General features: G+C 35.2%; 1 long non-coding RNA gene and 1 other non-coding gene across 2 annotated transcripts; both read right to left on the minus strand.

The window, feature by feature from the left end:
• Positions 1 to 17875: 17875 nt before the first annotated feature.
• Positions 17876 to 17948, minus strand: TRNAV-UAC. Its single transcript has one exon. It is a non-coding gene; the product is annotated as a tRNA-Val (tRNA).
• A 24067-nt stretch (positions 17949 to 42015) lies between these two features.
• On the minus strand, positions 42016 to 49972 carry LOC113343770. The gene is made up of 4 exons (XR_003357392.1): positions 49606 to 49972; positions 43887 to 44005; positions 43277 to 43550; positions 42016 to 42834 (listed from the first exon to the last, which is right to left on the minus strand). It is a non-coding gene; the product is annotated as an uncharacterized LOC113343770 (long non-coding RNA).
• Positions 49973 to 72089: the final 22117 nt, after the last annotated feature.

The raw sequence follows: 72089 nt of genomic DNA on the forward strand, positions 1-72089 counted from the left end.
CACAGCATCATGTTTAACAATATTTTTCAGATTTCAGCTTAATCTTTTGACGATTGATGATGCTACAATCTATAAGGTTCATACCAGAACAGATGATTACGATGAGGTTCATAGGACATTCCACTGATCTAAATAGATAAGGCCTTGGAATCTGGAGCGTTGATCTTCTTCCACAATCCCTTAGTTGATATAATTCCCGGTGATAACATAAATTCAGAAATAATTAGCCATCCTTGAACACTTCTATCGGGTAAAGTTACCACGTTATAGATCTTTTTTTATTTATTCCTGATCTTATTTTTATTAATTTTGGATTTTGGATTCAATAGGGTTCGTAATTATATATAGTTTCACTGTTAAACTAATTTTGGGTTATTGACTTTTGACTTATATCATTGTGCTTTCATTTTGCAACTGAGGTTTTGATTTAGATCTCCATTCTGTTTCAGCTTTGTTGTTTTTTCTGATTTTATTTAGTTATTTTATGCGGCAGGCTCTTATATAGAAATGGTAATAACCACATCGTTTTTTTTTTTTAATTTTACTTTCTCAGGAGGAATTTGCAATATTGCACTTACAGGAGCATTCCTTCTTTTCTGACACGGAGCGACTTGGACATGTAGATCCGTAGATTGTTATTTTCAGAAAAAGAGAGATTCAAGGATTCTGCACTCCTGATATAGCAAGTTTTGTCTGAATTATTCAAAGCTAGCGATGATGAAAGGGATATTTGACCTAGGAAAAAAAAATGATGAAAGGGATAAATACTTTATTACATTTATATCCAATACTGGCAAATGCATTTGATGCATCATAGTTTTGAATATTTTTTCGAAATATGTTGAACGAACATCATCGTTGTGATTCAAATCTATCAAGGCATGATTTACTTTCCCGTCGTAAAAATATTTTCCAAATTTGTTCTTGTTTTATTAGGCATGCCTAACACTCTTTCAACTTTTGAAATCTTTATTGTTTCCAACTATCTACTGGAAAATGTCATGATGTGTAAACAAATTCTTTCTAGTAGGAAATACCATTAGGTCCTAGGAATAATATATTAGAGAGAGTCTAGTCCATTTGACCCAGTCAAATGTCTGTTTGGTCCTATTTGGTAATATAAATTATAGTTTGGTCCTAGGCTGATGTCATGGATGATGTAAATGTCACCTTGTAGTGGCAGAAATACCCTTTTGGATAAGCACCATATATATAGTCAAAAAGTAAGAGAGAATAAATCATTCTCAGATTTACTTTCTCTCCCATCTTTCCAGATCTAATCTCTCTCTCTTTTTCTTTCTTCTTCTTTTTCCTCCTGTTAATGGCGTCTCCATTTTTTTCTTCTCTTTTCTTCCTGCTGCTGTAAACGATGGTGATGAAGGTGAAAATCGATTTAGATATTTAGATCGGTAGTTGTAGACGATGAATACGATGATGTTGGTACTGTTGGATACGATTTTTTAGGGTTTTTTTCTTTTTTCTGCTGCTGTTGACGATGAAGATGATGAAGAAGATGAAGATATGTTGTTGCTGCTTCTGTTGACGATGAACACGATGGTGTTAATCTTGATTTTGATGATGATGATGAAGAAGATAAATATCTGCTACTGCTATTGCCGTTGATGTTGAAGACGGTGGTGTTTTTGAAGACGAAGATGTTGTTGCTGTTGTTGAAGACGACAAGATGATGAAGATGATGATGCTGCAGTTCATTCCAGAAATGAACTTTGCTTTTATATGGAGTTCATTCCGGAAATGAAGTCTGTTTTTATATGGAGTTCATTTCTGGAATGAAGTCTGTTTGTTTAGGTTGTTATATGGACTTCATTTCTGGAATGAACTCTGTTTTTTAGGTTTTTATATGGACTTCATTTCTGGAATGAAGTCTGTTTTTTTTAGGTTTTTGTATGGACTTCATTTCTGGAATGAAGTCTGATGTTATTTAGGTTTTTATATGGAGTTCATTTCTGGAATGAAGTCTGTTTATTTAGGTTGTTATATGGCCTTCATTTCTGGAATGAACTCTCTTTTTTTAGGTTTTTATATGGACTTCATTTCTGGAATGAACTCTGTTTTCTTAGGTTTTTATATGGACTTCATTTCTGGAATGAACTTTGTTTTTTTAGGTTTTTGTATGGAGTTTATTTCTGGAATGAAGTCTGTTTTTTTAGGTTTTTGTATGGACTTCATTTCTAGAATGAACTGCTACAAGAAAATAAATAAAAATTAACATGAAAGGGTACTTTTGTTAGTTTAATATTTTTAAATAATTATGGACCAAACAGTAAAGGCGTTTGACCAAAGGACCAAACAGACATGGGCCCACCTAAAAAAGGACCAAACGATATTTTTCCCTTCTTTCTATGCATATCATTATTATTATTTTTTCATGTTAATTAATAATATCTCATCTTTGATTTTTATCTTCTCATTACTTGTCCCAACTTTTAGTAGGAATTGTAATTCTAAATGGTTTAAAATATTTTGAATTTATTAAACTTTTTTTCTGATACATTTTAATACAGGTTCGTTAATATTTGAACTCACACTTAAGTATATGTGTTTGTCTATTGGTATGAGTAATATCAGGTGTGGCTTAATCTAGTTTTTAGCTTTTTATGCTATGATAATCTTATCTTTCAGATCTTTTGGATCTTTTTTTTTTTGATCGTAAAAGCAAGTACATTACTGAAATAAAAAACTTACATAGAGTTGTCCTTCTGCAGAGCATAGGAGATACACCTTGGTGGTATGACATACCACACTTGATTACATAAATAATTCTTGGCATATTTGGCTAGTCCATCAACCGCTTCATTACCAGACCTAGGAAAGTAAACACACTTAATATTACTAATAGTTTCCAAAAGCCTACTAATACGAAAGAAGATTATGGTCTTGCTAGTTAGACTTAACAAAATTTGAAGTCACTGCTTCAATGACATACTTGCAATCTCCTTCAATGATGATATTTCTCCAACCCCTACTTTTGATCCATTCTGCAGCTTCCAGCAATGCCAAACCTTCACCCTGTTCAGCATCTCTAGCTTTTGTCACTTTCACCAAGGCCTCCACAAAACTCCCTGCACAATCTCTAAGAATTAGACCAATACCACAAATATTTGTTTTTTTGTCAAAGGGTGCATCAAAATTAAGTTTCCACCAATTTTTTGTGGGTTTTCCCATTTTTTCATGTTCTTATTTGCTAAAGACCTACAAGAAGGATTAGTTTCAGTGTTATTTATATTATATTTAGTGAAGAAATTTCGGATGCACATAATAATGTTGTTTGGGTGTGCTTCTTTTCCTTCAAAGACAGTTGCGCATCTCTGTTTCCAAATCTGCCACATGATAACTGTGGCTATCAGGATGCTTTTTCCTTGCTTGAAAGAGATTATGCTTTGGTCTTGAATCCAAGATGAGAACTGTTGCTGAGAGTGAATAGCTTCTGGGAGTAAGGTGAACCAGATAACCTTTGCCAGGTTACCAGTCAAGAAGGATATGAACATCAGTTTCAGTGGCTTGCTTGCAGAAAGGGAATGAGTAGTCATCTAGTTGCATATGCCTTCCTATTATTGCTCTAGTTTGCAGGATATCATTCAAGCATCTCCAAAGGAAGATGTTTAGCTTGTATGGTAGTTCAAGGTGCCAGATCTTCAACCAAAACCTATGATCTTCTTTGCTGGTTGTATTGCCTTCTTGAATGAGTGCTTTATACGTGGATTGTACTGTGAATAATCCATTTTTTTTTCAGCTCCAGATTAATGTGTCTCCAGCATTTTCAGCAATTCTGATTTCTTAAATTTTCTCTCTTTTAGCTTGGTTGAAAACTTGGTTTATCTTTTGAGTGTTCCATTGCTTGATGTTTTGATTTATCAAACTCTGGACTGTCTCTATGTTTCTTTGATGCGGAGGTGCTTGAGATAGTTGGTTGTGCTTTGTATTCCCCACCCAATTGTGCCTCCATATTTTTATCTCTGACCCATTTCCTACAATCCAAACATAAAACTTTTTTATGATTTGAAGACCTCTATATATACTTTTCCAAATCCACAGATCTTTTGGATCTCCTCATACTTTCTTGTAGGTTTTAATATGTATGTGATGTCTATGGTTGTATCCAAGAATTTACTTTCAGATCTTTACAACACCTCAGTTTCTTTGATGTTAGCACTTGCTTTGCCAAATACATATTTTTAATTACATTGTTGAAAAGGTATCATGCAACGATTTTTACCGTGTATTTATAAGATAACAAATTAGTTGCAAAAGGATCAAAATAGAATCTAATGCAAGTAAAGCACACTGTCAATGTTTAAAGAAGAATTTAACTCACGAATAAAATAAATCATGTATCCTAAATATGTGTCCGTAAAAAAAATGAATTTTATACTACAAAGGCTCAACCTCTCATCTTTTAATGTTATTTTTTATTTATGGATCCTTATTAATATTGAAATAAATGTAGAAACTTTAACAAAATTTTAAGAAAAAACATAATTGACCATTCAATCCGCTATTATTTTCTAAAATACATTGGAATGTTTAAAAAATTCTGATTGAAATCGCATCTTTGACAATCATAACTAATTTAAAATACTTAAAATAATTTGTTCTAATTCTTTATAATGTCTATATATGTGTGTGTGTGTGTCTTGAGGGCAACAATATATAAATATATCTCCATAAACGTTGAAAATATTTATACCAACACTGTCTCTAACAACCATCACATGCCTAATTTCATGATTGAAGACTGTGACATGTACAATCTTGCACTGGTCAAGTTAGAAATCGATAAAATAATTTTCAAGAACTTATGATGGTTCTGGGGCCAGTAAACGACAAACTATGTCACATGTATATTCATCACTGGTACAATTACTTGTTAGATGATCTAAATTTTGGCACCTGGTGCATCTTTTTATTGACAATTGGCTTTCTCAGCAACTTTTGACACTTAGCACATTAGGAATTTGACTTCTTTTGATCATCTACATCTTTCCTTCTCGCATCGTATAACTTTTTCATTAATGTTTGATATATCATAATTATGACTGTATGTGTACGTTCATTAGCATGTAATAGTAGAAGGAATAATATCCAAATTGATGTGGAAATTAAACATTTTTTTTTGTCTTACATCTATCATGGAGATTTGTCAATCATTGCACAAATAATAAATGGGATATCCTTTCTCATCTAAAGCTTTATTTTCAGCATGTATCTTTGAAATTTTTTTAGTTCATTTTCCTTTTCTTTGGTATCTCCAAGAACATGGTCATAAGCCCTATATTTGTTTAGTGTTTGAAAGAGAGCTATGTCAGTTTTTACATCGATAAATTTAACATAAACAAATATGTGAACCTGTTCCACCATACATATTTTTCTAGAATTATTTTAGAATTAAAAAAAATCATATGAAATAGTCTAACATTTTTAGAAATTAAATAATGTATACATATGAGACAAATATATTACAAAAATTCTTTCATTGATCTCTTTCGTCAAACGTTCTCGTTACAATTAAGGAACATGGGATATTAAGACGACCGAAGTATATTGATATGGTAAATGCTCATCTCTAGTTTCTGACTAATTCATATTTGAAATCATCGTTAAAAATATATCCACGTGATGATTAAAACATGTAATGCGTATAAATGATTGATAGATCTCAGACGCAATAAGGCAACCAAAAAGTCTCCCAAAATTGGAAAATACTCATTGGAACGTAAAACAAAACCACAAAAACAAAGCGAGTACGCATTAAGGAACTTAGAAATCCGATCTAATCTATGTTATACATTTATACAAAATAATATACTTCTAGATCTTGGATACCCAGCTCATGTTAGTATAATCGTCATTTTATCAGCCTCTGACAAATTGTAGCATCTTTTATCAGTATTTGTGAAGAGGTTAAAGAGAGACTTTGACATTTTTACGGAAATAATTCATATATCTTAAAATCTCATATACTTCATACTACTTGACACTTATATTATTTTTCACTAAAAGAGTTTTCACAATTATCTTGAGGACATCGATATCTTACAACGGAAGTCCATGAGCTCTAAATATAAAGAGAATAATTAAGAACATACATGCAGCTGATAACAATTGTGTTGCATCTAGGTAATAACACTAAAAGTTCATGTTGAAAATCTTTGTGTCTTGAAAAGCATCTTGGACCCTTTCTTTTAAATCTCTTTTATTAAAATTGCATCTAAAACAACTAAATGTATTCGATGTATTATACTCTCAAATATACTTTCATAATTATGTTGAAAGTTTTCATTACTGTCACATAAACCTCTTAAAGTCTCTGCAGGTTCATGCAACAATGGAATATTTTTATTTTTGTTTCTTAACTTTGGTTCCCTCTTGGGCGAATTATTCAGTCGTTTATTTCTATATGACACGTTTTTAACTTCGTACGAATTTATTTCTTTACGTTGTTGAGATTCTCTCTTACAATATGTTAGTTGAACCACAACTCTTTTAGCATGGTGATTCGTAATTTAAGTAGGCTTGTTAAGGAATTTTCCTTTAAGCTATATAAATAATTTACTTATATACTCCAAAATAAAATTATCTAAAAAACAAAAAAAAAAAGACATGAGGTTGTTTTTTGGCTCTCGTAAACTTGTTGCTCGGTTGCTATTCTTTTTTTTTACGTTGTTTAGATTCACTTTTATGTAGTGCTCTCTAGGTTTATAATCGGGTTTTCTAATGGTTTAAATAATTATATAGGATATATAAAATTAATCAACTATTGCATTGGATATTAATATTTATTCCAAATTTGATTATGTAATAGTTAAAGGATTAGTTATATCTTAGTTCGAAAAACATTGTTGATAATAAAATAGCAAATTAGCTTGCAAACACTAAATATGTAGCTTTGGGTGTTTTTACTTGGTAAATGGACCGATGAGTTGTCTTTGTTGTTCTGTTGTTTATGTACATCACTGAACTGTTCAAATTTCCTTCATACCGCTTACCTTTCTACTGATCAATAAATTGTTGATATCTTCACCAAGTGTTCAGATTTTAAATTATAAAGTCGGAGCTTTAAATGACTTCGTTACTTAAGCTTAAGGGAGAAAAATGACATAACAAAAATATTCCGCTCTTGTTACACTCTTTATAAAAATTGTGAGTTAGTCTCTTCGGTTAGATAGTCGTAAGAGTTTGTTAGCTAAAAAAATCTTTCAATCCAATGAGACCGCAAAATTTCGATAATTGTAATATTTTTATTTTCTTTATTTATACCTTGTCTTTCTCCGTTTCTTTCTTCCGAGGTATTTCCTAGTCCCCCACTTCTGTTTCTTTGCCTTTTAAATAAAATCTCCTAGTAAGCTTTCCCAAACAACACCTCAGACCTCTATCTTTTAAACTTCTTTATCTATTTTGTGTCCAAGATTGTAAATACACTCGATAGTGAGTGGTATTCATCACGTCATAAAAGTCTCTTACAGGGAGGTAGTCAATTGAGATTTTAAATGACTTCCGGAGAGTTTCCAAATCTACTGTTAGTCCATAGATAATTTTGAAGAGTCTCCTAGTGTCTCTTGTTATTGGTTAGAGACTTTTTCCAAGTCATTTAAATTCTCTGAAACTCCATGTTATTGGATTAGGATTTCGTAAGAGTCACTCCAACACCCCTGTTATTCGAAAGAGAATTAAAAGTCATTGATTTGTAATTTTTAGAGATTTCGGGAGACTTTTTTATGAAAATAGGCATGGTAGAAATCTCTCCTCAACATGTGAGATTTTGGGAGACTTGGAAATTTAGGGAATATTTGTTTTTGAGAGTAGGACCAATATTATTATTATTATTTAGCTGATGATCAAGGAACGATCCATTTGTATAGTAATATAACCGACCTCATCTGAGTATATTGGACATCTCCTCTCTCTTCTTCTTTTCCCTCGCATATACCAACCGAGCTTTCTCTTTGCCACTTCAAAGGACATCTCCTCAGATGAAACAACAGAAAGATGCTAAACAGTGATGAGAGAGAATAGAAAAGAAAAAAGAAAAAAAGTGGGATGACAGAAAACTTAGGCATATGACAACAGTGAGATTTGTTCCGACAACGAACAAATATTTTACTAGGTATTCATGGTACTTTTATTAACATTGTAACATGCATAATAAAAAATTTGGTAGATGCTTTATATTTTTAGCTAGATATTATACATTTTTTGTCTCTATAAATCACAGAGACTCTTTACAAATCTCGTTTATTTGCCTCTGCAAGTCATGAAGACTCTCTAAAATACTTCATGAGAATCACTAGAAATCTCTAAATTTTTATAGAGTCTTTGGGAATCACTCAAATAAAAAATCTATGAAAGTCCATAGAAGTCTCATTTGACTACCTCCCTGTTAGTTTCTCAAGAAATTTACAAAACAAAGGAATATTCATTCTCACGTGATGACATGATTTCCTTAACTTCGGTTTCATCTTGGATGAATTGGTTAGTCTTTCATGTAATATTTTACAATGTGAACGTGTAATATCCATCGCTTTAAGTTATTTAGTGCGTTTAGTTTTTTTAGAACTTTAGAGTAAAAAAAACAAAAAAAAAACTGATTATTTGAAGCCAATTTTCTTTTGATAGGAATATTTAGTTAGAACCATGAGTCTTTAAGAATAAAAATTCAAACTCCATATCTCTGCCACTTTTAGCAAAGACATCAACCTATCAATTGAAATACAATTTTTCTTATAAATAAAACCTATGAAAAGAGAATAAATTGTACAAAATCATACTCCAAATGCATCAGACAACGCAAGAGCACATCAAAAATGGCAGATCAGTTCAATACACCACTTGGATCTATAACTATTTTTTTGTAGATCAGTTCAATACATTATGCCAAATTGAAAAAGTGATAGTATCTCACTTTTAAAAATAGAGGTAATATATTTATTAAATAAAGAAAGAAAAATAAATATTAAGGGATTTTATTACTTAGGTTGAATTCTATGAACCTGTTGAGCGAAAACCCCTTTACGATAAAGAGGCAGAGGTTTGATTCGACCTAACCTATCATTATGTACCACCGAGTGGGATATGTAGGGGAGAACTTATGTGTTTGAGGAAACTGTACACCCTCACTTTGTAAATACAAAAATTAAACATAACTAGATTGTTGTAAACTGAAGGTGCTTAAAGAAAAAATTACTCGACTAATGTTTATTTAATAAACATATAGTAGATTTCGTAAAGTTTGTAGTTTTAATTTTATTTTCTTACAACGAAGGATTAGTTATAAATGCAAGTCAAACACCAACAATGCAAAAACAAATTAACCATCATACATCCCTACAATCAACTTATACACAATATAATATGAAGGGAACTTTCCTCAAGCTCTACCAAGGGTTGCTTGTGTGGCATTAGGAAACGACATATGTTTTCAAGTACAGGGAAGGTGAAAATCTGCTGGGAAGGTGACCAACCTTTTCACTATTGTTAGAGCATTGCTCGGTCGACCTCGCATGCGTTTCTATCTCAAGCATGTTTTTCAATGTTAGTGATCAAAACTATGAGTCTTGATTTCTAGCCTAATAGATAAGTCTCGGATTAGGATAGAAAAGTGTGGTTGAGCTCAAGGAATTCATGGAGATTTATCATACAACGACGAAGATCTATACAAGGAACCGTGGAACTTCATCAACAAAAAGGTATGTGGAGACTTGAACTTATCTATCACTCAAAAGTCTATGTATTCTATCTCCTACTTCTTATGAGACAAAAGTCGTATGCTATATAGACTAGATCATACACATTTGACATTTCGATATGAGCATTCATTGCTTATCTTTATCTCGAAATCGTGTGTTGGTAAAGCGTTTCGCTTTGATCAAGTTTATCTTCACCTACTGACGAAAATCATGAAAAGTTTCAATCACTTTGAGAATTGCTCTGACGTGAATCGGTGTGTGAATAACGGCTTCATAGCGTCCTCTGAGAATGTCTCAATGATTGAAATGAGAATTTAGATTACATAGCCATGTGTTCCTTGAACCGAAGTTTTCTAACTTTGTTGATCAAGAGAAATCGGGAGGATTGTGGAATTGGCTTGCGAAGTCCGCGAACCCAGTCCGCAGACTCAGTCCGCGAACTGTCGGAAGTTCTCGACCGAGAATTTCTGCTGGATTTTCCAAAACTCGTTTGTGTGCTTAGTCCGCGAACTGACGGAAGTTCTCTTTCCGAGAATTTCTGCTGAGTTTGGAAAACTCAACCGGTTTACTTAAGTCCGCGAAATTGTTTGTGAACTTAAGAGGTTATGATCTAAAGATGTGCTCTGAACATGAAACATTAAATTACAAAGGAATGTTTTATGCAACCCGTGGCTATAATGTTCATGAGACGATTCAATCGAATCGAATCATCTTTGTTTCGATTGTGTCTTGTGTAGTTACATAAGATCTCATAGCAATTGAACAACTCTTTAACTAGTTCATTTGAGTCAATTGAACTAGTTATGGTGAAGAAGAAGAACAAGGTTAATATGAAATGCTCATATGGTTAACCTTTTGGGTTACTATGTTGAACCAACATACACGTATACGTTTGGCAAGGTTTTCACGAACCCAGTAAACGTCTACCCAAGTGTGTGTGGCAAGCTAAGTTTTCGATCTAACGGCTGATAAATATTAGCTGGAATATAAATCAGGTTTTCATCTAACGGTGAATAAGGATTGCTTTGTAACTAAGGCAAAACCCTGATTTGAAGGCTATATAAAGGAGACATCTAGCATTGAGAAAAACTAATCCCCACACGTCTGTGTGATACTAGTGCGCTCGCTAGAGTCGATTCTACTTTAACCTTTGGTTTTCTTCTCTAAAACCAGGTTAACGACTTTAAGACTTCATTGGGATTGTGAATCCAGACCGATACTACTTTTATCGTAGTTGTGTGATCTGATCTTGCATCTTCTATCGTACGAGTACAATCGATTGATTGGATTGAGATCGTGAGAGTTCTCCGATAGGAAAGATAAAGAAGTCACAAACATCTTCGTCTCACTGTTTGTGATTCCTCGACAAACCGCATGTGTAGTCAGGAAGGATTGTAGAGAGGTGATTGATTAATCTTGGTTGTTCTTCGGGAATATAAGACCGGATTATAATTAGTTCATATTCACCTTGATTTTATATATTAAGACGGAACAAAACCTTGGGTTTATCTGTGGGAGACAGATTTATCCTTTGATAGACTTTTCTGTGTGAGACAGATCTGTTTATTATCAAGTCTGTGATTTTGGGTTGCAGCAACTCTTGGTTGTGGGTGAGATCAGCTAAGGGAATCAAGTGCGTAGTATCCTGCTGGGATCAGAGGCGTATGAGTACAACTGTACCTTGAATTAGTGGGAGACTGATTGGGGTTCAACTATAGTCCAGTCCGAAGTTAGCTTGGAGTAGGCTAGTGTTTGTAGTGGCTTAATACAACGTGTATTCAATCTGGACTAGGTCCCGGGGTTTTCTGCATTTGGGGTTTCCTCGTTAACAAAATTTCTGGTGTATGTGTTATTTCCTTTCCGCATTATATTTTATATAATTGAAATAATACAGGTTGTGCGTTCGTGATCATCAATTGGAAATCCAACCTTTTGTTGTTGATTAAAATTGATTAATCCTTGGACATTGGTCTTTGGTACCGTCCAAGTTATTCCTTGTATTTGACAAAGACTCGCTATTGTTTTTAGCTTGAGTAAAAATCAAATCAAGAGAGAGATATTAACTCCTTGAGATACTTTTATCTAGATTGAGTCTGACTGTCTAGTTGATTCTCTAATAAAGTATTTCGAAGTTAGTCCATACAAATTTCTAAGCAAAATATTGGGTGTTGTTGTTAGACCCCCGCTTTTTCAATTGGTATCAGAGCAGGCAAACACGTTTAAGACCTAACAAGTATGTGTTTGTAGCGATCTGACTCTATGGACAGAGGTGATATCTCTATTAACGTACCACCGGTCTTCGATGGCTCCAATTACTTATGGTGAAAAATTGCTATGCGAGCTTTTCTTCAATCGCGTGATTTTCAATCATGGGTATATGTGGTGAATGGTTATGATGCGCTCGTTGTTGCAGCTGGAGACGTAACTGTTCCCAAGAATATTGGTGAATATATTTTTGCCGAGATTCTTGCTGCGAAGCAGAATTCTGAAGGGTTAAATGTTATCATACATGCCATTTGCCCCAAGTCTTCAACACCATGTGTCTAATTGCACTAGGTCTAAAGATGCTTGAGATATCTTAGAAACCGTATTTGAAGGAAACTCCAGTCAAAAGGAAGCTAGGCTTCAAAACCTTAATTCTGATTGGGAGAACCTTCGTATGGCAGATGAAGAAACATTTGATGAGTTTAATCACAAAGTGTCTGAAATTGTTAATGCATCTTTTGCATTATGTAAGACTATTCCTGAAAAGGACATTGTGATGAAAATTCTCAGATCGCTTCCATCAAGATACGAGTCTAAGAAGCATGCCATCGTTGAAGGGAATAACCTCAATAATCTTTCCAGAAACACCTTGGTTAGGAAGCTAAAGATCTTTGACCATGAGCATACATCCAAAGTCGGTAAGGATGTTGCCTTTAAAGCACAGAAGAGCACTAAATTACTTTCCAAAGGTAAAAGTGTTCATGTCTCTGAGGATGATCAGTCTGAGAATGATTTTTCATATGAATACCTTGACAAGTCGGTCTCCTTGATCACAAGACAGTTTAGGGATCTTCTGTTGAAGATAAGTAAACGGTTTTTAAGAGACAAACCTAGGTCATCAGACAAACCTCACGGTCGCGTACCTCCTAAAAACAGGGATGCTTACGAGGATGATGACGAGGACATGCCTCAGTGTTTTAAGTGTAAAGGTTTTGGCCATTTTGCTAACGAATGCCCAAATCGTAGAAAATACACAGGAACAAAGGTCTAGCTGTAAAACTTGATGAAATGTCTGAAACCTATGATTCCGATGAAGATAGGAAATCAAGTGTAGGGATCCTTGGTGAAAACATCGATTTTGATACTTGTAGCAATACGTATATCAACCTCAATGGGTTCGGAGAAGAAGGAAACCCAATCAAGCTGGAAGATTCTCTAACTAGGAACCCTGTCAGTAATGTTTCAGGATCTACTGTATGTCTAGGTGATTGCACATCTCAGATGCCTGAATACTATTCAAGTTTGACGTGCTCGTTTTGTTTGATGAAGCGACACGAACTATCAAGGTGTTACAAGTACAAGCACCAAATAAGGCACGCCAGCAAACTTCAACGAAGAGAAGATCGATTAGCAAGGAAGCTGAAACTTGCTAAGAAGACCGCCGAGGTATGTAGGATCTTATCTTCGTCTAAGAAGTTGGTTTCCAGGGATAAAATAAAACCATTTGAAAAGAAAGTATGGTCGAATCATTTTGATAGACAAAAGTCTGAAAACTCCTCCCTTGAGGAAAAAGATGGACAAATCGTTGTTCACTGCAACACAACTTGATTGTGTTGTTGGGAAAATCTTGTCTCATGTGCCTGATCGAAAAGAGACAAGATTGAGTGCTGATTCAGGCTTCAGTAAAGTTTTTCCTTCTTTTCTTAGATTTGTTATTTTCTGTCTATCAAATAAAAGAAAGGGTTATTATCGACAATTATACTCTTTATAGGGTTTTAGAGTTGGGCGTATACGAACACGAGCCATACATTCCTTTTTCCTTTTTGACATCCTATATAAGACTGCTTGTTGAGTTAAGTGATTCAATCACACAAATCCAGTTATTTATAACTGTTCTCAAAGCACCATGTCATCAGATGGAAAGGATGTCAACATGATTGTTAAATCTTCAATCAAGGAAAAATAAAAATCTCCTGTTTCTAAATCCCTGAAAAGAAAAAGAAGGAATACAAGAAATCCCAGGGCTGTGCCTTCTAACTCTCAGAAGTTTTCCGATGTTCTTGATGAGTTGAAGGAAGTAAGAAAGGAGATTCGTGAAATAAAGGCTTTTGTGTCAAAGTCCTTAGAAATTCAGAGAGCCCTGGTACGACATAATCAGCCAAGACAGTTCGTTGATATAAACTCCTATCTTCGCGAACCATATGTTCCAATGGCTGTTGACAACAAGGAGTTCGGGAATGATGCTGAATTTCTCAAAGGCATTGTCGCCTAGGATGTCTTCTTTTTGGATTAGTTGGAAGAATAACTAGTGCTTTGAATAGCGATGATTGTGACTACACATAGCTATTTTTGTTTTCATCTTCTTGTGTTATTTTTTAGGTTTATTGGTATTTAAATTCTAAAAATATTTGGAGGATGATGTTATTGCAGTATTTTAATGGTTTGATATATTGCAATATTTTTATGGGATATGTATTGTTTGCGTCCGTGAACTTAAAGGTACCATATTGCGGTCAAAAGTAAAGTCGTTCATGATTTGGTATTCGTTTTGATGAAAGGACGAATGGACTTTTGACATTTACAAAAGTTATGCCTATGCAGTCATGTATCTGATGGAAAATAGGATAAAATCTTTTGTGTAACAAGGATAAAGTCTATTATGTCGTTATGATGGAAAATAGAATAGATCCTTGTCCACGGTATTGATCCTCATTAATCCATTTTATTATGTTTTACCGTGAAGACTCCATTGTGTGTCTTATGTTGAGCACCTTACAACTAAGTCGATTATTCTTATTGGCTTTGTTGGTTGTTCTGTAAGATGCTATATATTGAGCATTAGGAACTAAATTAATCAACTAGTTTGGTTATTTAGTTTGTACTCCATAAGTTTTCTTTCTTGTGTTGAGTACATGTACGGTTAAGGTTGTCGTATTCTATGATGAACTTAGTCGGGGTTCCATAAGTTTTCTTATGTTGAGCCCAAGATAATTAAATTGATTACTTCGGTGATTAGTTTGGTTATTTTTTTCCAATTGGATTAATAATAGGTTCTCTTGTAATTAATCTAGTTGAGTTTTCATATATTCCACAAGTTCTTGTGTTGAGTATATGAAAGGCTACACTATCATGTTCTATTGATTAATGTAATCATATATTCCATAAGGTTTTCCTTATGTTGAGTATGAGAATGATTAAGTTAGTCATCTCCGTATGATTACCTTAGTCGTAGCTTCGTAAGTTTACTTATGTTGAGCACCTTCAATTAAATTGATCACTTTTGTGGTTTGATTTAGTTGCGTATTCCAATTGAATTAATCATGGGTTTACTTGTGATTAATTTGGTTGAGTTTTGGATATAGAAAATCATTTCTATGGCTTTGGTGTCCAAATTTAAAAATCCTTCTTTTCTTTCGAAATTAAGGTCGCTCTTTTTGTTCTCTCGGGAATGACATCAAATGGGGGAGACTTCTTTTGAACTTGTGCTTAATGGTAATATCTTGCGGGATGTGCGGCTGTGGAATTTTATAGGGGTTATCTTGTATCTTAAAACTCCTTGATGAATGGATTTAGCTTCGGATTTATGATTGCATCTAAATTAAGTTGGCATGTATTTTTCTTTTAGTCTATGAAATGTCTCTTGTGGAAATTTCATTATGATCCGCTCTTGTTCCTTTGCCAATTTTATTGACAAAAAGGGGGAGAAATATTGTAGTTCACACTACAAATACATATGGTTTTCGGATCATTGTGTAAGGGGGAGTGGTTTCCATGATCAAGATGGAGTATTGACTAAGGGGGAGTGATACATATCACCGTAGTATTATTTTTAAAGTCGTGATACAATTGGACTTTGATATTACATAATAATACTATGACACTGTATAATAATGATCGAAAATCTCGATTTCTCTCATTGTTATAGCTACGGATCTTCAACAACGGTGATGCTAAACTTACAACCTTTGGGATCATTGGAGTACTTGGAAGGACGAAGATTTCAGGGAACGTTGAAGATTAAACTATGGAATAAGAGCCACTAAAGTTTATCTTTTTTTGTATTCCATATGTATTAATAGTTTTGTCACTAAAATTGACAAAGGAGGAGATTGTTAGAGCATTGCTCGGTCGACCTCGCATGCGTTGCTATCTCAAGCATGTTTTTCAATGTTAGTGATCAAAACTATGAGTCTTGATTTCTAGCCTACATAGCTAAGTCTCGGACTAGGATAAAAAAGTGTAGTTGAGCTCAAGGACTTCATGGCGATTCATCATACAACGACGAAGATCTATACAAGGAACCGTGGAACTTCATCAACAAAAAGGTATGTGGAGACTTGAACTTATCTATCACTCAAAAGTCTATCTATTTTATCTCCTACTTCTTATGAGACAAAAGTCGTATGCTATATAGACTAGATCATACACATTTGACATTTGGAGCTGAGCATTCATTGCTCATCTTTATCTCGAAATCGTGTGTTGGTAAAGCGTTTCTCTTTGATCAAGTTTATCTTCACCTAGTGACGAAAGTCATGAAAAGTTTCAATCACTTTGAGAATTGCTCTGACGTGAATCGGTCTGTGAATAACGACTACATAGCGTCCTCTGAGAATGTCTCAATGATTGAAATGAGAGTTTAGATTACATAACCATTTTTTGCTTGAACCGAAGTTTTCGAAGTTTGTTGATCAAGAGATATCGGGAGGTTTATCTGTGGGAGAGAGATTTATCCTTTGATAGACGTTTCTGTGTGAGACAGATCTGTTTATTATCAAGTCTGTGATTTTGGGTTGCAGCAACTCTTGGTTGTGGGTGAGATCAGCTAAGGGAATCAAGTGCGTAGTATCCTGCTGGGATCAGAGGCGTAGGAGTACAACTGTACCTTGAATTAGTGGGAGACTGATTGATGTTCAACTATAGTCCATTCCGAAATTAGCTTGGAGTAGGCTAGTGTCTGTAGCGGCTTAATACAATGTGTATTCAATCTGAACTAGGTCACGGGGTTTTTCTGCATTTGCGGTTTCCTCGTTAAGAAATTTTTTGGTGTATGTGTTATTTCTTTTCCGCATTATATTTTATATAATTGAAATAATACAGGTTGTGCGTTCGTTATCATCAATTGGAAATCCAACCTTTGGTTGTTGATTGAAATTGATTGATCCTTGGACATTGATCTTTGGTACCGTCCAAGTTATTCCTTGTATTTGATAAAGACTCGCTATTGTTTTTAGCTTGAGTAAAAATCAAATCAAGATAGAGATATTAACTCCTTGAGATACTTCTATATTGAGTCTGATTGTCTAGTTGATTCTCTAGTAAGTGTTTCGGAGTTAGTCCATACAAGTTGCTAAGCGAAATATTGGGTGGTGTTGTTAGACCCCCGCTTTTTCAACTATCTTTTCATGTATAAGAAGATTTCTGACATGAATATTTCCACGGTTTACTGATCAACAGTAAACACTTTCAACAACCGTGAGGCAGAGAAGATTTACATGGTCATATATATACACGAAATAACAGTTCACAAGCCAACGTTGAAAACCAACTAATTGACATGCATTATCGTGATTTAAAAAATGGCAGTAGTCCAGCTAAGACATTCAAGTATTCCACAAATCTTATAACCTGAGATAAATACTTTATGTCGATAAAACTCATAACATTAGAACTGAAGAGTGATGATGCAGATTTCTTTCCCCACGTAAACCGGCAAGTGAAAATGCTAAACCTTGCAGGAATGCAACTTGATTTCTTTTGATACAATCAAACAAAAACTTGCAGAATCAAAATAAGAAGTTCTACCGAGCTTAAGACTCAGTTATACAAAACATACAACAACAAAAAAAGAAGTAAAATTCATCATTTGAAGAAGGAATATATCTACAACATCATGAAAGAATCCAAACAACTCATAGATTTGTCACTACTATGCTAATATATAGAAACTAATTACATGGTTTTTGTGCCGTCTATGGGAATCGAACCCACAGCTACATGATTGTAAACCAAGTGCTCTACCAATTGAGCTAAGATGGCAAGTAAGCTATGTTAACACTTAGAATTCTTACTCCTTTCAGAAAGTAGAGCCTGAACTTTTTTGCTATCTAAAATCAAATTAACCTTATGGAGAAGTTCACCTACTAATCGCAAAATGAGATGTTTTTCAACTATTAATGAAATTCCGTTACCTTCAAGTCTTCTCCTTTCAAGACAGCTTTGCAACAAGGGTCTCCTATAGTACACGTGTAGTGCAACCCTATAGAAAACAATCGGAAGAGTCATAGACACTTTTTTGATGCAACTACATACAAAGCACAATTAATCCCTTAAGTTTCCAGCAGAAGTGATTCAACCTGCAAAAACATATTACAAAATTAGATAAAAGAACCAAGTTGTCCTACCTTGCATCAAGTTGTTCTTCAAAACTGAAGTTCCAATTCATCGGAAGCATTCTCCTAAAGTTCAGCATCTCCAATTGCTTCACCTCAGACCAATCAGTTCTAAAATAAAAAAGTAAAAAAAATCTCCCTCATCTACGAAACAAAATTGAGCTCATCTTTCAGTTGAAATCATTATCAGAAGAACAAATTATTCGATCTTAATCCATACATACCATCATTTTATCTAAGAAAGATATTACCTAGAAACATCTTCTCAAGATTTAAAAAGAGTAGAGATTTTATCCTCATTTTGGCCCGCAACTCGGATGAGCTATATACCACAGGCTCAATGTAGTATTGGAAGAATACGCTATTTTGCAGAAAAACAAACATATCCGACATCATTTTAAAAGGCAACAGATCATCAAAACTCTGAGAGTTGTCTTCTTGCAACAAATGTGGCAATGACTACCTGAGAGAGATGTATATATGATGGTAAAAGCCGATTGAGGACCGGCAGATTGTAACTGAATGGAGGAAGATAATATACGTTGCAACTTTAAACAATGTGAAATTTACAATACTTCTAAATCGTCAACACTAACAATCTATTTTTTATTCTCATTATGATTCCTTAATTCTTGAATTAAACGTGTAATGCAACTACTAAAACATTTACATATATGGAGCCTTTACCTTCAGCACAAAAACTGATAGCAAGGTGAAGGTACCCAACGTGTTCGCAACAACTGTCGTTTTTCCAGGTGCTGCTATGAATCAGAAAAGAGATAAAGACATTTGATGAATACTAAACAGTGCCAAAACTGCTGGAGGAACCTGCACAATTTTGTTTTAAAAAAGGGTCAAATGATTAAGAAGACAACTCTGCCAGTGGATCAAGTAACCATTTCAAAGTAAGAGAGGAAGTGTGTGCTTACATACTGGTTGTAGGTGCAAATCCAATTGTGCAGTAAGTAAGAATAGTAAGAATGATTCATATTGAAACTTCCACGAATCAACAGGATATCTCTTTGCTTATAAATCACAGACAACTCTTCTAATATAGTCACAACAAACATTCTTGTTAACATAACCTCTCCTTATTAACGAAACAACAGTTTCACAATTCGAGATTAAAATAATTACAGTTCAACTCTACCTTGCCCAATATAGCTCGAATAGAAACTGTGGATTATAATTAGTTATACCTCCAAAAATGGGAAAAAAAAAGAAAAAGAAAAAAAAAGTAAAGAATACTTAAAGATCAGTAAGTTACGTTTCATTGAAAGTTTGCTACCAATTATTTTATGTAGACCTCAATTATTTTATGTATGCATCTGTAACAGTAGATAGTAGTCGTTTGATGAAGATAACATATAAGTGTCTTGGAAAGGGCATTTTTTTTCTCTTTCTACAATGCTCGAACTTTCAAAGACCTAAAAAAAAGTTCATCTCAAAATATGTTTCGCTTAGAGTGGCTAGACTGAGATGTATGATTGAGATGCGGTGACATGCTTACAGCGAGACTTAAGGGGCCTGCATGGGAGGTGAGGTCCTGTTTCTGAAGGACACCAAGCAAGGAACTCATTGCTGGCTGTTATAATCTATAATCCACACTAATCCATCTTAGTATCCAAGTTGGGGATCACGCCTCAAGTTCACCTCAGTTGATTACTGACAGTCATCATATATAATGAAACAAAATATCATAAAGCATCACACTGTGTGGGTTGTTACCATATGCTTGCAGGAGAAGCTAAAATCTTTAAAGTTAGCAGGAGAAGTTATATTCTTTGAACAATCTTTATTTTGCCTATTGTAAATGAGTTATATTTATGCATGATAACTTAAATCAACTTAGGATTTTCACCTTGGGAGTTTGTCGAGGCAATGAGAGGATATTTGCCAATATATGCAACTTGCAGATGGGGAAAGCAATAAAAGTAAAATACGAATACATCTTGTGTGCCTCACCTACAATGTACACCTGGCTTTGTTCCTGGAATATTCCCTTTGTTTGCTTTGGAGATTCCCAAGCATCTCATCTCTCTTTCATCCATTTCGGCATCGTCTTTGCTTGGATACTGAGATGGAGGTCTTGAATTAGCACATAGTTCCAAATTCGTTTTTCCTTCACTCTGAACATTTATCTTGTTCACAAACATTAGAACTGCAATTTGTTCCCCACCATCACGACTTACACAACCTGAGCATGTTGGACCTGCTATAGTAACCCAAAAACAACAAAATCATCAAAATCAACATCATAATAAGAGAAACGCAAGGGTAAACTTCCACAATTACAACACCAAAATCTGTGGTGAGCTTGACGTTTGTGTAATACAATAAACGAAATGGAATTACCAATTCAGACTACCATTGAAGCTAGACCGATGCATATTACAACAATAAATCAAGCCACTCTATATTTCAATTGCAAGTAAACTTAACTGCTCAAGCAAGAAAACTCACCGTTGTAAGAATCCCTTGGAGTAGATTTCTGTATTTGAGAAATCACAGTCAAAACTTGTGCAACTGACAAACTTAATACCTTGTTGCAATCCACACAACAGAACTAAAACAAATTAGATGAAAGCAATACCTAGAATAACATTCAAACAAATAAGGTTTTACTCTACGGTCAGAAACTATCAGATGGAAGTATATTAATACAACAATAACCACAGCATTTACCTACAATGAGCATCAGTTGCGAGCTCATCAATTTTCCATGTGACTGTACGTACTTATGGTCTTTGTGCATTCCCTTATTAAGCATGTGAAGAACATCATATCAGTGTTGCATTCGAGTGCTTATGATTAATTCTTTAGCACTTTCAGTACATGAATATGACAAAGAATCACATGGCGTGATAGAACATTGCTACTAAATTATTTTTCTCCATCCTCTTTCTCGGAATTATAAGCTAGGACGTGTACTATTTACAGACCTGCGAATCTAAGTGAGGTAGACAGAGATCAGGGTGTGGAGCTCCTGTTCGCCTCTCAATAAATGTGATGTTCTGATCATTTGTCGTGTCATATACTTTGACACAGCAGATAAAAAAGTAAGAAAGAGCAAGAAAAAACCACCCTACTGTATCCAAAATTTTGGAAAATCGAGGCTTTGTTTTTATTTTTTAACTACTTAATTGAACATGGATACTTCTCAAATAATGCCGACCTTATATGCCCACCACATTGCATTTATACATATGAATAAAACTGTGTAATTGAGTAAAAGATCAAACCTTGGAGTAGGAGGTGCAACATTAATATATTTAGGCTTTCTCCAGCTGCTCTTTCATGTGTTTTGGGGTTGCCAACCTCGAGTAAATTTTAAAAAACAACCAAAAACAATAAGTGGATTGTTCATCAAGGATATCAAAGAGTTGATAACAAAACTGAAACTGAAGAATATTGTACCTTCCCTTCGCTGTACACAGAACGATTATCAATTGAAGGATGTGTTACTTATCAGATTATCACACTCATTGGAATTGTCAGAGAAACTTTGCAGAGACATGGTAGCCTTTCGAAAAATATTTTTTCTGAAAAAGCTAGTTAAGAGACTAATTTTTCTCATATCAAACAGTTAAGAGAATAATTTTTCTGAAGAAGCTAGTTACTGTTTAGAAAAATAATTAATCAAAAAGCATTACCTTAACATCTTGATAGGCAGCCTTGCAAGCGAAGATAGTTGCCTCTATGTCACCAGTATGTCCACCATGTCACTGTTTGATACGTTGACACGTACCTGGAAAGAAAAAAAAACTCGCAGTTAATTACCTAGCTATTAACATAATCCCCTAACAAAAAGAGCAAGATCGATCGTATTCTTTTCTCGTCGGATTGGGAAGATCATTTTCCAAATATTATCTTCAAGCGCCTTGCTAGACCTTTTTCGGATCATTTTCCTATTGAGTTATGCTCATTGAACTCGGATTGGGGGCTTGTCCTTTTCGATTTCAATTAGCTTGGCTTGAAGGTACTAACATAATCCCTTTAATGCAAGAATGGTGGGAATCGTTTTCTTTTGTAGGTACGGCCGATGAATGTTTTGCAAAGAAGTTAAACGCTTTAAAGGAGAAGTTGAAGGTGTCGAATAGAGATGTCTTTGGGAGCATTGATAGGGCTTTAGACACGGCTCTTGTTAAGTTGAAAGAATTGGATGATATAGATGATGAGAGGGGTCTTAACGAAATTGAAGAAGACATGCTAGTGACGGCTAAAGTGGATTTTGAGGTGGCTCATCGTCGTCAAAGCATAATGTTGAGGCAAAAGTCAAGAATTAGATATTTTAGAGATGGCGATCGTAACACCAAACATTTTCATCGAGTGGTGAAAGGTCATAGAGCTTTTAACAACATCAACAACCTTCGTATCAATGGACATTGGACCGGAAACAAGGAAGAAATCAAGATGGGAATTGCAAATCATTTTGAGTTGGCGTTTAAAGAAATTTCAAACAATCGTCCAAGAATCAAAAACATGTGTCTAAAACGTATTGATGAGAATCCAAATCTTTGGTTGGAGAGACTTTTTAGTGAAGAAGAAGTCAAGGATTCAATTAAAGATTTGGGAATTCATCGTGCTCCGGGTCCGGATGGATTTCCTATGAAGTTATTTATTGTTTGTTGGGATTTCCTAAAAGAAGATTTGATGAGGGTTTTCGAAGAATTTCATGATCACAATGTTCTTCATTCGTCATTGAAAAATAATTTTATTGCGCTTATCCATAAAAAGGCGGGTGTAGAGGAAGTAAAATATTTCCGGCCAATTAGCCTTATTGGGAGTGTGTACAAAATCATTTCAAAGGTTTTGGCGGAGCGTTTAAAGGTATATCTTCCTACTCTAATCTCAACAACTCAATCTAGTTTTATTAAAGGAAGACAAATTCTTGATGGGGTATTGATAGCAAACGAATGTGTGGATTCTAGACTTCGTCAAAAATTACCGGGGTTGGTTTGCAAGCTTGATTTTGAAAAGGCTTTTGATAATGTGAATTGGAACTTTTTAAATGAAATCTTATTCAAAATTGGGTTTGGTGGGGTATGGAGGGCTTGGATTAGAAATTGCTTAACATTCTCAAAATTCTCTGTTCTTGTTAACGGATCGTCTTCCAGTTACTTTGGTAGTGAAAAGGGACTTCGTCAAGGAGACCCTCTTTCTCCTTTTCTTTTTACTATTGTTGGTGAAGTCTTAAGTTGTATGTTGAGCAAAGCACAAGAACATGATCAAATCTCGAGTTTTTGGGTCAAGGAGAGGGGAACAAAAATAAATCACTTGCAATTTGCCGATGATACTATCATTTTTCTTGATGCTAAGAGAGAACAAGTTGATTCCCTTCGCTACCTTCTTCTTTGTTTCGATTCAACTTCGGGTTTGAAGATAAATATCTCTAAAAGTAGCTTATTTGGAGTCGCGGTCGAGGATGAAGTTGAAAATTATGCTAACATGTTAGGATGCAAGTATGCGAGTTTTCCTAGCATATATCTTGGCCTCCCATTGGGAGACAAGGTAGAAGGCACTCAAAAATGGGGAAAAACACTTGAAATTTGTGGGAAAAGAGTAACTTCATGGAATGGAAAAACAACAGCAAGAGGAGGTAAGTTAACTCTCATCAAAAGGGTTTTAGCTAGTCTTCCCATTTATTATCTCTCTATTTTTCTTGCTCCTTGCTCCATAACTAAGAAAATTGATAGAGTTGTGAGAAATTTCTTATTGGATGATCAAAATAAGAAAACAATTCACAATATTGGTTGGAAATTGTCGTCAAAACCAAAAGAAAAAGGTGGCCTTGGTATAAGAAGAACTAAGCAAGTGAACTCGGCTTTGCTAAAAAAAAATGGTGGTGGCGCTTTGGCGTGGAGAAAGATGCGTTGTGGAGGAAGATAATGGTTGAAAAATTTGGCGAAACATTTACCGGTTGGGAAACTCTCCAACCCAAAGGATCGAAAGGTGGTAGCTTGTGGTTTAATATCTATAAAGAGCTTGAAGATTTTAATAAAAGTATAAAATTCAAGATTGGAGCGGGTAAGGAAACTAGATTTTGGGAAGATTCTTGGCTTGGTGAAGGAAGATTATGTGATATGTTTCCTTTGGCGTATGAAGCTTCAAGGACCAAGGAGTTTGTGGTGGCTAGTATGTACGACGTTAGGGAAGATGGTGTAAGGTGGACGTTTATGTCTAGGCAAAAATTACTCTCAAACCATTTCAAGTGAAGTGTTATCAATATCAAATCTTCTTTCTTCCATCTCTATTCAAGAAGGGGTTATGGATACCCGAATTTGGGTTGGTAGTGATCATGGTCAATATACGATAAAGGATGGAATTAAAGTCAACGACGATCAAGGCGAGCCGGATTATCCATCCAATATTGTATGGAGTAATGATTACCCTCACAAAATCAATTTTTTTATTTGGCTTCTTTCTCATGATCGAGTAATGACGGCAGATAAACTTTTACGAAGAGGTATGGATGTCTCTAGTGTATGTCGTTTTTGTGAGGAAGAGGACGAATAAAGTATGCATTTGTTTTATGGTTGTTGGAGAATTCGAAGAATATGGGACTATTTTGTTGAAGGGTGTCAATTTGGATGGTCATATGACCCCAATGTCATTACATCTATAAAGACTTGGAAGTTTAATTGGGGAGACAAAACATTTAGTCGAATATGGAATAACATCCCGGTTGCTATATGGTGGTGTATATGGAAAGACCGAAATGCAAGAACCTTCGGAAAAAGAAAAAAAACTTTGGCAAGCCTCATTAGAGATATCAAATTGCAAGCGTTCTTTTAGACCGAATCAAATACAAAAATGTTGGGCCTTACGGCAAATATGGTGATTTCTCAATGGGATTCATTATACCGACCTCCGTCAGAAAAAAAAAATTGTGGTTTTTATTTGGGTAGCCGAATCCCCTTTCGGTTCCCTTTTTTTTGTTCGGTTGTAATCATTGGGTTAAGGTACCCCTAAGTGCCTCTTTTCAATGAAATTTCTATTTGACCGATCAAAAAAAAAATTACCTAGCTATTCAAAATATCAAAATTAAAACACAATGACATACTCCAAATAAAGAGTGAAAATAAAAACAAAAAATAAGGACAAATTCTAACTTATTACATAGGTTTTCTACTGTCGTTGCCTAAACCTAAGGCCCTAAATTGCAACAATCTTACAAAGTTTATTAGAAACCATCTAAAGGAGTAACTCTACGATTCGAAATTACAACAACTAATCAAGCCACTTTATTTCCGCACTGCAAATAAAGCTTACATGATCAAACAAAACAAGAAATCTTGCAGTTGTAAGAATCCCTTAAAGTAGATTTCTGTTCTTGACAAATCACAGTCAAAACTTGCAATTGACAACCATAATACCTCTTTTTCCACACAACAAAACAAACCCAAATTAGATCAAATTCATACCGGGCGTTCAATTAAATCAAGCTTTTACTCTACAGTCACAAATTATCAGAGGCAAGTTTATTAACACAGCAACAATCACATCATCTTCCTAGAATGAGCATCAATTGCAAGCTCATCAATTTTCTATGTGTTATAGTATGTTCTTCTGGTCTTTGTACATCCCCTATTAAGCATGTGAAGAAGTAGAGGGTAGAGGAGTAGCATCATCCCCAGCAACGGTTGATGGCAGAGACGCCAATCTAATACCTTAATACCCTAAATTTAATGGTTTAGTCCCCTAAATAGATATGCAATTAAATAGAACTAAAAAAATAAATTAATCGGAAGAAGAATACACATGAATACCTTTATATAAAAAGACTGACTTGTTACTTTCAACATCAGATTCCACGTACTCGAGACAGACATTTGTATTCAAAATCAATTCTCGTGAAGAATTAGATAAGCCGGTGAAGAGAAATCAAAAAAAAAAAAAAGAACATATCATAGGGTTCAGAGTTCTCAGAGAACAAATAGCTACGGAACAAACCAGATCTAGGGTTGAAATTCGTTTTGTAATAAACCAATTTCCACTAATTCTTTTCTTCAGAAACACCAAATTAACACCGAGATGGAAGGGAGGAAAATTAGGGTTGAAATCTTTGAACCTGACGGATGATTTTCTTCCGTGTTTTTTCATCCAGTGAATAAGTCTTTATGAATATGAGAATGTAAATGAGGTTACTATAACTTAGGGTCTTACCCATATCCAAGGTGCATTTTGCTTCTATCATAAAGGCTAAAGTCCCAAGCTGATGCTGAATTAAAACTAGCTTTGACACGCATATGTCCCCTTGAAAACTAATTGGCACTTGGTAAGCAACATTCTTCACTACAGAAAATGATATGATGAATTTAGTAACAGTCCCGAGAGTTTAAGCATGCACCACCAATGTCATTCACTATCCCTTCATCGCCCTTGTACCCATTCTTTTGCAAGATCCCATGCACTGCAGGCAAATCCATTCTTGGAAAGCTTCAACAAAAGGTGTAAATGTAACACCATGAGACAAATGCTATTCTTCAGAGATTATCTCCTGGCTGGGCTACCAATCTCATTGTTAATTCTCTTTGAAACATAACAGCTACACACCTAAAAAAAGGTCAATGTGCAAGTAACTTGAGTAACTTAATATTGAGAAGAGAAAAGATTTGATAAGGGATGTTGGGAACGCAAATATCAAAGTACGGCAAATCAACCATAAGCGTATCTCCAAGGATAAGTTGTAAACGTAACAATTGTTGAAACCAAAAGTTATGTTTCATTGATCCTTCCCAACCCAACCCACGCCCTTTCAGTTTTTTACCCACCAGAAGTAAGAGATTCAAATGTCATTTGCTGTATTAACACCGCAATACAGATAAGAACGAAAGCAGAGAAGAAGATACAAATAATGCCAGATTCGATAAAATACCAAAACAAATAGGAATTATCTAAACACCTGTGAGTTTCCTACACACTTCCAAGCAAAACTTTCAAGTTTCAAGCATAGTCTAGGAGATTTGGATCCAGTCATAAACTTGTTTCAAAGACAAATAAGACTATAGATTTTAAACTTCAAACCAAAGATACCACGAATTTGGTTAGCCTTATCCTTGACGCAGAGATAATCATCTTTCTTTGCTTTTGTATTTCAATTGTTTGCGAGTATGTTGCAGACTATTACTTGTAATCAGTGGGATCGCCAATTTATTACTTTATAATCAACTGACCCAGTATCTTCTTAACTATACAGGCTTCTCCATCTAGGTTTTCATTGGAAACGTACTACATATGTGCAGCAAAAAATATTAACACCATTAGAAAACCAAGTGCAAAAAAATTCTTAAATAGTAAACAGGATGATCGAAAAAGAAAAGAAAAAAAGAAAGATGATTCCCTAATTAGTCCAACAATCCCATTCATACACATTTTTTATGATATAAATTTCCCTTCTTTATATTCTCATTTAGAACTAAAAGAAGGCACTCATAAATAAAATTTAGAACGATGTAATCAAAGGAGTAAATGACTGATCAACAATTAGAGTATCTATTCTGCGATGGGAAATAAACTAAACGATCGAGTCTCCACCGAGCGGTCGAGACTACACCGCTAACGGTCGGTGTTGTTTACACCGTTAGCGGTGTAGTCTCCACCGTTCACGGTCGGTGCTCCACCGTCTATAAATACCACATTCCATTCAGTTTCCCATTCACAAATTCTTTTTTCTTCTTTCTCCTCTAGAGATCAGACCATAGCGATTTCTTAAAAATGAATAGTAGTAAAACAAGTAGACAAAGGAAAAGAAACATGAAAAGCTGTTGCAGATAGTGATGTTGTATGGGTTCAGAATAAAGAGCAAGAGTTCACAAATGTTAGGCAACTGGTTGGAGCTGGTGTAACATCTACGCATTTATCTAACCATCCCGAGCGAGTTCTTTTACCCAAAGTAAGAGGTAGGTGGTTTGAGCTAACCGAAATTTATGAGTTACTCCCCCAACCTGTTCAAGAATCTTTGAGAAGATATCCTTGGCAGCGTTTATATTTCATGAAAGGCAAAAACCATCGGACTCAAATTGTGCGAGTTCTTTGTGAACGTTGGTGGAACACTTCAAATACATTTTTTTTCAAGGATTTCGAGTATGGTAATTTATATTTCTTCCATTCAATAGTTTAATTTTTAATTCAGAAACACTCATTTTAATTTTTAGAGATTCAATTACTTAGAATTGATGCATATTTGGTACCACATACAAACTTTAATTTTATGACCATGTTGTTTTAGGGTTCACACCATTAGATTTGTATATGTTGACTGGAATTAAAAGTGAGGGTGACAAAGTACAATTTAACCAATTAAAGTGGATATCACAAGGAAAACGGAAAGAATTACTACCCTTGTGCGCAAATGATACTGAAGGAAAACCAGAATCAAGACAGATACACTCATTTGGATTAAGAGTGTCTGGGTTGAAGGCTTTTTTGACCCGTTATCATAGCAAGGGGATAAACAGAGCTGAAGATTATCCCGAGCTTGAACGTATTTTTGTATTATGGATGTTAGGTCAAGTTTTTTTCCCAATGGTAGATCAGTGTCATTAATTGGTTTTCTAGAATCTTTAGAAGATTTGACTAAATCACCAAATTATGATTGGGGTTCTGCAATTTTAGCTGAGCTATACATGTGTCTCAGTGATTGCTCAAGTAAGAAGAAAGATTGCTTAAATGGATTTTGGGTCATAATGGAGGTAAGAACTATTTATTAGATTTATTACCGAGTTGTCAAACTAGTGGCGAATGTAGTAACATATCAATTTTCGTCAATGTTATTTTTCAGTATTGGTGGTATACTTACTTTACTGTCGCCGAACCTGATCTTCACGATAAACGATTAATTTTTTCAGTCATGTACAATTACAAAGCTGATAATTGGATTGGTCAGATTAATGATGGTCAAAATGTCGCTGTTATGCAAAGGATGCAATAACTGTGCAGAACTAGTCTCAACATTACGTCAATGCCGTATTCAGACCTTAATGAGTTCCATGAACCAACGGCACAAAACATGCTACAGATGAGCCTTAAGCGACTTGTGTTTTACAATCCAGTTATTGGTTAGGGTATTTGGTACTACGGAGAAAGACATCTGTTTCGGCTACAAGGAAAAAAGGTACAAGCTATCAACCCGTTTCCAACTTCACTAATTTCACAGGATTATTGGATAAAGTTGATAAACAATGGAAAACCTTGGGAAGAAGCTGATGATTTGATCCAACAACCAGAAAATGAGTATGATTATTTCAGTTGGTTTCAGAAGGTATGTAAGCTGAATATTGCTACTCAATCACAAAACTTAGGTAGTGTTGACTTTCCAGCACTAGGAAATTTGCCACTTGCAGATTCCCAACCCCCACCACCGACGGGCGAACCATTTACGTACCCTAGTATGCAAATGGGGTCGTCAAGTATGCCTCCAATACCTTGGGAAGTCAGGACTTTATCACAAACTGGATAGGTTGTTACAGTTCCACTTACTAGTGAAGGTTTGCAACAAAACTATCCATAATATGTGTGATAGCAACACCAGAATAGTTTCAGGATCGGTGTAACAATTATGATCTTTTTATCAATCAATTCCAGAATTTTCACTTGAGACAGATGAAAGCTTTGAGGGAGAGTTTGAATTATGAATTGCCCGAGACTCCGGTAGCATCAAGTTCTCAAATGCCTGGTGGAAGTGGAAGTCGTGGAAGTGGGAGTCGTGGAACTGGGTGTCGTGGAGGTCGTAGAAGTCGGCAACGCACTCCAGCTATGATGGAAGAGAGTATGGTGGAGGAAACTCAGATACCACCAACAGCAGCAAACTTGGGGATGGATTTCCAGTCTCCTTTTGGTTTCATTCCCCAAGGTCTTGTACTTACTCCTGATGGTGGACACGTCAATTTGGATGCATCTAGGCAATCTGTAATGTATACCCCAACAAGTTCAGCATTTCACCGATTTCAAGCACCTCCTCCAATGGCTCTGGTACCATTTCAAGGTTATGACTCACCTGATGCTACACAACCACCATCTCAGAGTCCAAATAATGATTTTTCACAAGACCCAACAGGCTTAGGGGATTATGTATTTGGTGGTAATCGTTAGTTTGAGAGTTTTGTTAGTTGTTTTTGTTAGTTGTTATTTCGTGGTTTGTTTAAATCGTTAATGTAATTGCACTCTTTTGTTTCATAAACGATAATCTTCGTTTAAAGTTTTCTACATAAGTTAAAATTAAGAACTTAGAATTGAAAACCTAGATTAAATTGGGGCAACACTTTTAAGATATTATAACAACTTGCATATCAGACCTTCTCTCTGTTATCAACGAGCCACTTATCACGACATCTTTGATCAATCTCCAGAAGGGTTTCACCACTTCTCATGTTTCGAGCCTCTTCCCTTGTCATTTAAATATACTTGTTAACATTCTTGGAAATTATGGAAAACCGACCACCCAACACCATCGAATTGCGATTGTAGATGTTCGTTGTTTCTTCTTCAAATTTCATTAAAACGCGTTCCCAAAACGAAATAAGTCGTAATGCGCCATCAATGATTGGATGATTAGTGTAGAAAACATAATTCTTGCAGATGCATTCATCTTCAAACGTGTTAAAATTGCGTTGTTGTGCAACTCTCCAACTATTTTCTCTTCTTAATTCATTTTGCACACTAGCTCGAAGTGCACCTCTTTGATTTTCGGCCACATGTTCCTCTTCTATGAATTGAGCCATAGACATGTTTTGAGCTATTGGAAAATCTAAGAAAATATGAAGAAGGTGTGAATTAAAATGGTAGAGGAATGTGGTATTTATAAGGGGAAATATTTTTAGCCGTTGGGTCAGTTCTCAGTGTTGGAAACTAGACCGTCCGGTCTTATAAAAGCCGGTAGAGGTGGAGTGAAGACCTAATGGTGTAAACTCGACCACTCGGTGGAAACTTAACCTGGCCTGGCTAAGTGGCAAATTTTCCACTTAGCCAGGCCAGTTTGCCAGTTTTCCCCCTCCATAGTGGGTGCTTAAATGACAAACATTCATGTTTGCCACACCCATAAGAAGGGGCCTTAGCATCTCCCCCTTATTTTTGTCGACAAAAATAACCAAACATTCCCAGCCGTCCAAGTCAAACATCATCCGTTCGACCCCGACCGCTGGATGACCCCCTCCGGTAGATCCTGTCCACTGATTGACTCTCTGATCACAAAGACAAAGACCACATTTTTTTTATTAAAGTGACTAGGTATCACCAGGGCCTTACGCCCCGACTCAATCTCTCATCTTAGTATTTTGTCATTTATTTAAACTATGCGATATAAAGCTTCTTAATGAAAAATAGAGGACACTCTTAGTCTAATTTGTGAAACTGGAAATAGTTCAATCGACTTGGCTGGATATGAATTTTAAAAAAATCTTAGTATTTAATATTCTAATGTCAATTTAGACCATCGATTCATAGAGAAGAAAATGTTCTCTATTGATTCAAACGTTATACCCATGGGATAAGGGTAGAGGAAGAGGAAAGAAGATTTCACATTGTAATTTTGATCCTTGTGGTTTTATTAAAGAATGATATACTTATCTATTTCAACTACCCCATCTTTGTATAGTTGAATTTCTTGTAGTTCAAGGAAAAACAATTACTTTCCTTGCTTGCAACTGCTCTACGTCTTAAATGATCAACATGTCTCATATGTCTGTTTTTTTAAGAAACGTTTGCTTTTATTATCCCATTCAAGTTTTTTTTTTTTTTTTTGCATATTTGTAAAAATGTACACAGAAAACAAAACAAAAAAAATCGTCTTCATACTCCTTTAGTACTTGTCCATCATCTAGCACGTTAGATTTCTTATCATGTTAAGCAGCGTTGTTTTCCTTACCTTCACTGGCTTTGTTGTCATTTACATCAGTCAAGTCATTATAAATAATCAACATCATCATTAACAAATATCATTTTATTCCAATCTTTCTCCAATTTTTGATATTATTTAATTTTTTCGAGTTCGTATTCATGCTTTTTGTGCATTTTTTATGTGCTTGACGGTCCATATTCGATGTTTTAACAGTTCTTCTCCAGATTTTCATTTTTTTCTCTAAATCACCCTCTTAAGTCTTTAATGCTTCCAAAAGATAAAGTAGTTTCCCAAAACGAAAAATAACAACCCTCAATTTCCTTGCCTCCTTGACATTTCCTATCGGTTATCTTTTGCTATTCAATATTTTTGATGTGTATATTATATTATAATTTATTGATTGTCTTCTGTGTGGTGCAATACTTAGTACAACATTAACCGGAGGTTTTAGTTAAAAATATTCCATGACAGTATTTGGGACTGATGAGTTTTAAATTGATTAAGACCCATATAAGATTAACAAATTAGATTTTTTGATGTTTGCAAAGTCAAATGAATTGTATTATATTTGACATTCAATTAATTAGGTTTTCTATATTGTGTTTGTTCAAAATGAAAACCTAAATTGATTATTATCATAAAAATAAATTACCTCAATGTTGGACCTTTTCAAGATAGTGTTAAGTTTAAAAAACAATACGCTTGGATTTTGTTTGTGATTTTTCTTTCGATATCTTTATGGTGGATTTTAATTGAGTGATGCAATCCTTATTTCATTTTTTTATGCAGAAGTTGAGATCCGAAAATGATCAAATTTTGATTGTTTATCGCTCTCGTTATCCAAAACTCCCATACTTTTCATTTTATTTTTAGTATTCCATCTTTAGGTATATGTTGATGTATGCTTTTGGTTTCCTTTCGAATGAGAGGTTGTTTGATTGGATGGATTCCGATATACTTAATTGGACCATGCCTAATTACTAAGGCGCATTTATATATATGTTACATCTGTTATATCCATCTTTTCATGATTACATTTTTATCAACTTTGATAACAAATTAGAATTATTTTTTATTTTTCAAATTTTGTAAATTTTGTTTAATTTATGAACAATTTTATTTTTCATAGTATAATTTTTGTTTCCTGATTGTTTTACGATTGTGTTATACTAAGAACAATATTTATTGGAGATTTTAATTAATAATATTTTTTTAAAATATTAAGGATTGATTTGATTAAATGTCCAATTGATGAATTAGATTTTATGACGTCCATGAAATTCAAATGAAATATATGTATAGTGCACCTAATATTCATATAGTTTGGTGTTTGTGTAATATGTCATTTCCAAATTGAGTCTTAACTTCGAGTTATCACGGAAATTGATTACTCATATCAGACTTTATCATTTTAACGGAGAAGTCGAGGTTTGAAGGCTACATTTCATCCATATATCATCCTCGAAATTATCCAAATCCGTTATTTACCATTATTTTCATCAACTAAGTCTTGTAATCCATGTGGATTTCTACTGGAATGCCTCTTAAATTATAAGCTTCCCTCGTTGGATGAATTTGATAACTTGGGGAAGTTATTCTGCATTTGATTCCCAATATTTACTTTATATGTCCAACCTGATTCATCGTAAGTGTTAGAATATGAGCGTCCAACTCAAAACCAACTGGAAATGAGTGGAGTGCCCCAACGGATTATAAACCGCAGGATCTTAGATAACCAAGAAAATGCGGGACTAATAATCTCAACACGCCCCCTCACATGTAGCCTCGTTGGGTCTAACACGTGGAATAATAAATCGGGGGTGCGCAGAGTAAATGTGTGGTCAAAATGACTCAACACAAATAGCCTTCTCTGATATCATGTTAGAATATGGGCATCCAACTCAAAACCAATCGGAAATGAATGGAGTGGCCCAAAGGATTATAAACTGCAGGATCTTAGATAAGTGGGACTAATAATCTCAACAGTAAGGAACAAAAAAAATAAATAAGAAAATTTAAGCCGGTTATGCATAAAGGCACCTTGAAATTCGAGTTAAACTATTACATATATTTAGTGTCGTAGTAAAATATCATGAGATGCTAGATCATCGAACCCATCTACTTGTAATAAATGTGGTTTCTTTGTCAGTCACTACAAATGTAACTTTTATTTGTAAGGATAACGTTTATTTGTAAGGATGTTATAATGTAAAGAAACATGGACATCTTACTCAAAAAGATTGACATCTCTTAAAATCTTATTTGGCTGGGCACTACTTGGTGCATGTATCATTTTTCTAAAGAGTTTTCTAGATTATATTAAAAACATCACTATTTAACTGGGGATTCCATGAACTCCTAATAAAGAGTTAAAACACAATTATCTCCGTCCCCTATGTAAAGGCAGAGTTTTAGACTTTGATTGTCATATTAGATAAGCCGGAATTCTAATTTCTTTTTCTACGTATACACTTATTTATTATGCATTGATGTTATCACAAATATTTGTTTCTTGTCTTGGAAATGAAATAATGGATAAAATAGGAAATATGGTGGATATTTATGAAATCCATATTCTTTTCTTATTCTATGAGAATTGGAAAATCCTGCCTTTATATAGGGAACGAATGGAGTATATAACTGAAGATAACCTGAGAATTGGAAAATCCCGCCTTTATATAGCTGAATATAACCTGTCTTAAGTTTGCTAAAAGATCCGCATGTCTTGAAAAACACTTTGAACCTTAGTACTACATTTAACACGGGTGGATACATTCAATACATTTTCTCTTGATTATGTTTTGGAACTATTTTCATCACCGCCATGAAAATCTCTCAATATTATCTTAGCAGGTTGACAAATCAAAAGGAACATTCATACCTCGTGCAAAAAACATGTTACTATATTTGGTTCACTCTTGGTGAATTGGTCGGTCTTTGACCCTTGTGTGTCCCTTTTTGTACTTCGTACGTGACCACATCTTTATGTTGGTAAGATTTTCTCTTGTGACGTCCATCCTGCACCACAACTCGTTAATCTTGGTGTTTCGTAATATCTTTTTGAAAGTTTTTATCTTTAATCTATAAGATAAATCAACTTTTGTTACTCGTGGAGAAAAATACACGAGGTTATCTCATTTGGTTCTTGCAAGGTTGTTGTTCATATTGGTCTTCTCTTTCTCAACGTTGTTGTGATTCTCTCATCTGTCGCATTCTCTGGGAAGATGAGCATGTTTTTAAATGGTTCAAATAATCGTGTAATTTTTAGGTAATTAAAACTTGATGATTCATTGTATTGCGTATTTATCCAAACATAATAAGACATCATCATATACTGTCCTTTTTTTTGTTTGTTGCGATCCTATCTTGTGTTTTGGTTGATATTCAAAATTTTATTAGGTTAACAATTCAATTTTTAGATTTGTCTCAGAACATAATGGTATCATCAGCTTCCACACATAAAACTTGATTATCTGAGTGCTCCTATTTGGTAAAAGTACGTTTTTGTTTTTGTCCTTGTCGTTCCACTTTTTATGTACACCATTGAGCTTTCTTCATGTCAGTTACCTTTCCACCGATCACCAAATGGTTGACATCTTCATTCATGAGTTGTGTTCTTTTAGATCTGAATTGATAAAGTTCATGTAACAGTATGGACCATTTTCACGGGTTTAACTGTACCCGTTAGGGCCAGAAATCAAATTCTACTTTGGGTGTGTTAAAATTAAGTAAATGAAAAGCTACTGTTTGGGTGCCTTTACCAATTTAGGATGCCTAAATGGTAAATATTCACTTTTAAATAGTGAGTCTGTCTCAATCTGGATCATGAGTGCCTTAATAAGCCTGTGTGCATGTGGTGCACGTGTCACAATTGGAAACTTAAAATAAAACTAAAGGAAAGCTGTTTGGAGTAACCTTTCTTTTGATCAATGGTCAAGGTAATTCTTAGCAATTTGTGGGTTAGTTTCATGGCGCCATTTTTGATTAGATACCTTGTTGTAAATTCTTTGAATTTGTTAAAGAGAAATAATAAATTTAGGGTTCATATCAATTTTGGGGATTTCTTTCCAAATCTGCTCCTAACGTAAAATTTACAACTAATGCTTCCGTGAAATTTTACTCAAACCCGGTTTTGTAGTTGCATTGGGTTGAATTTTCTCATTGATTGAATTATAGATTGGTTGAACTTAATCCCATACATATGTTGTGTGCATGCAGAATCTGTATGTAATTTTATAATGTGTTTGGTGTACTTTGCACGGAATCGGCAAAGTTATGATTTGTCCTTAAAATATTAAAATCTTCAAAATTTTGAAGTCAGGGTGCTTGATGAAATGTACAAGTGAGGTTTGATTTTGGTTCGTGTTGAGTATATTAGAGTAAGGGGTTCACTGCATGTATATATAGTGGTGGCATGGTCAGTTTTCAAATATGAAAATTCATAAATAATAAAATACTGCCTTGTGTTTGTTTTCTTGTTCTTTTACTATCTCTAATTTCTTATGGTGACTGACCTTAGCCAGTGGCTAAATGTTGATAGTTTTGGAGAGTAAAATGTGAGAAGTCGGCCAGTCTCTTTTATCCTAAAAGTAGAGAGTGGAACGTTACACTTCCATGCATATCATGTGAAATCGATACTTTCCCTGGTTAGTGCAGGAGTCACGACAAGTTTTTGGGTACTAATCTGGCTTGCTAGCATTTTGATATTTTATGGCTAGCGAGCATTTGACTTATTGTCTTATGGGATGATTAGTGTCGAGTAACGGGACTGATATATATGATGCATTTGTTAAAAAATTAGTTAAATGAGTCTTTGAAAGACATAGATTATTGGTTTTAGTATCTTTATCTACTGTCGTTTACGATATAATATTCATGACTTGCTCGAGAATAGTAACATGCATAGAATGACTAGACACAAGTGGTTATAACAGGCATAGTATTCATAACTTGCTTCAAGTGGTATCATCAAGCTAAGTACAGTAGCTGATCTATTTTCTTTTTAGTTACTATGAATGTCATTGTGCTAGGTGCTCTATGGGAAGGTCGTAGACAGTAGTAAGTGGGAAATTAGGATCCAAACTTCCATTGAGTTGATTCTTAATTTTGTTCCATTCTCTATCCAGTTAAAGGAAATATCCAATTTTTTTTATATTTTCAAAATGACAAACTTGGAAACCTGGTATATGAACTGCTTTCATTTACTAAATGTCAGTTTCATTTACAAAATGACAAACTCATAGAACATTGGTTACTTAGTAATAGTATGCAGTGCTTTCATTTATGCCATCAAACTTGTAATTACCATTTGAATGAACTCTCTGCCGGACTTAATTATTATTATATGTAAATATAAAATTGGTATGTGTACGCTGATACGGTATCTCATCCTCATGGGCTATGTGTTTACAAAAATGGTAATGGGCTGAATCTTCTTGGATTCATATGTGGGATAATTGGGGTGTCCGGAGACACTTATTAATATTTTTCTTTGATGCCGTTCTTGAACTATCTTATAGTCTTGGCTAGTACGCCAGTGTCGTAGTTTTATTATGACAGTCCTCTTATGACTGTTAGTCTCGGTATGCATGTTGCAATGTTGGTTAGAGTACGGTAGATCGATTAGTGCTATTTTTAGTAGGCTACTGCAACGACAGCCAAGTCGTAAGAGGAAGGGATATCCTAGTTTATGGATTGGTTCTTTGTTTGTTTTATCAAATACTGAATATCGTTAGTTTTCCATAGAATAGAACGACTGTTACGGCATGTGGGATAGCTGAACTAGTTGAGGTCATGAGTTTCGTGACTTGAACTGGATGTATTTTATATGCGAGTACTAGTTCTACTTTCGTTGTTATTAATGCCCTTTAATTTAACTATCTCACATTTCAGTATTATAGTTTAATTGTTTAGAGCTGGATTTCAAAGTTCTCTGTTTGATTGAGAGTATCATACAATTTGTTATGTACTACGATTTTGAAATGTTAAGGCACTGTGATATGAACATGCATAGCAACTTGAACTTTTGACTAGATTACACTTGACTAGTGGTTTTTCCTTAAAACATGATACTATTTAATTACATTGAATTAATTGCATTTGTGTGCACTTGTAAAGTGATTTGTTTATTTGGTGCAAGACTATATTGGGGGAGGACCGTTCTTGATATCTTTGGCTTGCTTGGGGGTGTTGTTCTACTCGAAATTAACTATGCATTCTGCAAGTGAGATCAGTTTACTTGATATTTGATGAGAGATAGTTGCTACCAGTATAGAGTAGTTCATACTATCTAAAACAATTGACGAACTACGGTCGTGCTTGATTCCTTCGAGCAACGGAGAGGGTACGTAGGCAACCGCTATGCGGTTCAGCACAAATCCACAAGGTTGTTCATATTATCTGAAAAGGGTTGGTTGCTGCTTCGCAGTTCACATCATCTATTCGGAGATGATTGCAACTTTGGCATAATGTATCATTGGTAAGAGGTAGTTGCAGTATTAGTTGTTCATACTACCTAGTGAAAGATGATTGTTACCATCTCTCATGTTAGGCAACTGGCCGTGTAAATTATTAGAGTTGGCAACTGGCCATCTCCCATTTTTGGGCAATTGGCCCGTGTTAATTTGGCAACTGGCCGTCTGTTATTTTTGGGCAATCGGACCGTGTTAATTTGGCAACTGGTCGTCTGTTATTTTTTGGGCAATTGGCCCGTGTTAATTTGGCAACTGGTCGTATGTTATTTTTTGGGCAATTGGCCCGTGTTAATTTGGCAATTGGCCGTCTGTTATTTTTGGGCAATTGGCCCGTGTTAATTTGGCAACTGGCCGTCTGTTATTTTTGGGCAATTGGCCCGTGTTAATTTGGCAACTGGCCGTTTGTTATTTTTTGGGCAATTGGCCCGTGCTAATTTGGCAATTGGCCGTCTGTTATTTCTTGGGCAATTGGCCCGTGTTAATTTGGAAGTTGGTCGTCTGTTATTTTTGGGCGATTGGCCAGTGTTAATTTGGCAACTGGCCGTTTGTTACTTTTGGGCAATTGGCCCGTATTAATTTTGGCAACTGGCCGTGTGTTAAGTTATGGGGTTGGCAACTGGCCAAATTTTTATTTTAGGCTATTGGCCGACTCGTATATTTAATTTTTGGAAATTGGATCCCTTGTGGAATTCTATGAGTATTATGGTATGGGACATATGCTCATAGAATTCTAACCTTGAGACTAATGAAATTTCTACTGTGCGCAGGATCACGAAAGAACAATTTTTTTACTTGAGTGGCGTGTTAGGGAGTCGGAGCTTGCCAAGCAGGCCGAAACCCGGTTCCTTGAAAGTCCAGATTCTCTGGTCCATCATAGTTCAAGCCCAAAGTGACTTCATTTCTTCAGCCCGATAAAGCAAAGGAGCTTCGATATACTTCAGTTACTCTATTTGTAACTAGCATAATGTTGAATTACTGTTAATTGTCGATGTTCATATTTGTGTATCAGAATTATTCTTGAGATTTCTTTCAAATCGCGGGTTTGAAATCTTCTTTGAGTAATGTATGTCCAAAATTATTTTAATCAATGAATTTAATAAAGTGTATCCAACAAAGAAATCCGATGAGAATATTGTATCCAAAACGTTATAAAACAATTGAAATTGGGGGTTGATTCCAACATAACCATTTTTAGTGGAGTACGGATACATAAGATAGATAGTTAAAACGGTAGAATTGAAACATAAGATGTTAAAAGATGAATAATTTTTCTTTCACATTTTGTGTGTCTGATTTAAAAAATTACGTAAATGTTCATAAAGAAACTTTAAAATGGGGAGAAAATTTAAAAATTATGTCTTTCAAAAAATTATGGGCGGTTATGCCGGTTGATGCTCAAAAGTTTACCAAAGAATCTTGAACTGTCAAAAGAGTATAATCTATAAACATTGAAAAGTAAAGCATGAAATTATAAGATTGTTTCTGAGTTAACCGAGCTTTGGCTAAATTATTTTGCATTTGAATCCCTTTGTTTCGTTTCAGTTTGCCAACCTAAATCACTATGATAATTGTTTTTGGATGAGTACACATGATAGGATTCAAGAATCTAAGTTAACCCATTTGCTCCGTTCAGTTTTAGTAAATTATCATCAGGAGCTGGACCTGAGAGGCCAATCTCTTGGCAGTATAACCGTCACTTCATCAATTTGTTGACAAATGATAACGTCTTGCATTTGTATAGATATAATTTTTACTTTTGACATTTTTCTCAAAAGTAAGAGTATTACTATCTAATCGGGGATTCCATATAATATATCATCTTACCATTACGATTCTAGTCGAGTTATACCATGTGTTATTTTCATGAGGGCTTCTCGTTAGTACCATCAAACCTTGGTGTAAGAAATCTCTATTCCCCATTTACAAATGCTGCCAAAGAAGGTATTGTGTTTACGTTATAGTTCATATCAATTTCAGTACATATAATTCAGAAAAGGAAACATCTCTAATAATTTGCAAAATATTGTGTTTACAGTACAACATATCAATTTAAGCAACTATGTTGTATATCATATATGGTGCCCGTCGGAAGATGAATCTACCGCATGGGCTACTCATTGTATCTTATTACCGTCTGTACTGCTGTATGAAAAGACATTATTGAATCCATCAAAAAGATATTGGAGTTGTCGTCCATAACAGACACATCCTGCTGTCCACATTTTCAACAGTGCCATACATTTTGTCGTTCCTATGGTTTTGGTCTTAAACTGGTGAGAAGACCATGTTTTGGAATAAGCCGAAAGGAAACTTATATATCAGCAAACAACAATGTAAATAGAATAACTCATCAGTATATACCATATAGGCATATACACTTCTTGTACCTCAAAATAATTGTAACAAATGCAAGCTTAGATTCGTTTCTGGAAAATATTTGCAATCATCAACCCACCCAAAATCGAAGAAGTAATAATTTGGAATTGCATTTCAATCTCTTCTTCATCGTGTAGCAAGTAGCAGGCATTCATATTAACATTACCTTTATGTCGATGATTATCACAATTCACAAAGAGATTGAAATAGCCAGTCGCACGCTGATAATCTTACAGACTATTAAGCAAATTAAGACAACATACAGGAAGAAAATATCAGATGCGCGGAAAATAATAATATTAGTAAGCAAAAAATAAAAGCTACTTTGACATTGATCTTAAACAACACAGTGGCATACTGGTCATTATTTTTGTTAGTGCAATGTAGTTGCTGACAACTCCAAATTATATCAAAGTAAGACATACATAACAGAACAAAAAAGACAGGATAAGCTCACTATCGACATATGCTAAAGGAGCATCGTACTACCATACTTAGTAAGAAATGGAAATCAATACAGTATATTTGAATTACTCTCATAATGTATGGTTACTTGCTGAAATCTGGATGCCTGAGAGGCTAATTAGAATCTAGTCTAGCTTTGGTGTACGAAGAATTTCCTTCAATTGTCTGTACACGTTTTCTAACAACAACAAAATCACAGTTACCTCCAATAGTATATGACAAACAACGCCATTCGTGGTACAAACTAAGTAACAAATCGCCATAATGATCTAACAATCCTAGCAAAGCTTGTTTCAATTAAACAACAATTCACCGTCAATACCTACAACTTAAAGCTCTAACAACAACAACATCAAGTTCAAAACCACCCAAAAGAAAAACGACCAATTTGATTATTAAAATAATTTGATGGAGCTAACCAACTGGGAAACGTAACTTATTCCAGCTCGTTGTCGCTGAGAATTCTCGGGCATCAAGAAAAAAAATTCTAGGAAGGAGAATTAGTTATAGACAAACCATAATGACATAACCAACTGTTTGTTAGTCCTGTTCATAAGAAGAAACTTTGCGTACTGATTTTAGACAAAACTTCCATGCTCACTGATTTTTAACTGACGGGTCTTGGGTTGAAATAACAAATGGAAATATGGAAGTATTAAATTCACCTCAATATCTATGGAGGAAACATTGTCATTAAACATCAACGCAGAGGATAGCGGTACTTGTGCTAAGCTCTTTCAGATTTTTAACCGAAGTTGGGTTAGTATTTATATTTCTAATAACAAATTCTTCTAAGAGCAGTGAAATCAATTAGACTTACAAATAGTAACACACTTCAGCTAATAGTTGTAATTCTTTCATCTTCATTGATCAAGCCTGAAAGTAAAGCATTGAAAGCTTCATCATTTTCGTGTTATGCTGAAACTTGTAATAGTTTTGCGTCTTTTCTACGTCCTTGCATTTCTAATAAGACCAAAAAGATAAGTACGTCGGTACTCAAACAACACAATAATAACAAGTATCAGCAAAACCCAATCCACCAACTGCAATAAAGTATGTAAAAAATTCAAACCTTATCTATGAGTTACCCGGATGAAGAGATATTCTCATAATTCGTATACAGTAGACACTTAGGGTACTACGGATATCTATTTGGAAGATGATTTTGCAGTATTAATTTTTATTGGTTTTATAGATTGCAAAAATACATAACTATTTGATCATAGCAAAACCAAATACCTAGCTTGATATGCTCACCCGCCTGTTGTTTTATTGCTTGCACAGACCCTTCACTGTGAATTTTAATAATCCTTTACGATTTTTTCATGTTGTTGTTCCTTCTCGCTCAAACGACGCCGACATTGAACCTTCACTTTCTGAAACTGAAAACCGCAGCCACTCTTTAGTAGACACTTAGGGTACTATTGATATCTATTTCAAAAACACTAAATACTTTTTGCTATAGAAAAGCGGAAAATGTAAGAGTAACATAATAGCAGAAGTTTGCAAGATGGTAAAAAAATACTTTACTTAATTGGAGATCCATTAAGTTTAAAATGTAAGTGTGCTAAGGACTTCAAGAAAGTAGAAATGAACTATTTATTTGAATTGGAACGCTACTTAAATGAAGTACTCTGATTTACTACCCTGCTAGTCAGTATTTATCATACATGATTGCAGACCCTAGTCTCTAGAGCATCAAGTTGTGTTTATATATGATTGTATCAGTGGGGATGATTTTAAATCAATCAAGTCAAACCAAAAATTAATAAGTAGAAGTCTGGCAGCGGTAACACCTAAAAGCGGTTAAAGCCAAGTACTCACCAAGACCTGGGAATTTGATTTAGAGGCACTATCACCCACATCAACACTTGAAGTCATCCAACACTCGTGGGAAGAGTCTTATTTAAGTGAACGCGGAGAAATCTTAGCTACACCCCCCTTCTGGCTCACATATGGATACCGTCCTGTTTAGGCGGTGTTCCAGAGGTTGTGTACTTTCAGCTGGCTTATTACCGAACTCTGAACTCTCCCTCTTTCAATTTTTGAACACCATCTCTTGATTCCAAGTTTCTAGAAGTTTGCAAGCGTCATCATTCTAATCCAAAAAGGATATCACAACACAATTAGTTCAGAATAATTTTCAAAATAACTTCCACCCAAATCTATAACGATGCCTTAACTCAAACAGTTCCTAGTTCACAGTCAACTACCTTGACGATCACATATTTTAGCACATGAAGAAATACAGAATTTCAGAAACAATCTTGACTTATTTGCTTAGTAAATTCCTTGAATGAATTGATTCTTTAACTTACAACAGTTTGATTTGTTCTTTCTAATTATTTGTTTAATATATAGTTCTCATCTCACCTGAAATATAGTTTAATCTTGAATGTATATACTACCTATAATGTATATAAAAACATCGTACCTTAAATCATCAAATCATCAACGTTGGAGTGAATTTTTTGTTCAAGAATCCAATAAAGATTTGTATGAATATGCATCTGGCAACTCTACATGAATTCTCCACACCCCCTTTATGAAGACCTGCAATGACCAAAGTCAGGAAAAGAAATCATTTGAAAAAATTTCTTAAGGCATTTTATTTCAGGTGTACATCCAAGGTAGTACACGAAAAATCATGCATTAAAAATGTATATACATTCAAAAATTAGGCCTTATAAACTACAACAACAATGGAACTTCAACACACGAGAGATGAAACAAAACGTGGAATAAAAAAGTTAAAAAAAAACTCTCGGTTCTTATCTGGCGACAAGTCAAACGAAAAAGTCAACATTAGTCAACGTAGTCAAACTTCAATTCATGTTCAATTTCCCTTTGATTTTTTTTTTATTCCTCATCTTTTTCTTTGATTGTATCTTGATTGATTTTTTCCCTTCTTCTTTTCCCCCCTTGTTTTCGTTTTAATCTATTTTTAGTTCATCTTTATGCTTCTTCTTCTTTAACCTAATTTTAACAAAATTTCACTCATTTTGATGTAATCGAATCTCTCAATTAATTGGGTTTCTTATCTTGTTTGTTGTTTGATTCTGATTCATCGTTTGCTGTTATTAATGTGAGTTTTTGTTTTCTTGTGTTTTTCCTGCAGTGTTACGCAGTATTGAAGACGTGTTGTCTGTATCAGTGACTGCAACAATGTCTCCCACCTTCAGTTGGCTCAATTTTCAGTGGTTACAGGTCTGTTGGCTTATCTTATATGCAGTGGTGCATCATTATAATCATACTATATGGCTCTTGTTCTTATTTGATACTTGGTATTTGAAGATTGGTTATGGAAACTTTAATTGTTGGTATCTCAATCCTTATGCTTCTGGTTCAACACCTGCTGCTAACTGGTATTACTCACCTTCTCTAGCTTCAATACTTTTTAATGCTTATCATCGACATAATATCCTCTTAGTTACACCTACCTGTTGTTGGTTCTTTGAGTTCTTATCCACTCTTACTATAAATACTATTCAAGCCATTGTTTTTCTTCTATCCTTAAAAACCATCTTTCTACACCTTAATTCAACTTTCTTCTGATATATGATAACATTAATAACATCTCTCAACATACGGAGGATATTTCTTTAGGAAGTGCTCCTTCTAAAGCTCGGGTTGTTACTCACTCTACTACTGCTTTATCTCAAGGCATCAAAGACTGGAATATTTTTTTTGCTGGTAAGATTTTTTCTCCTGGTATCATGTTGTGGCAGAACGCAGAAAAAGATGCTAGGTTTATTTGGCCTCACCTGAAACGTAATAATAAATGGCAACTAATGGTTAGAGCTCTTGATCTAACATCTTTGCGATTAGATTTTATACAACTGAAGATAAAGATGCAATTTTGTATGGAGGTGCCTAGAATTTTAATGGTTACCTAGTAGTGCTTAGAGATTGGAACCCTTCTTATCCTTATCAACACCTGAATTTTGACACTTCACCTTTCTGGTTGGAATACAAAAATCTCCTCCCTGAGTTCACCTATCCTGAAATTTTAAAGCTTTTTGGTGATATTGTTGGAGAAACTATTCTAGTTGAGCCTGATGGAGTTCATCCTTCTACTTCTACAAAATTCAGATCTTTGATTATGATGCGTGTCTCCACTCCTATGTTGAAAGGTATTCATGCTGCTAATGTTGCAGGCGTCTCTCGCTGGGTGGGATTCTTTTTTGAGAAGCAACCATACAATCTTTGTCCTGAATGTCGCGTTCCAGATCATGATTCTGACTTGTGTGGTGGCAGAAAGACTAGACGTATCAACACGGAAAGCACTATTAGAAATTTGGGCCTTGCTGTTGAACAAGTGGTCTTGCCTGTTAGAAATCCAGAAGAACTAGCTAATTTGTATATGCAACATGGTCACTAGAGAAGATCAAATCTTAGAGAACCTGTTTCACTTGAGTCTTCCCCTCTTAATGGTATGCTTTTATCCTACTTTACGGCTACTGATTCTCAATCAAACTCATCTATTGCACCTGATGACAGAGTTTTACCTCATCCTAATTCGACTATGGTTGTTACAAATGTTGGTTCTAGCAGTCGTACTTTTGTTCGTCGTAAAAGATGTCGTAATCTCAGCACTGTAGTCCTTTCATATGATGACCAAGCTTCTACTAGTCAACCTCGAAATGTTGTTACTCAGAATCTTACAGCTCTTCCTCCTGTTAACCATGATAACCAAGGTAATGAAACTACTGATGAGCCATTTTGGGGTAATTTGGAGCCAACTGCTAGAGACATTGCTGCAACGAATCAATTTCTGAATCGTAATGTCACTAATGATGGACAACAGGTTCATTTTCTTCACTGTTTAATTGAACTTCTTATTTTGATCTGTTTTTTTTTTATCCTCTTTTCTGTCTTTTTTTGTCTGTAACCATGAAAGTTCATGGAATTGCCAAGGTTTCGGCAATCCTTCTACGAGGGATTATTTGCATCTTTGCATTAGCAAACATAACCCATATATTTTCTTTCTTTCGGAAACCAAAAACCAGAATTATAGTATGCATTTCTATATACAACAATTTAGATATCCTAATTATTGGTGTGCTTCTCCGGTTGGTCTGTCTGGTGGTAACTTAATTGCATGGAAACAAGGCATTGATCTTAACATTATGCATACTACTAGACACACTATTCATGCATTAGTACACTCTAACAATCATCATTCTTACATTTTATTAAGTTGTATGTATGGTGCTCGTGATCCTATTGAAAGCCAAGAAAAATGGAATTATCATTTACGGATGCAACCTCATGTTGATCTTCCCTGGATTCTGATTGGAGACTTAAATTTTACAATATCTGATTCAGAAACAATCTCTTCACATGCTTCTCTTCATCAAAATTCTCGTATGATTAGGCATATTATCCAGCAACTAGGCTTAATTGATTTGGGCTTTTCTGGTCATTCAACTACTTGGTCTAATAATATAACTGATAGTGATTATACTGCTACAAGGTTAGACAGCGCATTAGTTAATGTTTTGTGGTTGAATAACTACTCTACAACATTTTTACAGCACCTTCCTCATGTTGCGTCGGATCATTCACCTATTCTCCTATCTACTTCCCCTGATACGGGTCAGATAAATAGCCCTTTTCGTTTATACAGATGCTGGTTTTCTCATACTTTATGTTCTGAAACCATAAGCAACAGTTGGTCACAAACTTTCTTAGGATCACCATCTTTTCAGTTTACCTAAAAACTAAAATTCACTAGACATCAATTGCTTTTGTGGAAAAGACATTCCTTTGGTAATATTGAGTCCGACATTCAGAACATTCATCATCAGCTTAATCTTTGTTATAATCAGAATCTACCAACCACTCATCCAGATGTTTGTAATCTAACTAATGAACTTCAACAGTGGTTACATATTCAGAAGGATTATTTCAGGCAAAAAGCAGGAATTCATACCTATGATGCTGAGAGAAATACCTCCTTTTTTCACTCTCAAGCAAATTATAACAAAAAAAGGAACCAAATATCTGCAATAAAGGATTCCTTGGTCTTGTGGTATGATACAAAAAAAGATATTGAGAATACTCTTCTTCGACATTTTTCTACAATCTCGACTACTACTAAGCCTTCTTTGGATGATTCTTTGTTGTCTCATTTTCAAAAATGCATTACAGATACAGATAATTCTAATCTTCTTCTAGTTCCATCTGCAAAGGAAATCAAAGATGTTGTTTTCCAGATCAAACCGTGGGCATCTTCGGGAAAGGATGACTTTCAGGCAGGATTTTATCAACATTGTTGGAATACAGTTGGCGCGAAGGTAATATCAATGGTTCAACACTTTTTCATTCATAATTTCATGCTAAAAGAGATTAATCATACTTACCAAATTCATATACCTAAAACCTCTCACCCTCAATCTCCTAATGATTATAGACCAATCAGCTTGTGTAATGTTAGCTACAAAATTATTTCAAAACTGATTGCAAACAGAGTAAAGCCCCTCTTGCCAATGTGCTTACATTTCAGGTAGACACATTCAAAACAATGTCATCATGGCACATGAACTTATCCATACAATGAAACAGAATAGAAAAGGTAAAATTTCATATATTAGACTTAAATTGGACATGTCTAAGGCATTCGAAAGATTGGAATGACCCTTTCTTTTTGATATTATTCTCCGTCTTGGTTTTCATAAGGACTGGATTCATCTTGTTCAACAGTATGTTACTACTTCAAGGATTTCTCTTCTCATTAATGGATGTCCTTCGTCTTCTTTCCCTCCTTCTCGTGGAATTCGACAAGGTGATCCTTTATCACCTTATCGTTTCCTCTTTGTTATGGAAGCTTTCTCAAGAATCATTCAATCTCAGATTTTGGAAGGTAATTTGAAAGGTATTAAAGTTGTGAAACACAGTTTGGAGGTTAGTCATTTATTTTTTGTCGATGATTGTTTACTTTTCCTAGAAGCTTCTCCGACACATCTTCTAAATTTTCAAACTGTTCTTAACCAGTTTAGTATTGCTTCGGGCAAGTTTTCAATTTGCAGAAATCAACAATCTTTTTTAGAAAAAATGTCTCCCCTGCTCACAAAATTCAGTTCTCAATTATTCTTCAAATGAAGACTATGGGACTCAGCGAGAAGTATTTGGGTATTTCACTTAATCTGCATCGATCAAGAACTCAGAATTGTCGACCTATATTGGATCACATGAACGCAAAGCTGCAAGGTTGGGGTAGTAAAATCATAAATCAAGCTGGTAAGACTACTCAGCTTAATTATGTTTTAAGTACTATGAGTTCTTATCATATGCAAGTACTCAAACTTCCTGATTCAACTATTCAATAAATGGATCGTATCCAAAGAAATTACTGGCGGAACACTTCTCTGAATCATAACAACAGACACTTCATATCTTGGAATACAATGCATCTTCCTAAAAGATTTGGAGGATTAGGTTTAAAAAATTTAACCCATTATAACTCTGCTAATTTGGCGAAATTGGCCTGGAATTTAATTCATAACTCTACAGAACCTTGGGCATGCTTATTAAAATATAAATACTTTCCTTATCATGATTTGAAGTACGAACCTCCTCTAGTTAATAAGAAATCAACTTGGATTTGGAAAAGTATTGCACATGGTGTTCAAATAGTTCAACAATACAGTAAGTGCCAAGTTGGAAAAGGAAATTCAATTAACATTTGGAAGCATGATAGGATCCTGGGAGAACCCTATATGTGATAACCGCAATCGCACGGTGTCTAACTAGTAGACAGAGGCAAGTATGGGTCGTTCCCACAAGGAACGGTGGAAATATCAACAATCAGTATTCCTAATTAACTAACCAGAAATGATGTTTTGGGATTTTTGAAAGAATATAAACAAAAAAAATAAATTAAACTAATAAAACTAATCCAAAGAAATAATCGGTAACCAGGGTTTATAGTTTCCACCACTATTTCTATTCAATTACTGAAATGAAACATAACTCCTGAATATTTGTATATTGTCCGTTCTATCGACATCACCTATTATAAGTATTAGAATCGCAAATATCATCGGGACACCCTAAGCATGGCACATCAAAAGATTAAACCCAAGCATGCACCATCAAATTGCGTTAGCGAGAAAATTATACGAAACTAAATTTAGGTTCACAAATAATACCTGGCCATTCTTCTTCCATACTGGTCATCATTAGTCTGTTGTAAATCACAACGCAAACCAATGCCCAGTCCGAACACAGGCCATGTAATTCAGATTCCTTACTGATTTCAGCCTCAACAACAATTACTCGGTCCACCAACTGAACTTCATCACCTCTGTCCATCTGCATGCAGTCGACTGAATCTCCACAAAAAACATCCATACAAACCCACCATTCTCTGTCACCAACTCCTCAATATGAACCTGATGCACTGATGTCTCTTGACTGAGAACTAGACTCCATCGCCAAAGAGAGAATCACAATCAAGAGCACATTCTTCTTCTGCCATTTATACTTCTCTGTACATTTCAATCTCGCACCATGAAGAAAAACTGCAGCTGCTTGGAGAAAAATGATTCCTTCCCCCGTTTAACATTCTCTGATAACCACGAAAGAAATGTGGTAGGAAATATGACACATGGCCTTCTTTATTTTCATCAGTATATGAACAATTAAGTTCAGTCACCACCAGTAGTTCACGTGCTTGGCACTGCATCTCGAGCCATGAGATGGCTTTGTTGGTCCGGTTACTATGGCAAACCATCAACTCTTTGAATATTGGTTCCATTTCGTTGCACATGCCAATCGAACTTCATTTAATTTCTCATTTAAGCCGTTTATCCTTTCATTAATCGAATTCATTTGTACTTTCTGCAAAAGCACTAAAATAATATTATTAGTTAAAATATCGAGTCCTAACTAATATAAATATGGGTATAAAATATAGCACATACGTTCTTATCAACACCCCCATACTTATATTTTGCTAGTCCTCGAGCAAAACAAAAATTATATCCACTACACAGCTGAATATGGAGAGACGTCTGCTAAACAGCTAGACGGATCCACTAAACAGTGGATAGAGATGTCTGCTAAACAGCTAGACAGAAAGACCCGCTAAACAGCTGATCATATCATGCAATATTTTTTTAAAGACCCGCTAAACAGCTGGTCATAATATGCATTTTTTTTTAATTTTTTTAAGACCCGCTAAACAGCTGGTCATAACTTCTTTTTTGTTTGAAGAAAAATGAGAACCTAGAAAAAATTAAAATGCATAACCACTCCCCACACTTAAAAATTACATTGTCCTTAATTTAATTGAGTCATCCAACGTAAAAATTAAGATGGGAAATGTAATGCAAAAAGAAAACAAATAAACAAAAGATAGAGAAAAGAAAACAAATCTGATGGGTTGACTCCCATAGTCTGCTTGCAGAATATCAAACAAGGTGATGATACACCAAAGTAAACTGCGGAGCATATATATAAAGTCTGAAAAGTTGGGGATCAATCCAATAAATCAGGTCAGCTGTGAAAATGAACCTGCAAAACGATAAACCTCCAAAAACAAGTGTAAATCCTTTCCCAATAGAAAATTGTCCTTAGTCGATATAAGTAAATCATTAGTATCTATTTGGGAAACATGCTCTAAATCAGGCTCAAGATCTGCTGAAATAACTTCCGTCGACACAATATCTTCACTAGAAACCAATTAACAATGTCAAAAGGAATCGAACCATCAAACTCAACATAATGATCTAAACATGGATCTACAGGTTCAAGATTATCAATATCAATAACTCCTAAATCTAGTTCTAAGTCCGCGGAAATAACTTCCTTGTTGAGTTACCTTGAGTAACCATTGGAGGACACAATGCATTGACAATATCAATAATCATAGGGTCATCGGAATCAGAAAAGTGGGCTAAACAAACAGATAAAGGCTCAAAATCATCGACACAAGTTATCTGACCAATATCAATATGTTCAACATTCACATCAGCATTCAGAAAATCACTAGATGGATCAGAAAAACAAGAGCACAATGGAGCAACAATATCATGAATAATCACCTCATTGTTATCTGCAACTAAGTGACTTATAGGAAACTCATTATTTGAATGATTAGAAAATATCTCATTATGCACGTCTACTGTATCTAAGTCATCAGACTCAACAATAGTATCTTTTGTATAAATATGTTCTTCTAAATCATCATTATCTGAATAAATGGCGTCTCTAACACAACTCTCGTCCTTTTGAATAGACAAATAGTCAGTTAAATGATCATGAGTTGGGTAACATACAATAGATTCAGATATTATATCGGTATCATAATTCCTAAATTCACTTCTAGTGTCAAGTTCATTTTCACCCTCATGGTATTGGGCTTGATACTCATCTAAATAACCACCCATAGCGAAATTACGTGGATTCCAAGTTCCATACATGAGACGATTATAAGCAAGAACTTCCTTATACCGTGACCCATACTTATATTCACCAAGCGTCATAGACGACGTCTCGCGCAAAGCATTCATGGTTCTTGAAAAGGCTCCTGAAATAAAATTATGAAGCACAAAACAAATCAAAAGGAAAAAAAAATCCTTAAAAAAAATATATATATTGTACAAAGAATAAAAATAAAAAGATATTTACAAAATCAAAAATATCAATCACAATATTCCACAACCGCTCCCCGGCAGCGGCGCCAAAAATTGATAGGATCCTGGGAGAACCCTATATGTGATAACCGCAATCGCACGATGTCTAACTAGTAGACAGAGGCAAGTACGGGTCGTTCCCACAAGGAACGGTGGAAATATCAATAATCAGTATTCCTAATTAACTAACCAGAAATGATGTTTTGGGATTTTTGAAAGAATATAAACAAAAAAAAATTAAACTAATAAAACGAATCCAAAGAAAGAATCGGTAACCAGGGTTTATAGTATCCACCACTATTTCTATTCAGTTACTAAAATGAAACATAACTCCTGAATATTTGTTTATTGTTCGTTCTATCGACATCACCTATTATAAGTATTAGAATCGCAAATATCACCGGGACACCCTAAGCATGGCACTTCAAAATATTAAACCCAAGCATGCACCATCAAATTGCGTTAACGAGAAAATTATACGAAACTAAATTTAGGTTCACAAATAATACCTGGCCATTCTTCTTCCATACTGGTCATCATTAGTCTGCTGTAAATCACAACACAAACTAATGCCCAGTCCGAACACAGGCCATGTAATTCAGATTTTGTACTGATTTCAGCCTCAACAACAATTACTCGGTCCACCAACTGAACTTCATCACCTCTGTCCATCTGCATGCAGTCGACTGAATCTCCACCAAAAACATCCATACAAGTTCACTATTCTCTGTCACCAACTCCTCAATATGAACCCGATGCACTGATGTCTCTTGACTGAGAACTAGACTCCATCGCCAAAGAGAAAATGACAATCAAGAGCACATACTTCTTCTGCCATTTATACTTCTCTGTACATTTTAATCTCGCACCATGAAGAAAAACTGCAGCTGCTTGGAGAAAAATGATGCCTTCCCCCCGTTTAACATTCTCTGATAACCACGAAAGAAATGTGGTAGGAAAGATGACACGTGGCCTTCTTTATTTTCATCAGTATATGAACAATTAAGTTCAATCACCAGTAGTTGACGTGCTTGGCACTGCATCTCGAGCCATGAGATGGCTTTGTTAGTCCGGTTACTATGGCAAACCATCAACTCTTTGAATATTGGTTCCATTTCGTTGCACATGCCAATCGAACTCCAGTTAATTTCTCATTTAAGTCGTTTATCCTTTCATTGATCGAATTCATTTGTACTTTCTGCAAAAGCACTAAAATAATATTATTAGTTAAAATATCGAGTCCTAATTAATATAAATATGGGTATAAAATGTAGCACATACGTGCTTATCAAAGCATAACTGGATTCCCAGTAAAACATCTGCTTTATACAAATGGGATGATTTAAGTACTAATGATATTCAGTGGGTTTCTCAGCTTTTTATTTCAGGTACCTCTCATTGGAATATACCTCTGCTACACAAGCTTTTTACACCTCTTCAGGTACATTCTATCTTGACCATTCCCATTGAATTGCAACATGAAGACACTTTGGTGTGGCCGCTTACATCAACTGGTAATTTTACAACAGAATCTGCATACAACCATTTATGTAGTATCGATTCAACACCTTCAACTTATACTTTCAATACCATTTTTGGTTAAAATTCTGGAAGCTACACATGCCTTACAAATTGCATATTTTCTTTTGGAAGCTCATTCACAATGCTTTACCTGTTAAGGCAAATTTACATCATGTTGATTTAACTGACAAGAGTTGTATACTTTGTTCTGCAACCCATATTGAAGATATCAATCATTTGTTCTTCCATTGTCCTTTCGCAAAAATTATATGGAGAGCTTGTCTGCCTCAACATTATCATTATCTTCAGCAGTTTCAAACCCTTAATGACTGGTTTGCTTCTTGGACTTATCTACATGCAGCAATCAATTTTACTTCTGATGCTCCCTGTATCCATGATGTCACAGCAATCCTTTGGCATATCTGGAAGTTCAGATGTCAAGTTCTTTTTCAACAGTCAGCAATTAATATTTATTATGTGTTATACCCTCTTTTGAAGTACTTATCTGATATTGCAAATTCTGATTCAGCATCTCATCACACTAAGCATTCTACCACATCAATAGGCCATGAGCATCATTGGATTCTCCCATCACCAGATGTTTTAAAGATTAATATTTAGGCCCTTTTTCGGAAAACTTTTTATCTTGCTGGAATTGCTATAATAGTGAGAAACTTTGCAGGTGTTTATGTCGCAGGAAAAGGAATTCTGAAGAGGGTAATTCATGTTAACCAGGCAGAAACTTGGGCTCTTCTTGAGGCTTTGTTGTGGGCTATAAATCACAATTGGGATAAGGTTATATTTGAATAAGACTGTAAAAATTTAGTTCTTTATGTTACTACTAGTTTGCCTCTTCCTCCTTGGCAATCTAGTACTTTGTTAAATAGTTGTGTCAGTTTGTTTAAACAACATTGTAACTCAGGGTGGTCTTGTGTGTATGTAAATAGGAGTGCTAATAAATCTGCTAATGCTCTGTCTAGAGCAGTTTGTAGGTTACACCTTAGTGAGGAATGATGGTTACATCCACCTCAGTTGTTATCTCCTCACTTGACTTTTGATGCAAACCGTCTTTATATGTAATATATTTATTGTTACTTTGTTTCAAAAAAAAAAAAATGGAACTTCCAAAATCTTCAAAGAAACGACATCCCATTTCTCAATAAACAACTATTTAAATCAAGCAAATTTGCTATTAAAAGACGTTGTAGACACAATCTTACCAAAGCTGAAACCAACGTAACAATCAGACTAACTTTCATAATCTTAGTTGCCATTGCTTCTATCTTAGTTGCCATTGCTTCTATCTGCAGCCCACTCGGCACTATTGTCTATTTGGAAAAAAATAAAATAATAATGATCAGCGTTAAACCCTGAACGTAATACACAAAAAAACAATAACTTCATATATTCAAGTTAAATTGAGTATCAAGAGAGAAAACACCAAAAAGACTCGCGTTGAGATTTAGTAGAGCCTATACAGTGTCAGCAATAGACTGAGCCTCAACGGTAATTCGATAAATCGAATAATCCAAAGCTGATTGCCAAAGGAAAACTTGTAACAATAAGTAGCCACCAACCTAACCAAAAACAAAGTAGCATCAAACACAAAATATCTCTAAGAACTTCCCCATTTTAGGAACAAATTTAGAAAGACAAAAAAGAACCACATTCCTGCCAACACAAAATTTGAAGTTGATTCAAGTATCTTTCCCTAGAATCCCTAATGAAATCCTTGAATTCAGAAAAGGGAAAAACAAAGGAAAAAAAAAGATAGTGGTAGGACTGTACAACCTGGAGTTTTCCTCTTCTTGATGCCAATACCACAAATCATCTCCTAAGAAAAAATCTGGTGGAAAGTCTTATTAGCAATTGAGGATTCCGCGCGATCACCTGACCTCACTTTTCTTTCCTAACAACATAAATCACTGATTCTTTCAAAAAATAACTTCATCTTGCTGGTTAAAGATCAATGTATGCTCAACTGCCATACATACACAAAAAAAGTTAATCGTTAGGAAATCAGAACATGCAAATATGAATTTCGAGTTTCTTCCATTACTTTAAAACCTTCCAATCAATCTCCAAGCATCACAGCACAGTATATCTGGAAGTACCTACCAATTGATGCCAAACTAAAACATAGTGAGATTAAATGGAACAATCAAGAATTAAGAATAGAAGTAGGAAGCTAGACCACAGGCAATGGTACCGATAGATAGTTTTTAAAGAAGCAAAGCCAACTGCAAATGAAATTGGATGCTATTGATGCGAGACATGATGAAATTTCAAGGTAATTTTGATATATGCTAGCCTAAACTCTCAACCAAAACTAACGAAATTTACTATTAAATGAGTACTATTTACGGACCTGCCAATCTAGATAAGATAATAAAACCTCGAGAAGTTAGGTTCTTGTTTTCCCGTTGGACCTCACCCCATAGCCTTGCAGTTGAGGAGCAATTGTGTGAATTGAGATCTCCAGATAACATAGAGCAATGTCCATGCCTAAGCTCCACAATCAGACGATAAATCAATAAAACTAACTGATGCACTTATAATATTTAAGTATATTTTAAATGACAAACTCAGGACTGTCTACAAACATAATAAGTCACTGCTACGCCATCTGTGGGAATCGAACCCACAACAACATGTTTAAAAAGCACGTCCTCTACCAATTGAAGATAGCGGTTCAATTTAATTGCATCCTTTGACGTCCATGGGATCCCATTTTTATTCACCGTATATAAGATATGCATATTTTACAGGTTTCTCTAATTTCTGTTTGATTTGTCCAATTTAGTTTTGTATACTCAAGTTTTTCATACGAACCATGATGATTATCTTCTAGACTATCGACAGACCAAGGGGCAAAAGAATAGAATCAATTTATTTTTTCAATTTGTAAAGTCATATATTTTTTACAGGTTTCTCTAATTTACTTTTACCTGAACGGGGAGCATCTTCCGCTGTGCATCCCCAATAACGACGTTTACCTGCATCAAGAGAGAAAATAATGTAAGAAAACAACAGTAAAAGAGAAATACAACTCATATCTTTCCATTTATACACAAATTTCAATTGTTTCGTTGTACCTAGATATAATTATAATTCTCGTTCCGATCATTATCATATCTTTGTGCTGGATCCTTCAATTGTTTCGTTGTACCTAGATATAATAATAATTCTCGTTCCCAACAGTATCCTATCTTTGTGCTGGATCCTTCAAAATCTGTTAAGCTTCACTCTTACTTGTTGCAAAACTTAGCACTTAATAATTATTACCTGATAAGCTTCACTATTACATGTTGAAGGGTTTCTACATGCAAATGTCACACTATATGCTGGGATCGGAAAGCGTATAAATTTTTTGGCTTACTCAAGACTATGCTATCTATGGGAATCCATGACTACATAGGTGAAAACCGCGTGCTATGCCATTTGAGCTAAAACAACAAATACAATTATAATTGTTTGTTCAAAGAATTTGGCATAAGGGGATATCAAGAGGAGTGTTTTTATAGCATAGCTCGGTCAACCCCGCATGCATTGCTATATCAAGCATGTTTGTCAATGTTAGTGATCAAAACTATAAAGTCTTGATTTCTAGCCTATTAGCTAAGTCTCGGACTAGGATAGGAAAAGTGTAGTTGAGCTCAAGGACTTCATGGTGATTCAACGACAATGACGAAGATCTACACCAAGGAACCGTGGAACTTCATCAACAAAAAGGTATGTGAAGACTTGAACTTATCTATCACTCGAAAGTCTATTTATTCTTCTCCTACTTCTTATGAGACAAAAGTCGTATGCTATATAGACTAGATTATATACACTTGATATTTCGAGCTGAGTATTCATTGCTTATCTTTAACTCGAAATCATGTGTTGGTAAAGCGTTTCGCTTTGATCAGGTTTATCTTCACCTAGTGACGAAAGTCATGAAAGTTTCAATCACTTTGGAAATTGCTCTGACGAGAAAGGTCTGTTGTTCTTCATGACTGAATATCTCCCTCTGAGAATGTTTCAATGATTGAAATGAGAGTTTAGATTATATGACCATGTATTCCTTGAACCGAATTTTTCGAACTTTTTTGATCAAGAGAAATCGGTAGGATTGTGGAATTGGCTTGCCAAGTCCGCGAACTGACGGAAATTCTCGACGGAGAATTTCTGCTGGGATTTCCAAAACTCGTTTGTATGCGAAGTCCGCGAACCCAGTCAGCGAACTGGCGGAAGTTCTCGACCCGAGAATTTCTGTTGAGTTTGGAAAACTCACAAGATTAACTTAAGTCCGCGAACTTGTTTGTGAGATTAAGAGGTTATGATCTAAATATGTGCTCTGAACATGAAACATTAATTATTAAGGAATGCTTTAACAGTGGCTATAATGTTCATGAGCCGATTCTAATCGAATCGAATCATCTTTCTTTCAATTGTGTCTTGTGTAGTTACATAAGATCTCATAGCAATTGAACAACTCTTAACTAGTTCATTTGAGTTAATTGAACTAGTTATGGTGAAGAAGAACATGATTAATATTATTTGCTAATATGGTTGACCTTTTGGGTTATCATGTTGAACCAACATACGTGTACTCGTTTGGGCATGGTTTTCTCAAACCTAGTAAACGTGTACCCAAGTGTGTGTGACAAGCTATGTCTTTCGATCTAACGGTTGAGAGATATTGGCTTGAATCTAAATCAGGTTTTCATCTAACGGTGGATAGAGTTTGCTTTGTACCTAAGGAAAACCCCTGATTTGAAAGGCTACATATAGGAGACATCTAGCAAGACAAAAACTTAATCCCCACACGTCTGTGTGCTACTAGTGCGCTGGCTAGAGTCGATCTCCATTGACTCTTGAGTTTCTTCTCTAAACTCGAGTTAACAACTTAAAGACTTCATTGGCATTGTGAAGCCATACCGATACTACTTTTATCATAGTTGTGTGATCTGATCATGCATCTTCTATCGTACGAGCACAATCTGTGATTGGCTTGAGATCGTGAGAGTTCTCCGATAGGCAAGATAAATAAGTCACAAACATCTTCGTCTCACTGTTTGTGATTCCTCGACAATCAGCTTTTGTAGTCAGGAAGGATTGTAAAGAGGTGATTGATTAATCTAGGCTGTTCTTCGGGAATATAAGACCAGATTATCAATTGGTTCCTGTTACCTTGATTTTATATCTAAAGACTGGACCAAACCTAGGGTTTATCTATGGGAGACAGGTTTATCCTTTCGATAGACTTTTCTGTGTGAGACAGATTCATTTATTATCAAGTCTGTGATTTTGGGTTGCAACAACTCTTAGTTGTGGGTGACATCAGCTAAGGGAATCAAGTATGCATGTCCTGCTGGGATCAGAGGCGTAGGAGTAAAACTGTACCTTGTATCAGTGGAAGATTGGTAGGGGTTCAACTATAGATCAGTCAGAAGTTAGTTTGCAGTAGGCTAGTATTTGTAGCGGCTTAATACAATGTGTATTCAATCTGGACTAGGTCCCGGGGTTTTTCTGCATTTGCGGTTTCCTCGTTAACAAAACTTCTGGTGTTTGTGTTATTTCTTTTCCGCATTATATTTTATATAATTGAAACAATACAGGTTGTGCGTTCGTGATCATCAATTGGAAATCCAACCTTTTTTTGTTGATTGATATTGATTGATCCTTGGACATTGGTCTTTGGTACCGTACAAGTTATCTCTCTTTGATAAAGACTCGCTATTGATTTTAGCTTGAGTAAAAATCAAATCGATAGATTGAGATAATAACTCCTTGAGATACTTTTTATCTAGATTGAGTCTGACTGTCTAGTTGATTCTCTAGCAAAGTATTTCGGAGTTAGTCCTTACAGATTGCTAATCGAAATATTGGGTGGTGTTGTTAGACCCTCGCTTTTTCAATTGGTATCAGAGCAGGCAAACACGTTTAAGACCTAACAAGTCCGTGTTTGTAGCGATCTGACTTTATGGACCGAAGTTCTATCTCTCTAAATGCACCACCAGATCCAGGGATTTCAGAATATTCCTCCATGACTGATGTTTTCATGAGTGTTGAAGAGTTGTCTTCCAAACCATTAACTGGTGTGAAATCCTTGGAAAATTTTTCAGAAATTGAAAATAAACTTGAATGCCTTTCTACGGAGATTGAACTCTATATTCTAAATGAGCAAGAATATCACTGCAGGCTAAATCAAGCTATGAGTAAAAATCATGCCACTATTGATATTGCCTGATAGGTTTTCCTCCTCCGATATCAACAAAGAAGCATGAGTTATTCTCTGACAATGTTTGTCACATTTCTGGAACCATTATTAATCTGTATGTCTTCAAAATCACTTACATTACAAGGAAAGGGTTGTTGTGTAATTCAAGTGGTTATTGCTATATAAGATGGACAAATAGAAATCAGAAAAATTTCTTGATACTGATTATACTCTTTGATTGTCCTGGAAAATTTTTACTCTGGAACTATCTAATTCTTGCAGGATGTAAGAGCTGTTGGAAGGAATCCCTCCCATGGTGTTATGGGGGACAAACAAACATGCCCTTGGAATTGCACATGCGGTTCCACATGTCATTGCTGAAACCGCTTCACAAACGAGTCCAGTGCGCGAACGTGGAAAGTATTTTTTCTAAACACCTAAAAAGTGAAAAATCCTTCTCTCGGTCACATCACCTTCTTCCCTAGCTTCTTCAGTTCGAAAACGAGAGAAGAAACTCAACAGTTCGTGTTCATTGCTTCACCCTCATGCTCACGTATCTGAACCAAACGAAAATCCATGAGTATCCCTAATTTCAGAAGAAGTTTTTGCATCTTGGGTTGAATCTCGTTTTGAGTTTCGTGCTTGCGTACGAATATCACCATTTGTTCTGGTCCACGAACCGAGTAAGTCTTCTACTTCTTTTTCAGTTTGTTTTCTTCCTATCATGAGTTATAGAAGAACCAGACATGTCGGTTGCTCTAGCCATCAACCCAAGGACGAATCGTTCCTTGATCTAGAATTAAGTGTTAGGTTCTTTAACCGTGCAACATGTGAACTGTATGTTATACTCATGAGCAAAACACCCATTCGCGAACGTTTTCTTGATCCATCTATTGGTGATATTCCCCACTTTAACAGTTTCTTTAGTAATCATAATTTGGGAATAATTCATGAACCCTCGGGTAGTGTTCATAATAAATTGGTTGCACAGTTTTATGCAAATATCCATGATGTAAACCGTGCAAACTTCTCTTTCAAAACCATGGTGGGAGGAACTGTGATTGATGTAATAGAGAAATTGTATCAAGTCTGGTTCAAGTACCCATTGGTGGCACTCTGTTTCCTCCAGTCGAAAGACGAACTTTAGAAGACCTTTCTGTCCTACTGTTTAATCAGAATCTTGTTCGAAATAATGGTAAGATTTGTGTACAAGGAGCAGGCATTCATCTCAAGGTTGCTGCTAAGCTCATTGTGGAAAATATGATGCCAAGTACCTGTGACAACAACCGATGGGCGAAGGATGTTACGGAGTTTATCTACGTAATTGTTGAAGGGAGGCAGATTGATTTCTGTGGAGTGATGGTCAACTCTATGATCAGTATTAAACAAGGTAGTAACCGAAAACCTGGACTTCCTTGTCTCATATCAAGAATCTGTGGTAGATACAACCTTCAAATGATTTGTACCAACCTTGGAGGACCTTCGATGATAAAAAGGTCAATCATTGAGAAGATGTTTCCCTCAACTATTAGAAATGTTCTTGCTGTTGATGCTGATGAGATGGACCTTCTCCATATTGAACTTGCTGAAACAAAGGAAGAGCTTGCTCGTTCCAAGAAAGAAATCGTTGTTCTTAAAGAAAAGGTGGAGTATGTTGTTATTGCTGTACCAGCCCTTGAAGAAAAGTTTTATGAAATTGAGAGAGATCACTATTATGAAAGTGAGTAATCTCTAAAATGTATGACTGCTGATGTTTGTTTTATTTTCTAAACAATTTGGTTTAAAACTGTACATGGGTTGTAATAACTGTGATGTTTAGCCTTGAATATTTTCCTTCATTATGAAAATATTTGCTACATATGTGTCCCATGTTTCGGTCAAAACTAAAGTCGTTCATGAATCGGTATTCTTATTGATGAAAGGACGAATGGACTTTTGACATATACAAAAGTTATGCCTATGCAATCATGCATTTGATGGAAAATAGGATTAAATATTTTGTGTAACAAGGATAAAGTCTATTATGTTGTTATGCATATAATGATGCAAAAATATAATAGATCCTTGTATGTTATCCACGGTATTGATCTTGATTGATCCATCTTGTTATGTTTTACCGTGAAGGCTCCATTGTGTGTCTTATGTTAAGCACCTTACAACTAAGTCGATTAACCTTGGATTTTTTGGTTGTTCCGTAAGATGATATATGTTGAGCATTATGAGCTAAATTAATCATCCTTGGTTATTTAGTTTGTACTCCATAAGTTTTCTTATTTATGTTGAGTACATGTTCGGTTAAGATGGTCATGTTCCATGATAATCTTAGTCGGGGTTCCGTAATCTTTTTATGTTGAGCCCAAAATAATTAAATTGATTACTTCGGTGATTAGTTTGGTTGTTTGTATTCCAATTGGATTAATTATAGGTTCTCTTGTAATTAATCTGGTTGAGTTTTCATATATTCCACAAATTCTTGTGTTGAGTATATGAACGACTACGCTATCATGTTCTATTGGTTAATGTAGTCACGTATTCCGTAAGGTTTTCCTTATGTTGAGTACTTGAACGTTTAGGATTTCCATATGATTAACTTAGTCGTAGCTTGTTGCTCAGTGAGTTTACTTATGTTGAGCACTTTCAATTAAATTGATCACTTTTGTGGTTTTGATTTAATTGCGTATTCCAATTAGAATATTCATGGGTTTACTTGTGAGTATTTTGGTTGATTTTTGGGTATAAAAAATCATTCACATGGTTTTTGGTGTCCAAATAAAAATCCTTCTTTTCTTTCGAAATTAAGGTCGCTCTCGTTGTTCCTTTGGGAATGACATCAACTGGGGGAGAGTTCTTTTGAACTCTTGCTTAATGGTAATATCTTGCGGGGAGTGCGGTTGTGGAATTTTATAGGGGCTATCTTGCGTCTTAAAACTCCTTGATGAATGATGTTAGATTCGGCTATAAGATTGCATCTAAATTAAGATGATATGTTGTCTTTCTTTTGGTCATGAAATGTCTCTTGTGGAAATTTCATTATGAACCCATTCTTGTACATATGCCAATTTTATTGACAAAAAGGGGGAGAAATATTGTAGGTCACACTACAAATACATATGGTTTTCGGATCATTGTGTAAGGGGGAGTGGTTTCCATGATCGAGATGGAGTATTGACTAAAGGGGAGTGATACATATCACCATAGTATTATTTTTAAAGTCGTGATGCAATTGGACTTTGATGTTCATAATAATACTATGACATTGTATAATAATGATCGAGAATCTCGATTTCTCTCATTGTTATAGCTACGGATCTTCAACAACGGTGATACTAAATTTACAACCTTTGGGATCATTGGAGTACTTGGAAGGACGAAGATTTCAAGGAACGTTGAAGATTGGACTATGGAATAGGAGACACTAAAGTTTATCTTTTTTGTATTCCATATGTATTAATAGTTTTGTCACTAAAATTGACAAAGGGGGAGATTGTTAGAGCATAGCTCGGTCAACCTCGCATGCGTTGCTATATCAAGCATGTTTGTCAATGTTAGTGATCAAAACTATAAAGTCTTGATTTATTGCCTATTAGCTAAGTCTCGAACTAGGATAGGAAAAGTGTAGTTGAGATCAAGGACTTCATGGTGATTCAACGACAACGACGAAGATCTACACCAAGGAACCGTGGAACTTCATCAACAAAAAGGTATGTGATGACTTGAACTTATCTATCACTCGAAAGTCTATCTATTCTTCTCCTACTTCTTATGAGACAAAAGTCGTATGCTATATAGACTAGATCATATACACTTGATATTTCGAGCTGAGTATTCATTGCTTATCTTTTACTCGAAATCATGTGTTGGTAAAGCGTTTCGCTTTGATCAGGTTTATCTTCACCTAGTGACTAAAGTCATGAAAGTTTCAATCACTTTGGAAATTTCTCTGACGAGAAAGGTTTGTTGTTCTTCACGACTGAATATCTCCCTCTGAGAATGTTTCAATGATTGAAATGAGAGTTTAGATTATAGAACCATGTATTCCTTGAACCGAAGTTTTCGAACTTTGTTGATCAAGAGAAATCAGTAGGATTGTGGAATTGGCTTGCCAAGTCCGCGAACCCAGTCCGCAGACTCAGTCTGCGAACTGACGGAAGTTCTCGACCGAGAATTTCTGCTGGGATTTCCAAAACTCGTTTGTGTGCTAAGTCCACGAACTGGCGTAAGTTCTCGACCCGAGAATTTCTGCTGAGTTTGGAAAACTCAACCAATTAACTTAAATCCGCGAACTTGTTTGTGAGCTCAACAGGTTATGATCTAAAGATGTGCTCTGAACATGAAACATTAATTATTAAGGAATGCTTTATGTAAACCGTGGCTATAATGTTCATGAGACGATTCTAATCGAATCGAATCATCTTTGTTTCAATTGTGTCTTGTGTAGTTACATAAGATCTTATTGCAATTGAACAACTCTTAACTAGTTCATTTGAGTCAATTGAACTAGTTATGGTGAAGAAGAACATGATTAATATGAGATGCTCATATGGTCGACCTTTTAGGTTATCATGATGAACCAACATATGTGTACTCGTTTGGGCATGGTTTTCTCAAACCCAGTAAACGTGTACCCAAGTGTGTGTGACAAGCTATGTCTTTCGATCTAACGGTTGAGAGATATTGGCTTGAATCTAAATCAGGTTTTCATCTAACGGTGGATAGAATTTACTTTGTACCTAAGGCAAAACCTTGATTTGAAAGGCTATATATAGGAGACATCTAGAAAGAGCAAAACTTAATCCCCACACATCTGTGGGCTACTAGTGCGCTCGCTAGAGTCGATCTCCATTAACTCTTGAGTTTCTTCTCTAAACTCGAGTTAACGACTTAAAGACTTCATTGGGATTGTGAAGCCAGACCGATACTACTTTTATCGTAGTTGTGTGATCTGATCTTGTATCTTCTATCGTACGAGCACCATATGTGATTGGCTTGAGATCGTGAGAGTTCTCTGATAGGCAAGATAAATAATCACAAACATCTTCGTCTCACTTTTTATGATTCCTCGACAATCCGCTTTTGTAGTCAGGTTGGATTGTAGAGAGGTGATTGATTAATCTAGGCTGTTCTTCGGGAATATAAGACCAGATTATCAATTGGTTCCTGTTACCTTGATTTTATATCTAAAGACTGGACAAAACCTGGGGTTTATCTGTGGGAGACAGATTTATCCTTTCGATAGACTTTTCTGTGTGAGACAGATTCGTTTATTATCAAGTCTGTGATTTTGGGTTGCAGCAACTCTTAGTTTTGGGTGAGATCAGCTAAGAGAATCAAGTACGCAGTGTCCTGCTGGGATCAGAGGCGTAGGAGTACAACTGTACCTTGTATCAGTGGAAGATTGGTAGGGTTTAAACTATAGATCAGTCTGAAGTTAGTTTGCAGTAGGCTAGTTTCTGTAGCGGCTTAATATACAGTGTGTATTCAATCTGGACTAGGTCCCGGGGTTTTTCTGCATTTGCGGTTTCCTCGTTAACAAAACTTCTGGTGTCTGTGTTATTTCTTTTCCGTATTATATTTTATATAATTGAAATAATACAGGTTATGCGTTCGTGATCATCAATTGGAAATCCAACCTTTGGTTGTTGATTGATATTGATTGATCCTTGGACATTGGTCTTTGGTACCGTCCAAGTTATCTCTCTTTGATAAAGACTCGCTATTGATTTTAGCTTGAGTAAAAATCAAATCGAGAGATTGAGATAATAACTCCTTGAGATAGTTTTTATCTAGATTGAGTCTGACTGTCTAGTTGATTCTCTAGCAAAGTATTTCGGAGTTAGTCCATACAGATTGCTAATCGAAATATTGGGTGGTGTTGTTAGACCCCCGCTTTTTCAAGTGTACGTAACATCCTGCTTCATGTGCAAATACAACCTTAACTTCATGATCTTAAAAGATACAGTCAATATTACCAATTATTTATTAAATAACCTCGTAAGTTCGACAGCAAATTCATAAGCCCAACCTGATGCCGACATTAATGCATTGAAGCATAGCTTCTTTTTCCTTGTGAAACCGGGAGTGTACTTGCCTGCCAATTGCACACATAAGAGCTGAGAATGAAAATGATTTGGTAACAGTGTTATTCTCGTCAATGGTTTATGTAGATGTGCATAGACATACCTTCTTATCGAATCTCTCGCGATATCGATCTAGTGAAACCCAAAATTAGTATTAACTTCAAAATTTATCACAAATAGTTTGAGTTCATATTTAAAGAAAAAAAATTAAACAATATTCCACATTTTTACCTTAATCTAGTAGCATTATCTTTCAGCTTCACAAAGACTTGACGACATGGATGCATGCTTTAACTGTTCCTGCAGCAGATTGACAGTGATTGAAATTATTAACACATCGGAGTTTTAAAAGTTATGTTCCTAAATGACAGCCAACTTTTATGTCATTGTAGTGCTTCGTAACTCTAAAGAAGACGCAATCTAAGACAACAATTTACAAAACATCTTTTAAAATTATAAAAAAATAGGGAAAGCGGTAAACCTTTCATGTTTCTGTAGCGCAGATATTTAGACCTATTGAACAATCAAGGATTCAACATTAAGTTAAAACATCAATCCAGAATCTCTCATTACATTCATTAACTTTACCCTATTAAAAAAAAAAAGAAAGTAGAATTCAATTCAATCAAGATTATCTCAATATATTTATCAGCTTTTACCTATTAGAAAAAGAAGTTTAATTGAGCTTAATTAATTAAGAAAAACACTTAAATCCTATTCTTAAAGTGAGACAAAGGGATTTGAGAGATTTGATTGAAAGTTCGGGGAATCACCTTCCTGTTTTCTCTCCTTCGATGAAAGAGCTGTGAATATATGTAGATTGAAAAAGAAGAGGAAAGGTGCGGTGATGGGTCTGGATGGTGGTGCCACTTACAAAGTTCAGAAGAGAGAATGGATCAAAGTGAGAATCTGATTGTTGTTTGAAACCCATATTGATTCTAATGCTAAAAACATCAACAACCAACGATCAAAACTCATAACAAAGAAGCAAAAATATAGGGTTTCAGGGAGAAGAAAAGGGATCGCAGAGATAATTCGATCAAAAGGAAAAAAAAAGTGCAAAGAGAAAATCACCTTTTATATGGCCCAAATAGCCTAAGATCGTCGCCCGTCCCAAATTTCTTTCACCCATACCAAAATTTCCTGACCGTCGAAGTCAAACGCCATCCGGATTACCTGGGCCGTCGGATGACCCTTCCGGCTAAATCCTGTCCACTGATTGACTCTTTGATCAAGGAGACAAAGTACACCTTTCGTAACTCTAAAGAAGACGCAATCCAAGACAACAATTTACAAAACATCTTTTAAAATTATAAAAAAGCAGGGAAAGCGCTAAACCTTTCATGTTTATGTAGCGCAGATATTTAGACCTATTGAACAATGAGGGATTCAACATTAAGTTAAAACATCAATCCAGAATCTCTCATTACATTCATCAACTTTACCCTATTAAAAAAAAGTAGAATTCAATTCAATCAAGATTATCTCAATATATTTATCAGCTTTGCCTTATTAGAAAAAGAAGTTTAATTGAGCTTAATTAATTAATAAAAACACTTAAACCCTAGTCTTAAAGTGAGACAAAGGGATTTGAGAGATTTGATTGAAAGTTCGGGGAATCACCTTCCTGTTTTGTCTCCTTCGATGAAAGACCTGTGAATATATGTAGATTGAAAAAGAAGAGGAAAGGTGCGGTGATGGGTCTGGATGGTGGTGCCACTTACAAAGTTCATAAGAGAGAATTGATCAAAGTGAGAATCTGATTGTTGTTTGAAACTCAGATTGATTCTAATACTGAAAACATCAACAACCAACGATCAAAACTCAGAACAAAGAAGCAAAAATCTAGGGTTTCAGGGAGAAGAAAAGGGATCGCAGAGATAATTCGATCAAAAGAAGAAAAAAAGAGTCGAAAGAGAAAATCACCTTTTATATGGCCCAAATAGCCTCAGATCGTCGCCCGTCCCAAATTTCTTTCACCCATACCAAAATTTCCTGACCGTCGAAGTCAAACGCCATCCGGATTACCTGGGCCGTCGGATGACCCTGCCGGCTAAATCCTGTCCACTGATTGACTCTTTGATCAAGGAGACAAAATACACCTTTTTTATAACAGTGATTATCGAATTTATTATTTAAGCACTAAGGACCCGAGTCGGGAGTCGGAAGCAGAAAAGTCTATTATTTTAACGAGAGCATTATATTAAAATAGAAAATTCTGGTTCGACACTCCAACTTATATGGGCGGACAAGGGAAGCATCTTATTAAGCAAATACCTCTTTTCCTATGTTACCCCTTATTTTTTGAGAAAAACTACTGTATACATTTTAATGAGAAAATCTACTGTATAAATTTTAATAATTATCTAAACTTGTGGATTAATATGAAAATATTGTGCTAACTAGGTGTTGCACTTAACAGGTGCAAACAAGATTTTGCATCTACACAGACGGTGAAAAAGTGCATGTCACTATAAAGGCGAAAATAATCACTAGTATATGTACCCACTATGGGTATGTCAAACTGCCAAACTCATATACTATATGTCAGAAATAACATATAGGCATATGCGACGAAGTGTTTATCTAGTGATAGAGATTCCATCGCTCGATGGTCTTTCCATCCAGCGATGGCCAGACCATCTCCAACGATGGTCAGACTATCTCCGAGTATATATATATATATATATATATATATATATATATATCATTCTCTCCTACTTTTCACTTTTCTAATACTATATTTTTATATATTTTTATGGAACTTGATAGACACGTCGAAGTATTGTACTTCGTTTTGCCCCGAAGGGAATCGCACGGACCTAACCTTGTGTGCTTAGCATAGAGATTTGGAAAGAGTAGATGTGGGCTCGGTGCTTTGTTTCGGTGTGTCAATCATTTCCGTATTTTTATATCTAAAAGGTCCCACTTAATATATTACAATACTTCACACAAATACAAATATATATTCGAGACTAGAGAGTAAAAGCTTTTATTACCCAAGAAGCATAACACTTTTATTATCACATAACACAGGTCGAGATGCGATATTAGACAGTAAAAACTAGGGGAAGGAAAACGTCTTTTATTAATTATGGACCAGTAACCATGTGGTAGAGTGAGACAGGATGGAAAAGCATATGTCTCGTTTGGTCTCATCCCGTTATCGTCTTGTCTAGATAGTATAGACCACCTAAACTCTAGATACCTAACGAGAGGTAATGAGACGTAACCACTAAACTCAACAGCTACGACTGAAATCACCGACCCTACTAGTTTACTATTTATCAGAAAAGAAGTTAGCTCTTCGGGAAATTTTTTCCTTTTTTTTTTACTCTCTCCGTCTCTCGTTCATATCTACCCTATGTTATCTCCATGCGTACGGCTACAATCACTAGAAATTATTATTTCTTGCTCGGTCATTACTGGCTAGTTTAAATTATTAGTATTTGTTAGAGCATTGCTCGGTCGAACTCGCATGCATTGCTATCTCAAGCATGTTTGTCAATATTATTGATCAAAACTATATGTTTTGATTTCTAGTATACTTATGACTAAGTCTCGGTCTAGGATAGTTAGGAATAGTTGAGCTCCAGACTCCATGGCGATTATCTTGCAAAGACGAAGAACTACTCAAGGAACCAGTGGAACTTCATCCGACCAAAAGGTATGTGGAGACTTGAACTCATCTTGTCACTCAAAAGTCTATATACTCTGTCTCCTACTCTTGAGACAAAAGTCGTATAAGTATGATAGTTTTCATACATACACATTTGCTATTTCGAGTCGAGTTTATTCGCCTATCTTTTTCTCGAAATACGTGTTGGTAAGTTTTTGCTTTAACCATCTTCATATTTACCCGTGACGAAAGTCATGATGACGTTTCAATCTTGAAAATAGTTTTGATGACGATAGTCGATTCTTTATGTCTAACGACTGTTATAACATTATAGAAGAATGTTTAAATGATTGAAATGTAGAGTTGAGAATATGTAACTACCTATGGATGTAAGCATATAGTGTGTTCGCACATTAGTGTATAAATCCATGTGCCGGAAACTAAGTGCGTGCATATGTGTGCATGCGGTATTGGTGAAGGAGACAGGTTGGGTACGCATACTGGCGGAAATTCACGTCCGTGAAATTCTGCTGAGTTTGAAGTTTACGAACTCAAAGAACAGTCACCTTAGGTACGCGTACTGGTGGTAGGTTCGGAAACCTACAATAAAATACTGCAAGTGCACAGTGTCTCACTAGTAGAACAATGGCAAGTACAGGTCATTCCCACGAGGAGTGTGAAAATACTACTTCTAACTAATACCGAGACCAAATAATCAAATAGATAATGTTTAATGAGTTTTCAGAAATTTGAAACAAAATGAAACAATAAATAATTTTAACGAAAAAACAGAATGATAGAAGTTTGTTAGGATTTTCGGTTTCCACCAATTAATTATGCAAACGATACTAATCTTTAAAAATCTATTCCATGCATTTTCAAATATTGTTTCTCCGCTCTAGTTTTCTTCGCTTCATGAGTAGTGATTATAAAGCATTACCTATCTATCCTTGCATACCACGTCTAGGGATTTAACCGAAGCACGAAATATCAATTCAAAAGCATAAATAATCAAGAAAATCACATGAACAATAAAATATCAAGCTATATGAAGAAAAACTACTAGTCATTTAAATCATTATTGAGCATATAAATGTAGAGTTTACACAATTAAATTGGTTTCTACCCAAACCCTAACATAACTCTACCTATGCCACTTTCCATAGTATATGAATTTCATTTAGAAAGCATGATATTTTCTTGCATGTGTTGGGTCCCACCTTAACTGTATTTGCAAAATAACGTCAGTTGGATTCAAATATTCCTTCAAATTCTTTATATAAATATAGCAAGAGAACTTATGTAAGGACAAGATATATTAATCTTTCCTTTTTCTTCATTTGCACGTGGTCATGGAGGTGATATTCTTCCATTCTTATGCTAACAATAATAAAGTCACTCTTGACCAATCTTAGGTGGCATTAGTGTGCTGACATCGACTCGCTTCACCATTAAGTCTCACATTTTGATGTCTATTCGCTGGATGATCGAATTCATTTGTACTTTCTGCAAAAGCACTAAAATAGTGTCATTAGTCAAAATATTGAGTCCTAGCTAATATAAATATGGGTATAAAATGTAGCACTTTCGTGCTTATCAACACCCCTACACTTATATTTTGCTAGTCCTCGAGCAAAACAAAGAATTGACCCGCTACACAGCTGGTCATATGAATATAGAGACCCGCTACACAGCTGGTCATATCATTTTTTTTCTTGTTTTTTTAGACCCTCTACACAGCTAGTCAAATAATAAGATAAAGAGAGAGAGACCCGCTACACAGCTGGTCATAGAAAATACCATACAAAAGACCCGCTACACAGCTGGTCATGACCCTAAAAACCATAACGATAATAATATTTTTTAAGACCCGCTACACAGCTGATCATTTTTTTTTTTAGACCCGCTATACAACTGGTCATCATTTTTTTTTAAATCCTAACCAAAGTGCCACTCCCCCACACTTAAATATTACATTGTCCTCAATGTAATTGAGTCATCCAACGTAGAAATCAAGGTGGGAAATTATAAATTGCAAACAAAAATAAAAAAATAAAAAAAAAAGATAGAGAAAAGGGAACAAATCTGAAGGGTTGATTCCCACGAAGAGAAATGTATTGTTTCCCTGCTTTCAATAGCACATAATCTCAAAAAAAAAATGAGGTTGATACCCCAAAGTAAGCTGCCAATCATATATATAGAGTCTGAAAAGTTGGGGATCAACCCAACCAATCCGGTCAGCTGAAAATATGCACCTGCAAAAACTATAATCATCCAAAGATATATGTGAATCCATTCCCCATAAATAACAATCCATGCATTGTCAGGATATGTAAATCATTCACACAAAAAGGTATAAATTTTTCAATAGCTTCTAGTTGAGGTGCACGCCCTAAATCAGGTTCTAAATCAGCGAAAATAACTTTTATGGCTGATATTGGTTCTAGTTGAGCAAAATAGGGCACACGAACATATGTTGGCTCAAATGGAGCAATAATATCATGACTCATAGACCCGTTATCATCTAAAACAGTTTCATTATCAATATCATCAAGACAAAAAAATTCTTAAC

Source organism: Papaver somniferum, unplaced genomic scaffold (assembly GCF_003573695.1).
Source record: "Papaver somniferum cultivar HN1 unplaced genomic scaffold, ASM357369v1 unplaced-scaffold_65, whole genome shotgun sequence".
In the NCBI taxonomy this organism is placed as follows: Eukaryota; Viridiplantae; Streptophyta; class Magnoliopsida; order Ranunculales; family Papaveraceae; genus Papaver; species Papaver somniferum.